The sequence below is a fragment of the Musa acuminata genome, chromosome BXJ3-9 (assembly GCF_036884655.1).
Source record: "Musa acuminata AAA Group cultivar baxijiao chromosome BXJ3-9, Cavendish_Baxijiao_AAA, whole genome shotgun sequence".
Taxonomy (NCBI): Eukaryota; Viridiplantae; Streptophyta; class Magnoliopsida; order Zingiberales; family Musaceae; genus Musa; species Musa acuminata.
Genome location: NC_088357.1, coordinates 10,454,867 through 10,526,676, shown reverse-complemented (window position 1 = coordinate 10,526,676; position 71,810 = coordinate 10,454,867). Strand labels below are relative to the sequence as shown.

Here is a 71,810-nt window from a genome sequence, read left to right as displayed (position 1 = left end):
TTGTGCACGTTGAGAGAGAAAATTTTGAGATGACTATATAATATATCACCATAGTATTTATAAAGATATAAATAAAAGAACTATTGTCCTAATATTATCGAGGGGATATGTTGGCATTGGCTTACAATGGGTATTTTAGTGATGAAATCCAACCTATATGATAAGAGATCTCTTGAAGAACATTCAATTTGATAATAATAAGCTGCTTAGTCGATCAAGAAACATATTGAAAAATTATATTTATATATATATATATATATATATATATATATATATATATATATATATATGTGAGTAAAACTCTTAATGTTTTTTACTGTTATGTAGAGGTAAAATTGTTAGGATCAGAGCGGCACTAAGAGCGGATTAAAACTTGTAAGTTTGAAATCGAATTCGTAAATACAAGGAGACTTGAGTAGATAAAACCCGAAAGCTTGCTGCAATGTAAATAACGGTTTCAGAAAAGTAAATACTCACATATTCAAGGAACATATCAATTTAAAGTGGTTCGATCAAAATGACCTACATCCACTTGCGAAGTCTTCTTCAATGAGGCTCCCAACTTTCACTAGCAAATCACTTTGAAGGGGAAGGACAAATACCCCCTCTTACAATTTTTTTACAAGTGGTTCACACTTTTACAAATTTTTTAAAGAGAAAGAGGGAGATGAACACTTAAGCTATTGAAAACAAGACTTTTGCTAAAGTTTTTCTCAATTTCTAACTTCTCAAAGGTTGTGTTCTCTGCTGAGAATTTAGGGGTATTTATAGGCCCCAAGAGGATTCAAATTTGGGCTCCAAATTTTGAATTCTCTTGGGTTTCCGAGGCTGGCGGTGCCACCGCCTATTAGTGTCTGACATTGACAGTGTACTGGCGGTGCCACCGCCCGACCTCTCGGGTTCTGGGTAGTGCCACCGCTCAGTCCAGCGGTGCCACCACTCAGTTCTCGGGTTCTGGGCGGTGCTACTGCCTACACTATTTCAACTCACTGGTTGGGCTCCAAACTTGGCCCAAACCAGTCCGAACTCGGGCTCAATTGGCCCCTACTTGGGTTATAGGATTAATACCTAATCCTAACCCTAATTAACGTGCTAACTACTAATTTAAAGACATTTCCTAAGCTATTACAAACTCCGCAAGTCAAAACTTCTTCCGGCGAGCTTTCGGTGAACTTCCGGCGGTCTTCTGATAAACTCTCGGAAACCATTCTGCGAACTCCCAGCAAGCTCCTAGACTTCACGATTTGATCTTGGCGAGTTCCGATGAGCTTCTTCGGCAAGCTACGATCTTTCTCGGTGAGCTCCGCGAACTTCCGACGTACCTTCCGACGAGCTTTCGAAGGCAAGCTCCCTACTCATTCTCGGCTAGTTCCGGCAACATTCCCGACGAACCTTCGGACTTCCATCGAACTCTCGAACTCGCAACAAGTCCTTCGCGCTTGACTCCAGCACTTTGTTTCGCTTTATGTCTTCGTCGTTATTGTAGTTAATCCTGCACACACAAGCCAAAACTCTACTCCGATCTAGACAATTATTACAATGCGAATTGACATTCTGTTGCCCGACACGTCATTGGTTTGCGCTTCGTTCGATTCTTCAACGCATCGTCCTCTCTTGCGGCTCGTTGTCCAATCGGCGGTTGACCTCCGCAACCTCGATATCCTTGGCGCAATTCCGCTCTCCTTGGCCCGATGCTTGCCGTCCGAAGCCTTCTGTCGTCCAATATCTTGATGTGATCTCCTCCGGCGCAACGTCAATTCCTCCTGTGTCAAGTGTCTAATCCTGATCGAGTAGACCTGCATTACTCAAAATGCAAATATATATATAATATTTAATTCAATGCATGAAGTCATCAATATACTTTTTCTCCTATGTCATCAACAAAAAGGAGAAGTAGCTCTAGCTATTTTAAAAGATATGCAAGTTTTTGCAACATGAAGCTAGATTTTCATCACAACATATAAGCACAAAAGCATAGCAAGATTCTTAAGTTCAATCATGACAATTCAACACTTGAATTTTTGTGCAAGATTGCACTTTGCTTTTCTTTGCAAGTAACAATATTTATGATGTTTGATATAGCAAATTTCTTCATTACAATGATCGAGCTAGCAAATTCTTCATTCAAGTGTGCAAGCTAGCAATAACTTTCTCCCCCTTTGTCAATGTCAGAAAGAAGGAGAGGATCCAATGATTTAGACTTTTACATCAACTTTGCATCAATCAATATTTCAATCATCACATGATGCATACAAGACAATAATGCAAAGAAATCATTTCATAAAGGATATCAATGTGAAAATTCACAGGATCACATGATACAATCGCAAATCATGATATCATTATGCGATACATCGTGAGATGATAATTTATCATATCAATGAAAGATATCAATTGTTAAACATGATATGATAATAGTCTCAAAAATTTCAATTTGTGATACATGTGATACATTGCAATACACTAAAAAATTTAATGTGATGCTTTTAAGGATATCAACCTATTTTTGATACAAAGCATGGCAAGAACAATTTTGTTGCAAGTTTTCTAAGTTTTGCACTTTTTGCTTCTTTGGATAGGCAAGATCTTTTTCTCTTTTTGAGAAGTGCAAGCTTGCAAGTTTTATTTCCTTAGCATGCTAGGAAGTTTACTTTCATTTTCAATGCACAAGCTAGCAAAACCTTCTCCCCCTTTATCAAAGTCAAAAAGAAAGGGAGGACTCAATGGCTAAAAAATTCAACCATTCAACAAGCTAAATATGCAAAGAATTCATGAAATATATCAATAAGGATCAATTCTTGAATACCAAAGATATGATTCATGGTTCATTAAAATTCTTCTTAACAAGTTCACGATCAAGATTCATATAATTCATAATAAAGCAAATTGATGTACAATCATCACATAAGGCATACAAGGCAAAGAAATCTTGTTATTTCTATATTATGAAATATATGATATCAAGGCTCATGATTCATTTGAAAAGATATAGCACAAAGAGCAACTTGAAACATTCTTATCAAGATCACATTTTAAAATATTCCAAGTATCAAGTGTTTAGAGATAAAAAATTCAATACATTGTATGAAAAAAATATAATATCAAGTTTTATCATCATGCAATGTAGCAATTAAAGATGTGCAAGTTTAGCATTTTTTTTTTTCTTGAGATAGCAATTGTTTGCTTCTCTACAAGCTAGAAATTTTTACGATATACAAGTTTTACTACATACAAGCTAGCAAATTTAAAGATTTGCAAGTTAGCATATTTGCTTTTCTTTGCGATGTGCATGATAGCATTTCTTTGTAATGTTCAAGATAGCAAATTGTACATTATGCTAGCTAGCAAATTAAAGATGTTCAAGAAAGCAAGCTCTTTCTTCTCTTTTGAGAAGTGTCATTTTTGCTTCCTTAGCAAAATGCCAACCTAGCAAGGGACAATGTTTTACATGAGGCAAGCAAACAATTTGGCAAGTGTTATATTTGCATCTTCTCTTTAGATGTGCAAGAAAGTAAGCAAGTTTTTGCATTTTCTTGACTTATGTAAGCTAGCTAATTTCTTTTTGAGATGACCCTTTACATCAATTCAAGATAGCACATTAGCAACTCTTTCTCCGCCTTTGTCATCGGCAAAAGGAAAGGAAGATTCAAGTCATGAATATCAAAATAATAATTTTATCATAAATATTTCATTATTGCGTGCATCATTATCATACGTTAAAGTATTGTATACATAATACCAAATCATCATATATATTTTTAAAACATATAAACTCATCATTATATGCATGATTCCAAATCATCATTCGTATTATTTCAATCATTGTTTCAATCATCACTATAACTCATCATGCACAAAATATAAAATCATCTAACATGATACAAACATTTATTTTTAAAATATTTATCACTATTTTTATGTATGATAATAAAGTATTCATGATACCGAACATTAAATCAACATTTTTAAGTATTTATCACTTCATGATTGTTGGTACCAAACATTTATTATTTAAAGCATTCATGATACACATCATATGCAATACATCACATACATCATCATAATAAAAAAACATATGCATCATTCCAAATCATAAACATTTCAAATCATCATGGTATTAATCTGTCAAATTGCATCCTGCCAAAAAAAAATCTCAAGTAGTAAATCCAAGAAATCAAGATCATAATTTGAATACAAACTCATTCAAATTCAAATCGTCAAATTCATCAAAATCTCAACATTACTTTCAAGAGATTCAAAATGGTATACATAGATTTATCATAATAAACATCAAGATCAATAGGATAGAGAAAAATAATTTTTCAAGGAAAAAATATTTTCCCCTTTTTAGTTGTTTCAATTCATATGATTTTATTTCACTTATACCAAATAAAAACATATATCATGTTTAAAACCGAAAGTGTAAGATTTATTACAACAAAGATTAATAAGGCACTTTCATTATGGTAAAAATTAATAATCCATAAATCACAAGATTCATCATGCATAATTTCAAAATTTATTAAGCATGATCATTATGCATGATACTAAAACATGATTTCAAAATGTTTAATATTTTCATTACACAATTTCATCATTATGCATCATCATATTTTCAAATTCGAACATGCACAATTTCAAAACTATAGCTTTCATTTTTCATGCATGATACAGATAACTTTTAAAATCTCATGCATAAAATTGTCAATCATGGTATCAAAACATTTAATATTTTCATTACATCATTATACAATGGTTTCATTGAACATAATTTTGAATGATTCTTATAGATAACTAAAACTTCTTTAATTTTAATTTATGTGATTGACTTTATATTAGCATGCTCAAGTTTTGTTCTTATGTCAAAAACATACATCATGTTTGAAAACCAAAGACAAAGTTCATAAAAAAAATCATCAAGCCTTCCATATAAAAACCATGCATCGTCATTGAAAGTCAATATGGAAATTATCAAAATACACGTTATTGCTTCTCAAACACATATATATGATTATTTAAATCTAATATTTTATTCTATTAACATAAAACATACAATTTTTAAGAAAAATAATTATTAAAAAAAAAGAGAAAATGCATCATGGAAAACATCAAGTGATTTCAAAATAATTCAAGAGAGTTGAGTTACTTACCTTGTAGTCGAAGCCCGTCAAAGCCCAATTCGTCGTTTCACCTTTGGAAGTTCTTGATTCATCCTTGGGTGCCTTCCTCTTCTTTGGCCTCTTCCTCCGTTCAGGTTCATTGTTTATTTTAGATTTTTGTTTAATGAACTTATTAAGATTTAGTGTTCGAAGTTCAAATTCATCATTGTCCTCATCACTTGAGTCATTGCTCAAGTGGTATTCATTTGTCCGGAGTTCCAAATCCTTCCTGTTCTTTAGAAGGTGGTTCAAGTGTTCATCAGGTTCAAAATGTTCCAAAAGTGTCATTTCATAGGTCATTAATGACCCGATTAATTCTTCTAATGGAAAATCATTTAAATTTTTTGTCTCTTGTTTGTGGTTATTTTAGGATCCTAAATTTTTGGAAGGGATCTTAAGATCTTGCTTATGAGATCAAAATTCGAAAAAGATTTACCAAGAACTCTTAGATTATTGACGACATCCGTGAAACGGGTGTACATGTCACCTATAGTCTCGCTTGATTGCATTCGAAAAAGCTCAAAAACATGCAATAAAATGTTAACTTTCGAGTCTTTGACTCTACTAGTTCCATCGTGCGTGATTTCAAGTGTTCGCCAAATATCAAAAGTCGTTTCGCACGTAGAAATCCGATTGAACTCATTTTTGTCCAAAGCGCAAAATAAGGCATTCATAGCCTTTGCGTTTAAAGAAAAATACTTCTTCTTCAAATCCGACCATTCGTTCATCAGTTTAGAGGGAAGTTAAAAATCGTTTTCAACAATATTCCATAAATCCAAATTCATAGAAATCAAGAAAACTCTCATTCGAGTTTTCCAATAAGTGTAGTCCAATCCGTTAAACAACGGTGGACAAACAACCGAAAAGCCCTCTTGAAAGCCATGAAGAGTCATTTCTCTCAGGTGTAAATCCGAAATGAGAAATACCGGGCTCTGATACCAATTGTTAGGATCAGAGCGGCACTAAGAGGGGGGGTGAATTAGTGCAGCGGATTAAAACTTGTAAGTTTGAAACCGAATTCGTAAATACGAGGAGATTTCGTTTCGATAGTAACTTGAGTAGATGAAAACCGAAAGCTTGCTGCAATGTAAATAACGGTTTCAGAAAAGTAAATACTCACACATTCAAGGAACACATCAATTTAAAGTGGTTCGGTCAAAATGACCTACATCCACTTGCGAGCCTTCTTCAATGAGGCTCCCAACTTCCACTAGCAAATCACTTTGAAGAGGAAGGACAAATACCCCTCTTACAACCTTTTTACAAGTGGTTCACACTCTTACAAATTTTTCAAAGAGAAAGAGGGAGGTAAACACTTAAGCTATTGAAAACAAGACTTTTGCTAAAGCTTTTCTCAATTTCTAACTTCCCAAAGGTTGTGTTCTCTACTGAGAATTGAGTGGTATTTATAGGCCCCAAGAGGATTCAAATTTGGGCTCCAAATTTTGAATTCTCTTGGGTTTCCGAGGCTGGCGGTGCCACCGCCTGTCAATGTCTAACATTGACAGTGTAATAGCGGTGCCACCACCCGACCTCTCGGGTTCTGGGCGATGCCACCGCTCAGTCCAGTAGTGCCACCACTCAGTTCTCGGGTTCTGGCCGGTGCCACCGCCTACACTATTTCAATTCATTGGTTGGGCTCCAAACTTGGCCCAAACTAGTCCGAACTCGGGCCCAATTGGCCCCTACTTGGGTTATAGGATTAACACCTAATCCTAACCCTATTTAACATGCTAACTACGAATTTAAAGACATTTCCTAAGCTATTACAAAGTCCGCAAGTCAAGACTTCTTCCAACGAGCTTCCGACGGTCTTCTGATAAACTCTCGGAAACCATTCTGCAAACTCCCGACAAGCTCCTAGACTTCACAATTTGATCTTGGCGAGTTCCGACGAGCTTCTTCGGCAAGCTACGATCTTTCTCAGTGAGCTCCGTGAACTTCCGACGTACTTTCCGGCGAGCTTTCGAAAACCCTTCAGCAAGCTCCCTACTCATTCTCGGCTAGTTTCGGCAACATTCCCGATGAACCTTCGGACTTCCGTCGAACTCTCGAACTCGCAACAAATCCTTCGCGCTTGACTCCAGCACTTTGTTTCGCTTTATGCCTTCGTCGTTATCTTAGTTAATCTTGCACACACAAGCCAAAACTCTACTCCGATCTAGACAATTATTACAACGTGAATTGACATTCTGTTGCCCAACACGTCATTGGTTGGCGCTTTGTTCGATTCTTCAACGCATCGTCCTCTCTTGCGGCTTGTTGCCCAATCGGCGGTTGACCTCCGCAACCTCGATATCCTTGGTGCAATTTTGCTCTCCTTGGCCCGATGCTCGACGTCCGAAGCCTTCTACCGTCCAATATCTTGATGTGATCTCCTCCGGCGCAACTTAAATTCCTCCTGTGTCAACTATCTAATCCTGATCGAGTAGACCTGTATTACTCAAAATGCAATTAAACATCTAAACATAATCAATTAGTTTCATCATCAAAATCTGATATTCAACAAAAATAAGAGTTTAACTCTAAAAGAGATCTAACGCGGTATTTTTTTTTTGTAAGATGTAACTCTACATATGTTGATGATAGAGAGAGTATCATTAGAAATTATGACTAGGGATTTGAACAATATATAAAAACTCTTAAGAATAAATCAAGATACATATGAATAACCATAAATGCATAATCTTGTGAGGATATTTTGTCTATATATATATATATATATATATATATATATATATATAGTGAAAGTTTGAGTAAGAAAAACGTAATTCAAGACCTAGTACATTCTATTTCCTTCACTATATACACTAAAGTTTAAGCCTTATTATTTCACTGATTGCATAGTATAAGTTCGAACTGTACTTTTTATTTATATATTTATTTAATAATATTTAAAAAATTATATTTTTGTGGGGAATTGTTAGAATTGAATAATGATTTTTTTTTATTTCTTTTGTGTTATTTTCAACATGTCATTTTATGTTTTAACAAGGGTCACCAATGACTCAAAATATTCACCACTTGAGAATTCCAAGTAGCAAGATCTCTTTTGATTTTATCATAGATCTTTTCTTCTTCTAAAAGGTCTTTTTTATATTTCTTCCTATTTTTTCTTTTCCAGTTTGAACTGAAAAATTTTTCATCATCCTTTCGTACTCCAGCACAAAGAGCTTACCAATCGTATTTGGGACATCTTCTTGGATGAGATTTGTCATAGCACAATGTCAAACATGATTTTAAATTCTTTTTTCTTTTAACTTTATCTTATTTATTAAAAATATTATTGACTTATGTTCTAAGATTAATCTGATCGTTTTTTTTTTTGTGGTGTTGCTTCCGTGTTAGGAATCTCAAGTTGGACTATCTTGATCTCTACCTCATACATTGGCCAATAAGCTTGAAGCCCGGAAGATGCCATTTCCCTTTAAAGAGCGACGACATCCTTCCATTAGATTTGAGATCAGTTTGGGAAGCACTGGAGGAGTGTCAGAGGCTGGGGTTGACCAAGTCTATTGGTGTCAGCAACTTCACGCGGAAGAAGATTGTGGAGCTACTTGACATTGCTAGAATACCTCCCGCTGTCAACCAGGTTGTCTAATTTCCTCTGCTCTCCAATGACAACCTTTAATTTTCTTGTGACGAACATGGTGAAGAAGAAGAAAGATGTTTTGTAGGTGGAGTTGAATCCAGTGTGGCAGCAGAATAAGCTGAGGGAGTTCTGCGAGCAAAAGGGTATTCATGTCACTGCCTATTCTCCTTTAGGAGGCCAAAGCTTGTCACTGGGCAGAAACTTGGTGTTGGAATCCCAAGTGCTCAAAGATATAGCCGAAGCAAAAGGAAAGACTGTGGCTCAGGTGGTTCTTGCAAATTGCTGTTCCCATCATCAAAACACTCCTTTCGAGTAGATGAACTTTAGCTTCATTTGGTTCTCTTCGCAGGTTTCCTTGAGATGGTTATACGAGCAAGGAGTAAGTATGGTTGTGAAGACGTTGAACAAGGAGAGAATCGAGGAGAACACCAAAATTTTTGATTGGGAATTGAGCGATGAAGATCGTCACAAAATAAGTCAAATGCCACAATACAAGAGAGTCTCCGTCCGATCGCTGTTATCAGCGGAAGAGTCGTCCAAGAGACTTGACCTTCCTAGTATTGATGACATGGATGAAGATTAACCAAGTTGATGATATAAGAATGCTGTAGACAGACAATGTGTTGAATTGATTTCATATATTTCTCTCGCATGATGATGATGTTTCGACTTAAAAGTGATAAGATTGTTCTTATGCGATTATTATTATTTATTAATTATTTGTATTATTATTATTATTTGGTGATAAGATCGAGATTGGATATTATAAGAATAATAGGTGTTGCCAACTGGGTGGCAATTGGGATATTATTTAAAGGAGTTGGTGGGAGAGTGCTCGCGCTGGTCACCGAATCGAACCCGGAGCAGATGAGCATTACGGAAGTGGCCCTGAGCTCCTCCTCCACCACCCGGGCGATGCCGGTGCTGGGCATGGGCACCGGGGGCTACCCCTTCACGGTGGACGCAAAGAAGAAGCTCGCCATCCGCCACGCCATCGAGCTCGGCTACCGCCACTTCGACACGGCCTCCCTTTACCAATTCGAGCCGGCCCTCGGGGAAGCCATCGCCGAGGCCCTGCACCTCGGCCTCATCAACTCCCGCTCCGACCTCTTCATCACCTCCAAGCTATGGTGCACGGACGCTCACCCCGATCTGGTCCTCCCCGCCATCCGCGAGACTCTCAGGTGGAATGACTCATAAATACCTTTCAGCATCTTAAATCTTTGCCAGATCTAAGTTTCTGATCGATTCTTCTCTGAAAATCGTCTACGTTCTGTAATTCGATTGAGCTTCTTAGCGTTCTTGATCTTGTTCTTAGGAATCTCAAGTTGGATTACCTTGATCTCTACCTCATACATTGGCCGATGAGCTTAAAGCCTGGAGCATGCTCTTTTCCTATAAAGAGCGAGGACATTGTCCCATTGGACTTGAAATCAGTCTGGGGAGCCATGGAGGAGTGCCAAAGGCTCGGGTTGGCTAAGTCGATTGGGGTCAGCAACTTCACCCGGAAGAAAATTGCGGAGCTACTTCAAACTGCTAAGATACCGCCGGCTGTCAACCAGGTAAATTGGCGTTCTTTCAGTACTTCCGATAAAATTGTTGAATGTTTGGTATCAAACATAGTGATGAGAAAAGCATTTGTAGGTGGAATTGAATCCAGTGTGGCAGCAAAAGAATCTGAGAGAGTTCTGCAAGGAAAAGGGTATTCATGTCATCGCATATTCTCCTCTAGGAGGTCAGGCGTGGCCAGGGAGCAAGAACCTAGTCTTGGAATCCGAGGTGCTCAATGACATAAGCAAGGCGAAAGGAAAGACTGTGGCCCAGGTTGTTCTTTTAATCTCTTTGTGTATATCTATTTTTTTTACATCTTTTACTGAATTTTTCACTAAGAAGAAAAGCCAATTTCATCATCTAGAAGGTTCTAGGGTGCATCTACATAGTAATATTGACGAAGATTTAAAGTATCGGTCTGAGACTGTTCAGCAACCAATCATATCTTATGATGCAAATATATCACGAGATGTACCGACCTGTACATTCCAGTATGATCGTAAAAAAAGAACAATAAGACTAAATTTCAAATTGTACTAACCTTTATGTTCTGATATCAATCTTTGGTCGAGTCACTAAATATTACAGTATGTAACAGTCTGATTGATACCTGAAACCTATATCTTGACATTTTTCATATATACTTCAAAATTTAGCTAGTAAATGAGCATCCTTGTTGATATTCCTTGTTATATGACTCTAGTTTTCTATATCTACAGTTTTATCCATCTCAGAACAATCTTTCACCATATTCATAGTTCACCATGGTATATCTGGAACTGTTAAAGATTTGGATCACTTGCAATTAATCAGATGATCAGATCTGACCTATATTTTACTGAAACCTTTCACCTAAGCACTGTGAAGACCTTCAAAGTTGAACCAGCACTTATCAACAAGAAAAAATGAATTTTTCGATGAGAACACCGAAGAACTAAAGAAGATTTCTAAAGATCCTACTCCAGCATACTTAGTATTTGAGTCAAAAGAACCATTATAATTTAAAATAATGTACCCTTCAAGAAGGGGGAAATCTGTAAGATTGTTCTGTACAACAAAACACCCCTCAGATTCCTCAGAATCTGTTGGTGATTATGGAATCTTACGAGCTTGGCAGCTGTGGAAGAGAGTCATTTCTATTCTTAAAGAAAAGCCATAAAGAATTTGATTCAAAAGCATCATTTTATTGGTTTTGGAGGGGGAATGGAATGAATATCGCTTAGGATTCATGTACATAAAATCATCAGTAGAGTAGTCTCGATTTGATTGGTGACTTCAGTAAGTAACATGGAAGAGTGAGAAGTCAAGGAAGGAATGGGAGATTGAGAAGAAGAGTCTTTCTTATTGGACAAGATAGATTGTAATGACCTAGTCTTTAAACTAGAGATACTTTTGTGAGAGAAGCCTGACGTGCCTTCTCAGTGGCATGATGGCCTTTGTATCAGTTTTTGCTGTTTGTTTGGGAATTTATGATGAGTTAAAGGCATAACTGTCAAAAGAGACATGCTAGATGCATCATTAGAAACAGTTTTTGCAATGAGCCAAAAAACCCAAATTAATGTTGTGATATGGTGGTTTACTAGCTTTTCTTGAAGACCAAATCATAGCTTTAATCCTTGTTAGTTGAGGGGTTAGCTTACCGTAATGAATCCTTACATCAGATTTATTAGGTTGGGTCTCAACCTGATCATTATTCACACCAAATGAATTATAGCCCAAATTAGTATCTGCTGAATGAACACTAGATTGGGTCATACCCCCATCAATGTGATTTTTTTTTACCAAACCCAAAGGTCATATAACATATCATCATTTTCCTTGTAGGTTTAACTAAAAGAAAATGATCTTACTTTGGGTTTCAGGAACTTTTAAAGAAGATTCATTTATGTCCTACAATATCATAATTTTAAAAATCCTATGTTGAAATTTTCTTTTGCAACCAACTATAATCCAGACCCCTTGAGGAAGAGCTTTGGAGCCACTGGGATATAAACCTATCAAAATTCACTCAACTCAGAAGGAAAAATATGGTCATTGTTGAGGGCTTTTCTAAGTAGAACTGCTATGGTTTGGTTTGAGGAACTTAACTAAATTACCTAGAAACTAAACTTGGTGCCACAGTAACCTTTCCGAAAAGAAGTCGAAAAATTTTCCTTCCAAAAAATGATACTGAGAGCTTTCCTTCTGAAAAAACTAGGTCCTATAATGAGGACATGGATCATGTTCTCCTCAAAGTGAAATCTAGAACAAAACAAGCTCTCTACAACCTTCCTTTTAAGCCAGTTAACCCAAACAATAAACCAAATAGGCTAAATTCCACTTGTCTCTTGTAATTTGAACCTCCACAAGGTCAAGCTCCATGGCAAGCATTATTATTTCTGAATCCTTGGGTGTTTGGCTTCCAATCTCTCATTTGCTTTCCGAGAACTGGTTTCTTTCAGATTTAAGATTAGGGTTACCCAAGAGGCATTGTCTTGACCTCGTCTTGCCCAGGCTTTTCCTGCAAGCACTCAGTTTGGATAGAAGATGTTGAGGGTGAGGAAAACAGCCAGTCATGAATTCCTCTTTCTGAGTCATCCCTATTTCTGACCTATGTTGAGAGTCCAATCCTATTAGGTATTGAAAAAAAACAAATGATACAGGATATAAGCAGAATGGATTGACAACAGTGTAGAGTCATTCACCAATGGTGTTGGCTAGCTTGAGGGGATTGCAAGAATGATGTTGGCTAATCAAGAGTCATTCACCATTGATTTGTCGAGTTTGAGAGGATAATTTATCTTAGTGATAGAATGGTGTTGGCTAGCTTGGCTAGTAAAGACTGACAGAATATCACGAGGTCCTGCGTTCGAATCCCACCTTCATCACTTATCTTTTGCAAAAAGAAAAAAAAAATCATATTGGTCTTAACCAAGGTTCATAATTTCAATCCGTACCGGTGTACCAACCAATAGTCGGTATGGTATGGTATGTATTGAGGCGTACCAACGGTATTTAGTATAATTTAAAATAGAAAAAAAGTTAAAATAGGGTTTTTAAATTGAAAATAAATATAATTTTAGCGAAAATAATCTAAATTTGGAAAGAATAATGGTACATATCTTTTTGGGCTTTGAGAAGTAGCTTTATAGTACATTCTGGATCGTCCTTTTGTTAATATTGAATTATCTACAAAGAAATTATTTGAATTATCAATCATTATCGCCCGGTACAAACCTTGTATTGATCGACACGTGTCAGGTTGTAGAACCACCCGATAGAGGGCAGTTTGTGTACCAATCCCCTATCGGACCGGTATGTACCACCCGTACCAAGTGGTACAGGTCAGTACGACGAATCCTATTCTTAACAATAGATTCGAAATTTCCTAGTTTAGCTATTATTTATGTACTGTATAATAATGAGTGGAATATGGAAGCCATACTGCGCTATCATGCCCTAAAGTTTTGAGGAGGGTTCTCCAACTCTGATTTAAAATGTTTCTTTAGAAAAAGTTAAAAAATTCATTAAACACATTTAAGAGAAGAAAAAAAAGGAAATTTAGAGCTTAAAAGTTCTGTTCTTTGCCCAAAGAAAGGCATCACATGAACTTGAATGCCTAGTAGAATTAGTTCCTAGTAAGATAATGCCTAGATTAAATGTCTATGCTAGAAATTTATTATATATTACAGTGTCTTATTCTATGGATTCCAAGTGCTTATGCAATTGATCTCATGGGAGGTTAGTTTTTATGTGCTCATGGGAAAGCATGAACCTTATTTTGTATGTAGACAATATGTCAAAAATATTTTGAGGAAACTTCTAGTAACTTGATGATCACCACAAACTGTGTGGGTCTCAAATTTTACTAGTTAATAATTTCTTAATCTCTTGTGGAGCAAATTGGAATATCTTGGGCTAGTTTCCAGCTAATTAGTGGTTTTGAAATTCATTTCTAAAAGGAATGGTATACGCAAATCCATAGCATTCGTTGCAGTTTGAAGTCTTAACTAATATTACCCATTTTTACTGTTTCTTTTTAAGAAAGGAATGTCCATTTCTTGTACTTGTCTGCTTTCATGCTTTGTGATGTCGATTATGATGATCATAACCACTTACCTTCTCATGCATTTATAATACATGACTTATAGATCTGATTGTTAATGAATCTCTGGTAGGCGTGGATGCATTTGTCATCAGCTCAGACCCTATTAATATGTTCTGCATGCCTAAGATTGGACTCATTACAAAATTGACTTCAATTGCCGTGTAGCTGTTTTCATTCTTTGGAATTGGTCACTGTAGCATTAGATAAAATGTTCTTCAACAATCATAAATAACTAGGCAAAAAGCTTTCTATGGAGTCATGTGATGAAATCCGTCTAATGTGTAAACATCTTTAATGTTGCTTTTACTTCCTGTTTCTACATTTAGAGTTCCTCTTCCTCATACACCCTTAGCTGGCTTTCTGTCTCACGTTGATAGGCAAGTCCCTCGTACCTTGTTTCATGTCTCAGGAATTCAAAGGCAATGACTACAATATTATACACAATCAACTGGAATCTCAAATTACACTGACATTATCCCCTCAAACTCTTCAACTAGATATGAAGTGCTTCTTAGCTTAACCTGTTAACTAAAACTGGCTAATGCACATTAGCTACTAATTTAGATTTAAATTGTTCCACTTTTCCTTGTAGATTTTATGCTTCACTGTGTTTGCTATCTCAATTTGCTTCTTCTTGATTGGTTCTATGAAATGCTTTGTAGCGCAATTCTACTTTTTGCTCAAAGTAGAACCCTAACTAGCAATGTGAAATTATGCCACATACCATGTGCTAAAAGCATCACTTCCTGTATTCGATCTTAAAAATTTGAAGCAATTGCTGTCACGTCTATGCACGAATTGAAAACCCACTAGGTAGTTCTTCCATCGTGCATGAACAAATTCTTCTAATCCGTGTTCACTTCTCGCAGGTATCCTTGAGATGGATATATGAGCAAGGAGCGAGCATGGTTGTAAAGAGCCTAAACAAGGAGAGGATGAAGGAGAACATGGGAATCTTTGACTGGGAGTTAAGTGAGGAAGACCACCTAAAGATCAGTCAAATTCCACAATGCAAGAGGATCTCCACATATTCACTGCTCTCACCACAAGAGTCGCGCAACTCGATTGACCTTCTTGATGTTGACATCGTTGAAGATTGAATTTTGCATCACAGGGAAATTTGAACCAGCAACCTCTTAAAAGAACATCGAATGCCAACAGGCAGTTGATTCACATCCTATCATTTGTCGAGTCTCAGATTGTGGTGCTGTGTGTGCAGCAAATCACATACGTATCAAGGGAAATCAACGACAGGTTTAAAAGCTCGGTATGAATCCTCATGAACAAGAGGAAAACAATCAATCCACTGATGAAAAGAAAGAGAGATTGAAAAAGTATGCACTTATGTGATGAATCCTGAGATGGAATAAATATTAATCTCCCATCATAAAAGATTTGAAAATTTTCAGCACAACTCACTCGAAGCTCCAATAATTGAAGTTTAACTGCGGTGAGTGCTTTGCTTCACAGGCCATGCACAGACCAATCCACCGTCCTATTTCGTGGGACAATATCTTACGCTTTTGTGGATTTTCTAAAGATTTGACATGACATGGTGGGCAGGTAAAGGAGTAAAGCTATCCGCTGTCTTCATCCCCGGTGACGCCCAAAAGCTACAGCAAGGCCATGGCAAGACACGGTTGCAGGGATCCGCTCAGGCCTCCACTGTCTCGACTCCATGCATGCAAGGGCGTCAATGGTGCGAATGATTGGACTGCGGGCACAGTACTGCCCGCGGTAATGCGTGCAAGCTGGGAAATGTTTCCTGCAGTACTTCGTCGAGCTCATGCGGCCGCAGGTGTTGGCAGACATGAAGCAGGAGAGGCTCCTGTGCTTGTGCTGATCTGCTTCTTCCTCACGTATGTTCATCAGAAGAAAAGAGGAGGCAGAGGTCGTATGTGTCCTTTGTGTTTTAACTTCTACTCCGTGGCTTTCTCCATGATCTTTTGGTGTGAGTGGAACCTGTGCGAGTGTGTTCTTTAGAATCCAGTGGCATGGATCGAAGAGCCATCGCGCATGTTACCTTACAAGGTTCTACTAATTCGTCAACAGCAAACATATATATATATATATATATATATATATATATGGACATATGATAAAATAACTTATTGAAAAAGCTGGGTGATAATGTTGGCAATAGTCTCTAATGAGATAATCAATTCAAATTGATTAGTATATTAAATATTGCTCAAGTGATATGTCTCATGTTATATATCCATATTTAAACCTCATATGTACATAATTTAATGTAATAATTTTTTAAAAAAAATAAAATAATAATGACAATAATGGAGAAAAGAGACTTTGAGACTTGGATAGCAACTATACATAAAATGAAGAGATAATATTGATCAGAGATCATGGTAGTATTGCTTACAATAGAGATGGTGATGATAGAATAGTGACAACAATGATAATAATTATGATGACAATAGTGACATTGATCATGGTGATGATTGCTGTTGTTGATATGTGATAATGATGATAATAATAAAATAAATAAATAATTATGGTACTGTTAACATGTACTATTTGTTGGTATTATTGATAATTAGTTGGAGTATCATTTTGATAGTGATGACAATAGTGGAAGCGGTGACAATGAATTATCAGTTGATGGTGATAATGGTGACTAACATTGATGATAGTGATGACAATGGTAATAATATTTGATAGTAATGATAATAACAACTACAATAATAATTGTAGGTTGATGATGAATGAAGAGTTGTTGAGAATCATTTCCCAAAAGAAAGTTAGCTGAACCTAAGAATACCGGATTTTATAGTTGCTATTTCTTGACCTCCTAAGTTGGAGAAAAACATGAAAGATGAAAATAAGAAATAAATATTTATGCGAAAAACAAAGTTAAAAAATAATAATAATTAGCTAATGTATGTTATCTGCAAACGGATAGTGGCCCATTTATGATCTCAAAACATAGTCGATGATTGATGACGAACCGTCTAAGGGGGGGATCACAGCAAACCCACAAAATCTTTAGGGATGTCATCCTACCTTGGAAGAGAATTAATTGGTACATCGACCGAATAAAAATCAAAGTGATCATCACCTTCTACAACACGGATCAGAAGTTGGCAGAGCTATAATGGTGGACAAGTTCATGAGACTCTCTCGATGGCAGTTCATGCCACCCTGCAAACACTTTCTTCAAGTCAGCTTGGACTTTGGGGAGGACGACAGGTTGCAACTTTTAGTGTCGACTCCCTATGGATCACTCCTAGCCTTGCCTGACTTCTCTTTTGGAGGACCCCAACACATGCATGCCTCCTTTGTCCTTTCCATTTGCTCTGTGATGTTTTATCAGTACGTCCTCACCAGGCTAATGAGTGCAGTCCATTATTAAAAGCACTTTAATGGAGTTCATATGTTGCCCTTCTAACCTTGCATTAGAAACTTAGAATTGCATACGCCTAGTTGCATTCCTATTTCATCCATTTCTGCTTTTGTTCTCTCTCTCTCTCTCTCTCTCTCTCTCTCTCTCTCGTGTGGTTATTCTTCTTCTTCTTCTTCTTACAGAATTCAAGTCAAGAAAAGGGCTAGTGCTTTCGTACATTTATAGCCACTGGAAGGTCACCTGCATGAAACTTCATTCCATCTTCTTGTCAAAGGCGAAGGTAAACAGCAAAATTGTCTTCGAACTCGAGCAGGAAATATGCCAAGTACAGTCCACCCAGCTCATTTCATCTTCCATGGATAGGATACAGAACCCTAAGCAACTCCAGATCTTAATTACTAGCCATTTATTTATCTACTTCTGTTAATCTCATACGAAACAACAGTAGAGGAGAGCCAAAAGCATACAGTGAGCTGATACAATAGCCTTGCACTGGAAAAGAGGAGCTACAGTCTTTCCAAGAACAGTTAACCGTCACATATACAATTACAATGATAGAGCATGCAGCGGCGACAAGCACTTCACCCTTTCGTTCTTATGATTGTTATCGTGCCCCTCCCTCGTGTTTGGATCCGTGTGAGGCTGGCGACTGCTTTGCCGGAAAGGCCAAGGCCGTCCGGCGACACACAGGGACCATAAGCGTACTCCCCCACCGGGTGGCGGACAGGCCGCCTCGGACGCCTGAGAAGCCTTGCGTTAATGTCGTCGAGCGTTACGTGGCCCTCTGCTCCTCCGGGCTTCACCACCGCAAAGGGGTACGCCACGCTCGTCTTGGCTTTGCTCTTCCTACATTGCCTCCTCTCACACTCTAACACGAGCACAAGAGTCAGAACTTGTCTCCGGAAAAGAAGAAACAGAGTGCATGTTCATGGTCGCGCGTGACGACACACCAACCTTTCAAATCGGGCGCTGTTACTTTAGCCGTAGGAAGAGAAGGTTTTGTGTCGCTCGACTGACGGAGATCCTTTCCATGTGACTCTTGATGGGAGGAGGAAGAGGAGAGTGGGTCTTGTGGGAGTTGTAATGCTGATACTTGTTCTTTGGTCTTCAGAATCACGTTCGGTGTCTCATCTGTGTGAATGTTGCCCATGTTAATTAAGAAGCTGTGCTTATTGTCTTCAGCTAATATTTGATGATTGCTAAGATAATGTGAAGTTGGAGGAGCAGAGTGCAGCTAAAAAACAGAGGCCGGGTGAAAGATTCATGAACTTTTACTACCTGGGATGACAACATCATCTTGTAGCATGCAGTAGTTCAAATCATGCAAGGGATCTCCATTACAGTTGGAACTCCAAAACTCCTACAAGAGAAGGAGATAAGCAAAGCGAGCAGAGAGCAGAGCACACTGCATTACTAAACACCATAATTCAAGTATTACATGGAGAAGATCTTGGAGCTCTTTTGTCGTCGTCGAGTCATCCGCTGGGGACGAAGTCACGCGTCTCCGCTTGCACTGGTCGCCCCACTCCGCCACTGCGTCTTGCAAGTAACCGGTCGAGGCCTGCGATGATACCGGAGACTCCGTAGCTGCTAATTCCATCACCCAAAGACGTGGGAGAGTCATGCTCAAACAGACCAAAGAAGAGAAGTATAGGAAGTTTCCACCTACCCAAAGGCATCAAGTGTTGTTGTTGATGGAGGTCTCCAAGTTGGAAGGTGTGTGGATCCCAATCCAACGAGGGTTGGTAGGTGAATAGAAAAGAGTTGTCCAAGGACATCATTGTCCGATAGCCGCTGCAGCTGCTCGATCGCCTTCACAGTTTCAACCCCAACTGCTGTCTCCAAGGAGGGGGGTGTGGTCTTCTTATAAAGAAGAAGACGCTTTTGCAAAAGCGGACTGTCAACTTGGATGAGTAGAAGCACTGAGTCAATGTAAGAGGGAAGGTGAGAAAAGTCGAAGATTATTATTTAAAGCGGCCAACCAAAAAGAAAAGTTTCTTTCTTTCTTTCTTTCTTTCTAATATTTATTTCATGTTGTGGATCAAACTGTTGCTGGTTTTATATCATGCGTTTCGGATCCCAATGCCAAACTCCATTGATCTTTCAAACCAGTCTGTCTACGACATGCATGCAAGCAGGCCATGAGTGTCGATGAGTAGGTATGTTTGATTAATCTCTCATCATTAGAAATCAATCGATGTTACTCTATAGATATGAGAACATGATACGTAGGTAATTAATGATACGCTGCAAGAGGTTGGTGATGTGGTGTTGATGAGGATGTCGACTCGATACTTAATCATATGATACGTTTATAAATGGATGAATCGTATAATTATTCTCGATATTTATTATAATTTCAATCTAACGATTATTTCAACACGCTTTAAAAAGGCCACATGATCTAATTTTTTTACTACTTAATCAAATTTTCTAGAGTTTTTACCGATATAAGTATACTCGATATTCGTCTGAGTATACTTCCAACATATTTTTGTAGTACAAATTAGTTTATGAAGAAACAAAAAATTTACAACGATAAATCATCCACTGAGATGCAAAGAAGTGGATCATAACATTTTGAGAAAAATTGTTGATCTGATCGGCCAGCTTACTTACTTTTGTAAGTCTGGCCATTTTTACAAGATGTGTGAGTTCAGCATTAAGATCTCTGTAACTCAACTCACCTGTAGGCTTTCTTTCAGTTTAAGTTTAGCATTGCAACAAAGAAGTTTGCTTGGCATAAAAATAATACCATGTAAAAATCACATACATACCATATAAAATGTCGATGATAACACAGAAATAGTCCAAAGTATTCCATTCATATTGATAATACGACTAAAACAATTCAAAATGTTCATTTTAATGATAATGTAACAAGCGTTTCATTTGATAATAACATGAATATTCTCTTTGATGATAACATTGTTGAACTATTCTTATCATGCCTCTGACTTCATTGCATTTGTTGAGGCACGATAGGAGCTAAGTGATTAATACTATCGATACCTTATCATCAAGTGATTAATACCTCGATGTTATGTGACCAACATCTTGTGATAGACATCACAACATCATGCCTGAAATTTCAGTACCACATGACTTACATGGTGTAATCTTAATCGTATTCACGACTTCATTATACTTTTACAAATTCAATATGATACAATCATGCTTGGTATCGAAGAGGAGGAACGTGTGTAACTGTCCCTAGTATTAAATAACGTCCTCAAGCACAATAATCACAAAACCCTATCATAAACTGTCACTTTACTATGTTCCCTAACTCAATTCATTTTAACACTTTCAATCGATTTATCATAACCTAACACTAACTTAAGAATTAAAGATATTTTCGTCAAATAAGTTTGGCACGTCCCAATATCAAATCGAGACAAAAATGAAACATGATCGACACCCAATCAAAATATAATGAAGTTTAGAAAAACGACTTGAGTTAACCTGAATCATTCCAATTAATAATCGTTATTTTAATAAACAACCCTACCACCAATTAAAACTATCACAATAAAACAAAATTTCATGCAAAATGCCAGTCCAACGGACATTGATGTAACTTAGTCAGCTCAGTCATCATATCACCAAGTCAGCTTGGCAAATACCATCATATCTCAGCTTAGCTTAACCCAAAAATCACTAGGTTAGGTTAGGTTAGCTACTACAGCTCTGCTCAGCTCAGCTTCACCATATCCTTAGGCAAGCTCAGCTCTATGGAAATTGTTACAGCTCGACCAAATCAATTTTCACATTCTCGAGCTAAAAAGTAAAATATTTACTACAATTGTGCAGATTCAGAATATCAAAATATCTATCAGAATCTATCGACGCTTTTTTCTTGCCGTCGACGATCCAACCAATCGTAGCCCGCCACATAAGCCGGGTCCCACAGACGTCGTCGGGCTGATATATGCATGACATCCGCATTGCATCGATCTAGTGGTGGCGTGCATGCGTGGTGCGGGTGACAGGACATAACAGGAGGAGCCGAAACCAGAAAGGACCACGCTCGCTTTTTCCTACGCTACGCCTTAACCTTGAGGCATGCATGCGGTTCATGGGGTCCACTAGTTGCGTCCAATCACCGAACGGGCACAGACGTGAATCGGTCGCCGACCGGGCGGCGAGCCAAGGTCCCGTGCGGGCCCCTTTGGCTGTCAGATGATCCGGTCCGTCCAATGGGAAGATCCTTGTCGGGCTGCCTGTTTCGCGAAGCCAGAAAGCAAAAGGCGTCGGAAACCCGAGGCGCCCCGTCGCCATCAGACGGCTGCGACGGTCCCCATCAAGTACACCCGAAGCAGACCACGAGGGATGGCCACCAAAAGGAGATCGCCGGTCTCCGGTGGTCCTCGGAGCCATCCTTCACTTTTGTCCTCCATGTACTGCGCGAATCTCGAGGAGCGCACCGGTATGATCTGACCGTCGGATTTGACGTGGTGGGCACACCGAACGGACGTGACCGGGCTCCCAGCGTACCCGCGTGCCCTGCCACTGTCCGGCGAAGAAGGGTGGGCGTGGGACCAGCGGTCGCCCCACGAGACGGTGGCGGTGGCGGTGGCGTTGGCGTTGGCGTTGGTCGTGGGAGGCACTTCTTTGCCTTCGGCAATCGTCCGATCACGACCATAGTGGGGTTTGTACGGCGAGATCACGTGGGTAAAGCGTTTCGTGCCCGGCACGAGCAACGAGGCCGACAGACCGGTGCCTTTATCCTATTCCTCCGCTTCCGCTTACAGGACAAACAGAGCGAGTTGTGGTTCCTCCCCTCCACTCGGCTCTCTCTTTCTCTACTTTTTCTTGTTTTCACTGCAAAGAAAAATTCTATTGAGAGACGTTATCATCACAAAAGAAAAGAAGTATAATTATATTTCTTGAGCATCACAGAAATCTGCAGGAGTTTTTAATAGTGCTTCTCTTGTCAAAACATGATACTGCAAGACAATTGTTTTATACGTACTTATATATGTCTGGCCATGCAATACCGTTCCTTTTCACCCCATAATATAACACAATCCAAGCCACCTTTCTGCAACAATAAAGATCCATACGGAGAAGCATAAGAAAACATATCATCATTTTATGGGTCTCATCTCAGCTCATCGTATTGTATTCTCATCCATTTAACAATTTATAGAGAGGAAAGAGATAATTAATTGAAAGATTTTATTAGTCTACCTCTCAATCTCTATTTCAACCTCGTACCCTAAATATGAATGGTATATCATCACGAAGGAAGGCATCGTAGTGTGTTGATTCGAACCCGAAAACACATAATTAGACCAAATGATTGAGTGTGAAATAATGCTTGCTGTATATATAAAAGCTTAAGCCTTTAAATTATTGTGTAATACCTGTTGGAGCAGGAGGATATGTTCATTTGATTATTGTGTAATACCGGAATGTCTAGTTCTACTAAAATCTGTATTTGTGTCTCATCTTTATTGATCTCCCAATTTTAACTTATCCTTTCATCAAACATAACAGTTAATAATAACTTTACCACTAATAAGGTTATATAATCGATATACTTTCAATTATAAGGAATAATCAATTAAGATGTATTTTTAGATTTTTCAACAAGCTTGTGATGATTTTGTGAATTCACCGATGCATAAACAATACAACAAAAAATTCTTAAATGTCTAACACCTGATTTCCTACCACACCAAGCCTCAAAAGGAGTTTGATTCATAACATGTTTGTTGGTGAAATATTCAACAAATAATCTCTTATCTATGTCTCTATCGTATAATCTGAATATGATTCAAAAATCTAGTTTAAGACGTGCTCGGAATTAACCTAAAAAATATTCCTAAAAAGAATATATATAAAATTAGATAGCAATCATCAATCAATCAATCATCATATTATATTATCTTTGTGTTTATTTTTTCAAAAATTATATTACCATCAATCCTATCTTAGAAAATTATAAAACTTATTCCGATTAACCAAATAAAGAAACTAATTATTAGAAAGAAAAAAAAATCCCTCTCTTTGAGCTTTTCTCGAGAAGGACCCTCCATTTCTAAATTTTCACTTTTTATCTCATATTTATGATTTGACAATTAGCAAGTTATCTCTTTTCTCTATCTTTTCTTATATTTATTTTCCTATAGACCAATTCATAGGAATAACTGGTCCAGTTATATTTTTATACCGTATTATAGTATTTTCAACAATATCAAGAAAACACTATGTTCGGAGTGTTTTTACACTACACTATAACGTAGTACAAAAATACCATAGCAAAATATTTTTATAGTACATTATAGTATTCTTTTGGTATTATTAAAAACACTAGAACATCGTGTAAAAGCATTGTAATTCTCCTGGACTAATCCATATGAAAAGAAAAAGTTAAAGAGATTAAGTGACTAAGGTATTATAGGTATCGAGGAAAAAATATGTGGTCAAGTAATTCTAAAAATAGAAGGTGCTTTCAAGCAAAACAAAAACAAATTGTGAATTAGGTCATACAAAAATGAAATACAATTCAGGATATTTTTAATGATGTAACAAGACAAATGCATCAAGATTATGAGAAGTCATTTCACCCTATCACTTAATTAGCGATTTACCTACACCTTACATATATCATGTTTATAAGAGTCATCAATCTTAAAAAAATCTATCAATCTTAAGAAAAAAGTGGTTTGATTTTTTTTTCAAAAATAAGTTCTCACAAAATATAATCTTATTTTTTGGGTATTTACTCAAAAAAGCCCCTAATAGTAGGGTTTTAACTCAATAATACCTCTATATTTGATTTTTACTAGAGATTTTTTAAAAAATATCAAAAATATCCTTAAACTTAGGTCAACCCTTTTTTATTAAATCAAGCAGCCTAATTCAAATCATACTAATCCAAGAGTTCGCTCAATTCAATTAGGATATCACTCCAAGTCTCATCCATTCAAATCAAATCTTACGGAGCACATCAAGTTGGGTTTCGGGTCAAATCAATTTTGAGGTAAATAATAAGAAGGGTTACATGAGGGTTATACTGAATGAGTGTAACCCTAGTGAAGATGATGACGATTAGTACTCCTCTCCTCTTTATTGACCACATCATATCGAACCAAGTCGATCCTCTCCTATCTAGTGTGTTGAACGCAATAATGACATCACTGAGCATCGAGTCGTCAACATCATCGAGCGGTAATCTCATCTCCTGTACTCTTCTCTGGCATTACCTTCCATTCCTCTCCGATAACTATCTATTCTCTTCGGTAACCTCTTCAATCATTACTGTATAGGGTTATTTGAGATTGACTATACTCCTATTTTGCATCATATCATTAATTGCTTCAATCATTTTACTAGTAACACACCGATCAAATTATTAATAGTAACACACCGATCAAATTATTCAATTCAATGATGTTGATTTATAGATATAGCATGATGCAATATTTTGCTGAATCAAGTAAAAAATATTCCACGTGATGAAATTTGAATAGTATTGAAACAAGTATTTTACATTATACAAAGTGTTTGAATCTCGAATTTTGATGATGAAACTAATTGATAAGTATTTTGGCATTTTGAGTGACGCAGGATGCTTCGATCAGGGAGAGACAATTAAAGCAGAAAGAATCATGTTGGGCCGGAGGAAAATATGTTAGAAGATTAGACGTCGGGCTGGAGGATCGGTCGACGTATCGACAGAAGGCTTCGGGCCATGGATTCGGGCATCGGGCCAAGAAGAGCGAATATTATGCCAAAGATATTGGAGTTGCAGAGGTCAACTAGCCGATTGGGCAATAGGTCGCAAGAGAGGACGATGCGCCGAAGAATCGGATGAAGCGTCGATGGACCAATGACATGCCGAACAATATAATTCATGCTTAGTAATAATTGTCTAGATCGAAGTATATTTTTGTGTGTGTAGGATTAACTATGATAGTAAGACATAAAGCAAAATGAAGTCCCGGAGTCAAAAAATCGATTTCGTTGGGAGTTCGAGAGTTCGTCGGAAGTCCGGACGTTCATCGGAAGTTCTGCTGGAACCAATCGAGAAGTCCAGGAGCTTACCAAAGAAGCTTGTCGGAACTCGCCAAGAAGATCATCGTGAAGTCCAAGAGCTTGTTGGGAGTCCGCCGGAATATTACCGAGAGATTGTCGGAAGTTCACCGGAAAGATCATCGGAAGCTTGTTGGAAGAAATCAAACTTATCTTACTTAGAATATGTCTTAGGAATCATAGTTAGCATATAATTAGAGTTGGAATTGGAAGATAATCTCATCAACTCTGTTAGGGGCCAACAGGGCCCGAAATTGGACTAGTTTGGGCCGAATTCAAGGCCCAACCAAGGTGTTGAAACCTTGGCCGATAGTGGCACCGCTTGGGGAATAGCACACCAGGATTCTTGGGCGGTGGTACCACCGGCAGCAATGCTGCCAGTGGTGGTACCGCCCCTGTTCGACGGTGGTACCACCTAGTACCAGATCTTGCAATGGTAGTACCACCCAGGAACGACGGTGGTACCGCCAATACCTAGGAAACTTGGGATGAGACCTTTTTAGGCTCCAAGTTTGAATCAACTTGAAGCCTATAAATACTCCTCTCATCCCTGGTTAACACACACAATCTCTTGAGAAATTCCCTCCTCCACTCTAAGTTTAGAATTCTGTAAGAGAGGAGTGAGTACTTGTAAGGGTTGGGTGCAAGAAGGAGGTTGATCTTCGTCTATTAAAGGAAGATCGATAATGGATGCCGGTGGCCTCGATAGAAGAGGAATCGACGAAGTGGATGTAGGTCACGACGATCGAACCACTCTAAAATCTAATTTGCATTTCTTTAAACAATTACTTTAACTACAAATCTCCTTACTTACTCTTTACATCTACTACTCTCTTACGTACGCTTTTAAAGTTATTATCTTTACGAAATAGTTTTTCGTGGGAAACGAATTTAATCGAAACAGAGTTTTATGAAATCGACATAATTTACTGCTGCACTAATTCTCTCCTCCTCTTAGTGCGAACTTATTCCTAACACAAAGCACAAAGGTAAGCTTTAACTAAATGTTACAAAAAGAATCATCTATAAAAAAATCTTAGCAAATTCCTAAAAAGCCTTTTTTTATTATTATATATATTATCAAAACCTCTTGCCAATCTTGGGATGACAATAACTTGCATATACATTCACGTAGGTACATACGTTTGAAAAGTACTTTAATGATTGAAATTAATTATTGATATGATTTGTTGATAAAATGATCCTTAAGGGAGATTTACATGTAATTTTATATTAATCATTTGTTCTAGTTATTGTCTAATAGTTTATGTTGCAAAATGTTCTCCCTCTAGATTTGAATATAATATTTCAAGTTTATAATATTTAATTTTATATATAAATAGAATGATGTCATTACATAGATCTCTTTGACTTGAAGGTGAGATAGCATATGACTACTGCAGGTAATATATATCATAATTTAATAATTTATATTAATTATTATAAAATTATATATAACTAATTATTATTTTTTAAGTATAAAGTCGAATATACCTAAATCACCAATTCCTCCCTCGTTGCATCACCCCCTCCTGTATTATTATCTCATGCTTCCGTAATTATTATGTCACTCCCTCTATAATACATAGTTAATGGTCGATGTTACATTGATCATTTTAGACAGTTTCCTTATGAACCAAGTGGCAGGAGTCTAAGGGCACATGATATCCATTTACCTTTAGGTTGTGTCATTTTCATGTTCTTAGGATGATAATTTTTATCAAATAATAGATATTCCTAATATACTTATGTATCGATATGATATGCTCTAAGACTATCGAGGATGATAGTTACATATACCATCTATTAAAAAAAATTTTAAAACCCACTTTACTAATAAATATCAAGTACAATCATCCTCATCCTATTGAATTAAAATATCAAGTTCCATAGAAATATTATTTCTCAAAATATAAAAAGATTTAGACTTTATAGCAAAATTAGCAAGCCAATTCTTAATAGTATTACGTACCTTCCCTAAAAACACTGAAGATATGAAAACGTGTAAAAGACACAATTAATTTAATTAATCTGAGATTTATAGAGGTAAATGGTCGATTACTTGGTTCTTATGATATAAAGATGTTGGTGAACAAAAGTACCATTGTTGATGAGTCAGCACAGTTAGGTCCACGGGTCGATGTCGGGAGCTTCTGTTGGCTGAGCTGGATGCCGATGTCGATTGGGCCCTCGCGACGGGGTGTTGATTAGTATTCTTTAGTGTGCCGATCCGAACGTCGTGCATACCGAGCTGCGTCTCTCTTTCTTCGGGGTGGTTGGCAACTCGTCTTCGTGAGGTGACCATGCCCTCGGGATAGAGTGCTGGTTGGCGTTGGTCAGGATCCGGACCGATTGGCTGCTCTCCTTCGTGCACTAGATGGTGATTCTCGGGTGGTTGACAACTCGCCTTCGTGAGGTGATCGCGTTTTCTTACAAAAATAGCCCTCGTCGGGATCACTCAACGAAGCACCTCCGACGAGCAAGTCAGTGAAGTGATCAATTAGTTTTTGCCACCCTTTTTCCTCCCTTGGCCAATGCCGGCCAGAGGTCTTTATACTACTGTATGTGGGTCGGTCGTACGCGGATTGACGTGGTGGATGTGTCGAGCAGTGCCTTAGTACGGATTCTGACTTGATGTGTCTTGGGGTTCCCGAGGCGTGACGTGCCGAGCAGTGCCTTAGTACGGATTCTTACTTGACGTGTTTTGGGGTTCCTGAGGTGTGACATGCCGACCAGTGCCTCAGTACGGATTCTGATTTGACGTATCTTGGGAGCCAAAAATATGCCGTATCAAAAGATATGCCAATTTAAATTATAATGGCATAGTTTTGCAGGTATCTTTGCAAAGAAATTAAGAAATTGCTTTAAGGAATTCTCAGTCTCAGCATAAAATAGTAGTAAATGTTAGAAAAATATATTAGCCATTTGGCATTCTGAAATATGTTCAATACTCGATTAATGCCTTTAATTAGACTAAATGATCCAATACCATTTACTATAATTGAGGAAAGGAACTTGTTACATTTGCCACTAAGCCATAGCATTTACTTGACGAATGCTACCATTCAAAGAGATGGAAATGAGATGTTTCTAAGATTATTTCACATCTCTTTGCAGCTATAAATGTTAGAGTTTGTGAGCAGCACATAAACAGAGATTCTAAGAGTGTTAATACCTTTCCTTACAACATAATTAGAAGCTTCCAACTTCCAAGAAATCAATGAACCTGGCATGGCTCTTATTCTCTTCCTCGTTATCCTCGTACCGTTCTTCTCCCTCTCTTCTCACATCCTCTGGAGTGCTATCAGAGTCACTGTTGACTTGTAGAAAATCATAGAACTTCAATGAATTATCTTTACCTGCATCCACATGCATGATCAAGTTAAAAATTTAATTTATAATTGATATGGAATAAAGATATGACATGCACTACCATGTAATCAACATCATACATCTAACACAAGATGTATCTTTATTCCATATCAATTATAAATTAAAATTTTAATTTATTCAGAATACATTGATTCTGAATATTTAAGACATTTCCAATAGTGCCATGCAGTAAGATATGACATGCACTAAGACATTTCCAATACCTTACTGCCACACGATTGACACAGGATCAATGTCTTAGTATCATGTCAAATATATCTTGACATTGTGTGACCTAGTTGAATTCGACATGGCACAATCACGATCAAGCCCCAAAGAAATATGTAATCATCCTCTATAATTGATGTCGATCATGGAAATAATAATCCTAAAAACTCACTATAAAAGAGCTCTCAAAATGCATCATGAGCTGTAAAGAAACATATAATTGCTCTCATAACCCACGTCGGTAATGGAAGTAACCATCCTAAAAGCCCAATGTAAAAGGAGTCCGCATATATGTTCCTTAGAGATATTTGAGTATTGCTCTCGACCTTCGTCTAATCCTCCAAACCCCATATTAACTTGAGCATTAGAGAAGCATTTGTCGGAAACACTCCAACATAGATTTTTAAGATTCAGAACTCTAAGAGTCGGATAAACAAACTATCGATCGAGATTGAATTGAGAGATACATAGAAGAATGTCTCGATTGGACATCCAACTCTGATAATGAAAAACTAACTTAACAGTACTGAAAAGCACTCTTAATTTTGTTACCTTCTTGCATGTTAGGGTAAAAGCCTTGCTGATGAACTGTGTCAGATCGTCGATGGTACTCCTCTACCATGAGAAGCGTGTTTCTTGGTTCGAGCTCCCTCTTTTTGGAACTTTTCGACTCTTCTTCCTCGACGAAGGTACTCTGATCACCACGCTTACGAGGAAGCTGAGACCGCTGTTTGTGCCGTCGGACCATGATCACATGCCAGTGATTCTTAACAGCGTTGTCGGTGCGCCCTGGGAACAGGCGCGCAATGATCGCCCATCTGTTTCCATAGATCTCATGAGCCGCAAGCAGCAGTTGGTCCTCGTCCTTTGTGAAAGGCTTCCTGTTGATTCTTGGATCCAGCTGATTGAACCATCTCAACCGACAACTCTTTCCTGATTGAAACAGTTGACCAAAACATTCTTAGACGAAGACTTTCATAGAACTGGTGATCGATATTTCCTGTGAAATCAGCGCACCTGATCTTCCTTGGAGCTTTTCAGCGATGGCGTTCCAGTTGTGAGGGCCATATTTGGTCACCAATGCCTTGAGAGTCTCATCTTCTGCAGGCATCCAGTGACACTTGGTGTTCATATTTTGGCAATACTATCACTGTAGAAACTAAGATGGAAGGAGAACAAGAGGCTGTACGTGGTAGGATATTGATGACTTCTCTTCTCTCTGAGACTTTATGCTTCTCAAGAGAAAACTTCCATCAGGAGATATATACTGAGTTAGGAAGAGAAAATTCTAGTTAGAGAGACCTGCGCACAGTCAGCACTGTATTACAAAGTATAATGCAATGGAGAGAGAGAGAGAGAGAGAGAGAGAGGTTGCTTGGGTTGGTGAATTCCGTTCCTCCTCCGCCAACACCTCTCCTCCCTAACCTAAAACGTTTACTTCAGAGCCAATGCAACCATCACATTTCATCACCAACGACCGAGAAAGAAAGTACACAAAACCATATGATTCTTAGCAAATCAAACTATAATAACATGCATAGATATTGCAGTTGGAGACGTATTCCAGGTGAACCTATACAAACCATGACATGACAGTTCCTCAAATGGAAACCCTCTTCCCAACACAGGAACTCGATCGTTCCCCCAAGTCTCAACCTCCCTCGCCAACCAGCATCAGAAACTAGCTAACCTTGTCACGAAAGCCTAATATTCTTCTCGAATAGATTAAGATATCTGCGATCTCTAAAGCACTGGCCAAATCTAGCATTAATCCTTCCGTGGATAACAACCGACTTCAAACACAATAAACATTTACGTGATAATTAACCTTATTACGTGGAGAGTATATTTTATTCTTCCAGGAAATTGGTGGATTGTGAGAACCTGACCAAACTAAATTGGTGGGTGTGAAAAGCTTTAATATATGCTTGTTTGATTCAGGCTTTTTTATATACTGGAGTATGAAAAATGAACGCATTAACGTACGGTAGCGGTATTTGTGAACGTGTCCTTCTTATCGTTTTCCCTAACCAAATATTAGTAGAATATGGTCTTCTCATTCCTGAAGAAGCCACTAAGAAGAGGCAGGAAGGGTGGCCAGAATTCATTAATGGATGTAAGCCAACTAATCTCCTCTCAAGTCTACAGTATTGAAACAACCTGAAAGCTAAATTATATATGGATATAATTAAATATATTTTCTGCTGTTGGAATCAAGAAGATGCCATGCCATGCACTGGGTTGGTATGACTCGTGCATGATCAAACTTTTGTTCTTTAGAATATAAACCACCTTCATGAGAACACAAAAGAATTGAGGAAAACTATTTAATGCAAAGCCAGCAAGGAACAAGTAACAGCATATTTTCGATAAATTAATTTATCGACATATTGTCTTATCTGCTTCATGCATCCGAGTATTGTATATAGGTTGGGATGTCGGATCAGTGAAAGTTTCATGCACTGAAATATTCATTAACTTATTTTATATTGTAATATGGTCAACAAAGTCGTATGATTTCTGCTTGAGGAGAAGCCATGAAATGAGGGTCAGTAGTTCAAGGTAGGTATTGCTTTGGTAGATTGCAGACTAAATTAGTCTACTAAAATATATATGTTTCTGACATCTGGGTTTGATAAGTTTTAACAGTTGGCCTAACTTCCTTACTGGGAGTTAGATAAGTTCTCATCCTTTGAAGTTGGCAAACTGGTCAGTTCTATTAACTATGATAGCTTAACAAATAATAAGGTATCATAGTTGAGCTTGATGCATACGGTGGCAGTGAGGCTAGATTGACCAATAAATACTTCAATAAAGGTTCAACTTCATCTTGATTCCAGTATTATTCAGATAATATATATAACATGAACACTAGTTACTGTGCCATCAAATGACCACTACATTGGACCTGAATGATTGAGCTACTAATGTATGTGTTTGCTTAGCAATTTATTATATCTGTAAACATGTAGTGATCGAGGAAGCAGCCACAGTATCTCCGGCTGTCTACATGGAGAGGCAGTGGCCTAAGTAACAGTGCTGAGTTCAAGTTCAATGACAAGAAACCCCCATTGATTCTGCTCCACTGGGTTATCTGCATTCCTTTTGCAGAATCAATGTGTCCCGGTCACCTTAGAACATCTTCCCTGTTCCGTCCTTACGAGGAATGGATTCTTCGATTTCCAGCTTCTGCCAGTTACCTACCAGAGATGTCATTTGCTCAACCTTGTCATACAAACCCAAAAGCCCACCCGTGTGTATGAAGAGAACCTTCCGTTTCTTCCACTTTGTTGGGTTCGCAGTCATATCTCTTAACATACCATAGGCAGCTTTTCCACTGAAAAAAATAATACAAGATACAAAGAAGTTAGATATGTAGAATCATGGTGCTTGGCAATAACAATTCTCATGTCAGATACACTTGTGCAATACTTTGGTATATTCGGAGTTTATAAGATTCTCTTTGTCACTCTAGATTAATGTATCACATTATGCAAAAGAGGTAATCATCATATCAAGGTTCATGATCATTGGGTCATGGACAGGGCAACTGAGAAGAGAAGCCAGATGATTTCTGCTTCTTCACAGAGATGATCATATTTTGTTGTAGATGAAATATTGCATTAACCTGATTCCACAATTAAAACCCTGGATCATGGTGTGGACATCATCTTGACTAAAGGAACATTATACACATGAAATAACCAAAAGAGTGCTTTGTATCCCAGTCTTTGGTTAACAGTAATACATTTATGGAATGACCATTCATCACTCTCTCCAAATAAACCCAACATAGTTAATGTAGATTTATCATAACAAGCCTCTCTGAGAATTAAAAATAGAAAAATATGTCCCTTTTTTTTTGCACTAGATTGTGAATTGTAGTGAAAGTGTCAGCTTGGACATATGACATTTAGTTTAGGTGAAAGAAGATATTGTAACGAAAAGTAGAATTAAGCTTTTCCAATGTCAAGTTTCTAATTAAAACACAAACAGTGCACACAAGTGACCATGATGTAAATTGCCGTGTCTAGCCTTTGTAACTTTACATCAATAAGTAGTTGCACATAGTTTGCAAACAGATATTGCGTAGAAAAAATACTGTCCACTTTCTTTGTCACATCCAAATACATGTTTTTATCAGGCTATTACATAAATTAAGATGGACAGATTTTTAATAGATCAATTATAGGCCAAAGCTCTGCTGTACAAGGACAGATACAAGTTTTCTCATGTACAACTCTAACCAAAATGCTCAGATATTATTAGATGAAACCAAGATGTAAATTTATCTCTGTAGCCAATTTAACTTTATATGAACAAGTAGTGCCAATGCCAATGCAAATAGAAGTGATACTTGTTCTCCCTTACAAGCTTGCCACTGGAAGCAAACGGTAAAAGCATCTTTGCTTTGGTGAAGAATGTAATGTGGAATGATAATTCTAAATTTTAAGATGAGTTTCGAGTTTGGGAACATAGTATATTAAACAGTTATGTGGAATTGTCATATGGTTAGTAATTAAACAGTTATCATGTTTGTAATTAAACATTCAATAGTTATATAGTACATTAAGTATCAATTGTCGTGTGGTTAGTAATTAAACAGTTATTAAGTTTGACAAAACAATGGAATGCCAACCTAGTTGCATTGAAACTCACAACAATGATTTCCTCAATAAACTTATATGGCTTCCATAAATTTTGGAACATCTTCAACTATGTTTCAACGAAGCAATAAGTTGTAAGAGAGGATGCAACTTGCCCAGAAGATATGAGAAAAGATCTCAAAAGCACCTGTAGACTGGGTCAAGAACAACTCCTGTTGCTGCTGCAACATCTTTAACAAATTGAAGCTCTTCTGCTGTGTTCATGGCATATCCTAAGCCCTTGGCCTGGGATGAAAATGAAGAAACTAGCTTTAGAATATAGAACACTGTCGAACTTAAATGAACCAAAAGAAGAAATAGTTAACAACTACACCAGCTAGGTGTATAAGACGATGAAATTGTTTTACTTATAAGATATAATTCCATAACGTCAAGCACAAATGATTTTATCACCCCAGTCAGTAAAGATGACAGTAACAACCATATAACATGAATATAAATAGATTTGTAACTGTCTCCTCTCCTGGCCTGATCTCAAGACTTTAATGGTCACAGTTCAACCATTTCATCAATCACCTTGTGCCTTTTCCACATCCAATATCATAAACAAAAAGAAAAAGATAAATTTGGAGAACTTCAGATAAATGAAGAACAGTTTTAAATCATTTAGAAAATTTTACAACAAATTCAAAGAGAGGTAGTAACATCTATATAGTGATGAATGATGATAATTGATTATTCTTCTGGGGGTTAGATGCATTATATGACTCATATTCAACAATTTTATGGTAATAGTTGATTATACTTTTGGGAATTGGATGCATTGTATGACTTACAGCACCTATATAGTGATGAAGGATGATAATTGCAGCTCTACTGAACTAGCATCTAAAGACTCGTGCTTGCCACAATCATTTTTGCCTCAAGCTGTCCAGAATATGCAAATATACTTTATAGTATTGATGTATTTTTTAAATAAAAAAATCCAATAAACACAACACCACATAAACAAGAAAATTTTAAAAATATGGAATTCTCAACTCACATCCTGAATATCGATTATATCATGTGAATCAAAACCGGCTTCTAGTCCATCAATCAGGCCTTGAACGAAGTTGTAAAAGTAAGTAGGATCATCACAAACAGAAAATGCGTGAACCTAGTACCGAAACAAAGTTCGTCAGCAACAAAAGAGACATTGAACCACTATCAAAACAATGAGCCACTATGATTAAGATAATGTGACATACCTTTGCCTTCAAACTACTCAGTCTAGATCCCAAAGAAAGGCCAGCAATTGTTCCACCACTACAAGTTGGAAAGATAATTTCTGGATGAACATAGGATTAATGAACACATGTATTATATATTTAAAAAAAAAGAATTTCAGAGATACGATCCATGAAGCGAAATGGATGAGAAAACTAATAAAGTTAAAATTGAATTTTGAAGAGGAAATAAGATAGAATTGTGATTTACAGACCACAACATAATAGCACACAATTTAAATATGTGATTCTAGACAACCAGATGATGAATAAAAAGAAACTAATTCTGAACTAAGGATTGCAATATTGGTCAGGCCAGTCCAGTATGGGTGGTATTTACTGGTCCGACTGACCGTCGAAATGCTAGCCAAGCCCTACAGGAGTTACCACCTGATGATCCTTGTAAACTAGGCTTATCAACTGGTACACGTCACCAGGCTTGTGCTAGGCAATAAGCCCACCCAATGATGAGCCCAGCCAAAGCTGGGGCCTCTTTGGCACCTTTAAACCAGTCTCTCCTCTCCCTTTCCCTTTCATGATGCCTCTCTTACAGCCTCTCTCACTCTCATTCCCTTCTAAATCCCTCTTAAATCTCTCTCATCTCTTTTCCAAAATCATTCAAGAATGTGTAGGAGAGGGTTTCTACTATATCTTTCCAGTAAGGCAAAACTCAAGTTTGGGAAATATATTATAGCTAAGGACAAAATTTGACATAAAAATTACTTGAAACATAAGTGACAGAAGGTCAGATATATATATATATATATATATATATATATATATATATATATATATATATATATATATATATATATATATATATATATATATATATATATCATTCAATGATTCATGTTGGCATACATCATCTATTTTTGTAAACTAGCTTTTGTGGGCACGTATATTATGGATATAATGTCAGGTGGATACAAGGATACCACTGGAAAAGAGCTCAAGTCACTAATCATGTATGTTATGAACAGAACATCAGCAATATGAACAACCTTGCAAAAGAGCACAATTCACTGGTAAGCTGTTAAAAGAGAGTGTTGTTTAACCTTCCACATGCAACAACAATGTCCTCAAATTGGAATTCACCACAGCTGTTATGAATTTGCTGTTCAACCTCCCTTATTGCTTCAATATATCCCCTAAAAGATCAGCAAAATCTTAGGGATCACTTCTTAAAAGAAATCAAGCAATAGTTTGAGTTCATCATACGGCATGGTGCTTAGAGCACATCAGAAAGACATGGAATACGTACTAGGTAAATTTCCAAAAAAATGCATCGCAATTAATTTACCTTGAATAAGACATATACAGAGAACAGCTGAGGTATACAACATATAAAACTACTATTGATGATTAAGGAAAAAGAACGAACCTGAATCAATTACGTTCATATTTATGTCAGCAGAAAATAGGCTTTGCTGTAAATACGACTCAATGATATAAATCAATCAATAATTCTTGCACCGATGTTCACTATAATATTTAGATTGAGGGTATAATGTGTTGTCCTCCTGTGCAGTATGGTAATATCAGGGCATGGATGACAGCATTGTAGAGGATTGGATTGAGGTTGATCTGACTTTATCAAGGGACAAAAGAAAACGGACCGAACAAGTTTTGCTCCAATACCCGATATGGGTTGGCAACACTCAGATCAAAGAGAACGAGGGAGAGGAGGAATAGAAGTAGGAGAAGGAAGTGGTGTCTATATGCACTGCAGGAGGTGGCGGCAGCAGTAGCAGCAATGCAAGGAGAAAGAGGAGGCGATGGTGCTGATAGGAGGAGGTGGATGTCAAAGCAGTGATGTTGGAGGTTGAGGCTGAGAGAAGGAACAAGAGGGAAAGCCGTCAATAACAGCCGTTTTCAACTATACAGATTCAGAAACATAAAAAAAATTAAAAGCACCCACATTTTGAATTGGCCTGGAAATCGCATGCTCCACATGCCAGTCCTCTATCCAACCGGCAAATACCAAGCAGCACCAGGTGCTATGCCTGGTGTTTAGAACCTTGGTTGCCACTGTGACATCGAAATACTTGCATGAATGATGTAAATGTCTTACATTATGCTACATAAGATTGATATATCATAATTATCATGATAAAAAGAAGCCATCTAAAGGTTGATATGCTACATCTGTTCATTCCGTGTTGGCATCTAGTTGCACGACATGTATGATTGACATAACTCACCAAGTCCCAAGAGAGTTTGATCCACCAACAGGAATAACATATGGCTTTCTCCCTTGGTCCATTAGTTTCTTCTTTAGCAAGTCAGCAAGAGTCTAGGGGAAATCAACATTGTATTAGGGTGATAACATCAGAAATCAGACATTAACAAATCAATAGAATCGAATGGAAGATTTTGATAAAAAAACTGCAATATAAGTACAAAAGTAGTAGAAAATCTCAACAATAATATCCCCATGATAAATTTGTCATTTATGCTATAAGATCTTAGAAATGTGAAATGATATCCTGTGTGAGCAAAAAATATTGCATAAAACACAGTTAAAAGGATCAAAAAGGTCTAGAAGAGAACTGAGAAGTCTTCAATGACATAATTATTTCAGAACAAAGTGACCATTACAGAGATCTAGTTGAGAAAAGAGCAGTCTTCAATATAAAGCAATTTAATATAGTTATTTTGGAAAAGAGTCACCATTGCAGTAAGTAGACATATCTGGAGAGTTTATATACCGACAAAACTATTTCGAAGCTCACGAGGAACAAGAGTTAGTTGATGTTTTCATGATTAGCAGACTTAAAAAAAAATGGAAACAAGTTTGGGTTATTGGGCACTGCTCAAATGCATGTGGAGTATTCACTACAGTGTTGGTATCTAGCAACCAATCTGTATTTTTTTCTTTTTTTTCAACTAGCAACCAATCTTAAGGTGAAATGCTTATGATGGTAGAATCACTAAAATCTGACAAATTTGACAAACTTAATGTGATGGGGTTTATATAATAGGCAGCACACCCGTTAAAAAGTACTTCATATATATATAATCACCAAGACTAATCAATACATTGATACTCAATTCTGATCAATGATACAATTGAGTTTTCTATCTTTACATAGCAAGCTTCAAATAATATAAAACGTTCACATATCGTGAAATTCAAAAAATAAAACGAGTCATAGGTTAATGTCCATAAAGATATAGTAAAAATTACAGGACATGAGGACAAGGTAAGGGTTCATTTCTACTGTTAATGCAGGATCAGAGGAAAGTATATGTACCAGCCCTACCCATATGAATAGACAGGTTATGTCCACGACTCTATACCAGATCATCCAGGTCATAAAAGCACAAGGCACCAAGGCTCACCCTTAATAAATTATTTATATAAAAAGAAACTAAAAGATCTACTTGCATGCCACAATGGGTTTCCGGATATCTCACAGGCGATCAACGTTCTTTAGTAGGGTTTAGAGCCTATACACTGGCCAAAATTCTTCCAGAAATAAGAATTATGCCACATCGATTTGATAATAAAAGCAACTATTAAATCATATCAATAGAAAGCTATATTGGTTATCAGATGATGTCACCACAAATACTCTGCAATAAGAACATCAAGTACAGCGACCAAGTTACCCACTCATAATAGCTTCTGAAAACAACTCAGGATAGGTAACCATCCATTTCATTGAGAATGAGTGCTATTTTTCTTATCTTTGAAGAATAATAATGCAATTGTCATTTCAGTTATTAAAATTGTTCATCGATGATCAGAGAATACATCAGAAAAGGACTAACCACACTTCCAATCTTTGCATATTCTTCTTTCGACACGAGGTCGATATGAGCACCAACTAGTCGCTCGACAAGGAGATTGCCGATCAAACCAGGGTCCCTGTCCGCTAGAACCTACAGAAACTCAATTGAATACTCAGCTCCCCGTACCCCTGCTTGAACTTGAAGAAAAGAAGACTGAATGCTCAAACAGCTTCACCTTGGAAGTGCGCAAAATCAGATAGCAATCCAGATTCAAATATCTCGCGGCAACAGCAGTAGCGCGACAGTGGTTGCTCTGGATCCCTCCCACCGTAATAACACAGTCGGCACCGCTCGCAACAGCATCGGCCATCAAAAATTCCAACTTCCTTACCTTGTTCCCGCTCAACTGCATCCCCGAAAGGTCGTCGCGCTGCAAGGTCCCAACTTTCTGTCAGTTCTACCGAGCAAATGGCATCCGGCAGGCCAATTGAAACCAAAATTCCAACCTTTATCCATAATTCGGTGTCCTCCGGCAAGTTAGGGAGATTCCATCTGTGAATGGGAGTTGGAACCTACAAATAACCAGACAAAATCGGTCGAAATCCCATCTCAGTAAAAGGAAGAATGCGATTATGGAGACATAGAAGGATGAATTGGTGTACATGGCCGAGGGAGAAGGTGTGAGAGGGAACTGGGCGGAGGTGGGATGCCCACAAAGGGGGATCGTATCGCTTCTTGGAGAGGAACCCGCCGATGTGGGCCGCGGGCATCGCGCCGCCCCCGTCCATCGAGCAGCAGATGGTGGTGCACGTCCTGTTGCGGTGGAACCCTGGGGCGGCAAGGAGTCCTGAGAAGGTGGTTTTGGCTGAGACGATGGTGGCGGCGGTTGTGGTGGTAGCCGACGCACAGGTTGCCGGCCGCAGGATGATGGCTGAGCTCATTTCCTCTCTCGCCGTGGCTGACGGCGCCGTTTTATATCGGGATTTTTCTACCAATCCTTCAGAGACTCTAAACCGGTATAATAGGCATATAGCGGACCGATACAATGGTCAACCGTCGTTGCCACTTGACCCAAACACAAGCCTCTCTTGATGTGAATAGACTCCACCCGCTTTGCCTTACGGTTCATCACCGAACTCGAAGTCATAGTTAGTAGGGATGACATTTGGTAGGATTTTGATTGGCTATTGTGTTACGTTGATTTAAAGTTAACCTCAATTAGATATTTAAACTCACTTTTGGCTCACTTGATTACCGAGTTTCCATGATCTCTAGTTGTTTAACGGAAGAGAATGTTGCTTAGAGGTGAACAATCAATGGAAGAGATGGGATTAATAACCAAAATGGCAGATTTTTAGGCGCAATCTCCTTCGTTCATTGCCATGACTCAATTAGTATTGAACATTTGGATTATAGCATTTTAATAGCAAATCTCCAAAATTTTCATGATCATTATGTTGATTGATTTTACTAGTACATGCCTTAATTTTTAAGATAACCTAAATGTTCTGATTGTGTGTTTCTTAATGGATCTTTGTCGTGCAAACTTCAAATCCAAAGTAACAAAGTTAAATAATTTCGTTTGACTGCAAATAGCATTATGGAGATAATTTTCATCTTTCCATGAACCTAATTAAGTTTTCGATTCAACTTTCAACACGTTATTTAGACATTAGGTCACAACCAAGTAGGATAAGAAGAGGGACGAGCAGAGTGATGTGGATTAAATTGACTGCTAAATTGTGTCGGCCACTCCAATCTCCGAACTTAATCACCGGTAATACATCTTCGGACATCGGAGGGAATGAGAGATTCGTATGCTTTCTTTGAGATAAATAATATAAAAAATACTTCGATCATACACTCGAACCATCAAAGGGTAAATTATCGAAGTAGGAGAATCATTGGGCCAGAAAAATATTATGTAAAAAATTGGACGTTAGGCCCAAGGATTAGTCAACGTGTTGAAGATTAGGCTCCATACTATAAGTTTGGGCATCATGTCGAAAAGATCAGATATTACGCCCAAAGAGAGGATGTCATGGGGAAGTCAATATGCCGATAGATTGGGTGATATATTGAAGGAAATGATGGTATACCGAAGATTTGGATGAAGTGCTGAAAGATTGAACGATATACCTAAATAACATACAACGTGCTGAAAGCTTCATAATTATGTTGGATATATGATTAAATTTGTAAAGTCATGATCGAAATCTTTTTGGGTCAAATTGAGTTGGTATTGAGTTAAAACTATACCAACTTGTTAAGTAACCCATTAGGCTTGAACCAAGGTCGAACTAGGCCTAGTAAAAGGCCAAATTAGTAATCTAAATCAAGCTTAAGTGGTGGTACCATCAAGCTCATGTGATAGTACCAGTTGTGTCAGCTGAAAAACATTATTTGTGTTTTTTCGATGGTTTCAACAGTAGTGTCGCATAGTGGTACCTCCCAATGCCCGCAGTAGTATTGTTAGTACCCCGAAATTTAGATATTTAAATTTTTTATTTATTCTTGAAACCTTTTAAAGTCTATAAATACTCCACTCATGCTTGCTTTATGGAGCACTAATTCTTGAACACAAAAGTATTATAAACTCCCTTTGAGCATTGTTTGAGTCTTTTCCTCTAAGTTTAGAGGTGACTCTAAGTTGTAGAAGGTAATGTCTCTTGTGAAAGAGTGAGTGTGAAGATTCTCTCCTAAGCCTATTAAAAGAAGAAGAGTTGTAACAATGGTAGTTGATCTTCGCTCATTGGAAAAAAGATCGGTATTGAAAGCCGATGGCCTCAAGGAAAAAGGAATCAAGAGTTGACATAGGTCGGGAAGACCGAACCGATTTGTACTTCTTCTCTTATCTTGATTTGCTATTAGTTACTAATTTCTTTACTTGCAACCCTTACTTGGACTTTCGATTATTCACGTTTTGGATTTATCGATTGAACTTTAAAATTGATTAAAATTATTATAGCACTAATTCACTCCCCCTCTTAGTGCTCAATCCTAACAAAACCAACTTAAAATATATCTAAATTCAGTTTATATAAAATTGATCTAGCTTTGTAATATAATGAAAGATTATTTAAATATTCTTTACTTAAATCTTAATTATTATTTATTTAATAGGATATTTATGTCGATCATAAAATTAGGGTTGACGGAGAAATAAATTAAAATCGATCTGGTTTAGCATAATCGTAACCAACGTTTATGTTTATAATGTTGATTGATATTATCATTTATATATTTTTTAATTAATTTTAATATTTTAAATTTTTACTAGGATATTTTTCTTAGAAAATATTCATATTTTTTTTTATTTTTCAAAATGTATCCCTCTTTTGTTTTTTTTTCAAAAGGTATTCCTAATTCAAAAAAACCTAAAATAACCCTAAAAAAAGTTTCTATCAACATTTTTTTTCCTATTTTTACTTAAATAATTATAATGTATTCATTGGACTCGTTTATAGTATTTTTAATAGTATTTATATTAATTTATTGAGGTCTTTTTTGTTATCATTGTTTGTAAATCATTATAGTACTATATATTTAGAATTATAATTGATTTGATTGAGATTATGAGTTCATTTAAATTGTTTACATTATCTTTGAGTATGTCTTATAGTGTATTTATCATGGTGACCAAAGTACTATAACAAACTAATTTTTTTATTTTTATTTAGGTGATGTCATTCCTAAACTATTTTAAATGCCTATTTAAATATATCAAATGATTTCTAGTATATTTTGATTTTATTTGACTCATTTACAGTGTTTTAAAGTAGGCTTTATAGTATTTTTTTATTGCGATGGCCAAATACTGTAATAGGAGAAATAAATTTCTCGTTACAATCTGAGTATTTTATAAATTAGAGATACTATTCGAGAACAAAATAAAATGAGGATACTGACTGAAAAATACTCGAAATGTGAATATTTTCAAGAAATATAATTTTAAATTATCTAATATATTTTAAAATTTATATAAAATATTTTTAGATTTTTATTATATAATTTTAATGTCTTTAATATATTTTAGAATATTTTCAATTAAACATACGATATTGTTGACCCATCAGTTCGATCGGTGACTGAACGTTTGACCGGATCACTTTCCCGTTCGACTCCGGTAACATCCAATTATGACTGCGATGCCCGGTCGAGAGGGGCACAGGCGGGCACTGGTTAGGTCTCCGGGCCCACAGGAGCACTCCACACAAAATTGAACTGTGAACGAGTGGGTGGAGTTTAATCCTCGAAATAATCACAGCTCCCAGACACACACACAGACCCCCCCCCCCCCCACAAAACGAAAAGGACAGATTGATCCCTGTGTGGGGTCGCAGACTACCATATCATGAGCAATGTCCATCACAAATACCCACTAAATGAAATGCACATAAGGCCCGCAGAGTGAGCTTAGTACAGATAGCCACAGTGTGCGTTGCTGTGGCTCACACGCTATCCTTCCCCCCACCAAGTTAATTAGTGTCTTGACAAAGAAAAATCAAACACCTGCTGCCCCCGGTGGAAATAAAGACCGGAACTGCCCACTTGTTTCTGCGTCAAGACAACCCTCCTACAGCTACCAAAGATGCCTTGGTCTTGTGCCTTCTCATAATTCCACGCTGTCCCTATATAGATCGTACTATGTCACTGCGACAGCCCAGTTGCCAGGAGTTGCACCCATCAACAGCCATGACCTAATAAACCCATGTATTAGAACTTGCAATCAGATAAAGATGTGTTTCACAAAACATGCGACGATGTTCCTTGGTGGAGACGAAGTTCAAAGTCTGTTTGCAGAAGTTGGAAAGGAAGCGAGAGAATACAACAAAAAAAATGCAGCAGATTAGTCGTCCAAGCATCAGTGCTTCTTTCTTCCTTTGGTTTTGCCTGTTTGATCTCACACCATTGCCTCGCGACCATCGAGCGTCTGCATGAATGCAACTTGTGGAGGCTGAGACAGTAAAGATGGCATCGGACGATTGGTTTCGTCGAGCAAGCTGCTGATCGTTCGAGCCTTAACCATGCCGATCTTCTTTCTCTTCAGAGTTGACGCCTTCTCGTTATCTTCTTCCATTTTGATCTCACCGGCATTATATTGCTGCGGCCATAGTTTCTCCTTCTCCTCCTCCTCCTCCTCCGGGATCGTTGTGGTTCCCCCGGAGCTTCTCTTGGACCTAGCAGTGCTGGTGCCCAATTGGCCTCGCACGCTGGTCATGCTCCTCAGCCTTCCCTTCCCCAGATGGTGCTCGCAAAGAGAGTAGCCGACGAGCGTCTGCTGGCAGCACCGCCACCCCCTCCCGTTCACCCGGCTGCACCGCGACCCCTCCATCAGCACTGCGGGGCTCCTCCTCTTCTTCCCATTTGGCACATTACCGTTCATCGGTTCGTCTTCCTCCTCCTTGACCTCACTTTCGCGTCTCGCATGATCACTCCCATTAACTCTACTGCAAGCACTGTTATCTACTGAGGAGTTGCGCATCTTCGCCCTCCCCCTCCCCTTGGGCTTCTTCTCTTTCTCCTCTAGCGTATCTTCCGATCCTCTATTCCCACACCCATAGTCATTTTCTCCTCTCTTTTTCTTCGCCAAGAATGCCGTGTCTCCAACCTGTTCCGCTGCCGACACCGGTGCACTTGAGCTGCTAGTGATCCACAGAAAAAAGATTAAAGACATCGCGCATCACAACACCTCCTTTCCCCGACATCATCACACCATTAGGCCATTCTGAATAACTCTTCATGCTTGTGCAATGAGATACCACTAGTTTGTCAGTAGCGGAATACTACCACATTGAAAACCGAAAGAGGTGGAGATGTTGTGTGTGTGAGTGTGAGAGAGACAGTGTTGGTGCGTGGATGGGTGCATGATTAGATGAAGATGGTGGTCGGGATGGTGGTCGGGTTGTCATAATGGGTCAACCTGGCATGCATGGTAGAAGCAAAAATACTTGGGATGCGCTTAACCTCCATTTTGTGGGGGCAAATATTTACCGACCTCGAGTTACTATTGACCTCGGCATCCCATCTGTTGCTGGTATCCACCATCCCATCCTCCTCCTTGGCTTTCTTTCTCAACCCCTGCAACAAATCCCAAACAAAGCATCCATCACATTGCACCCATCAGGGCCACAGGACACACAAGGGGATCTAAGAAAAGCAGCACCAGCAGCAGCGAGGAACAAACTTAAGAGTAGGGAAAGAGGAAGGTTGTGAAGGTGAACAAGTACCTGCACACGACCAAGGTTGGTCCGATGCGCAGAAACAGTGGCTTTCCTGCTGCTTCCGTTTGACATGCGACGGGGCTCACAAGTAGGAGGAACCTGAGGAGGCCTCATGTCGAGGTTGTCTATTTCCAGATCCGCATCAGAGTGCAACCTCTCTCTACCTCTCCCACGATCTCCTCCGTTACTGTCCTTCCTTCCATCTTCCCCATCTGCTGGATGGAAGTGGACTGATGGATCTGGAAACAGAGGAGGAGGAGGGAAGGGATTTGGCCTCTTCCGGATCCTCATGGTGGATGGGATTGGGAGAGGAAAAGAGATGGGTGGCTGAGGAGAGAGAGAGAGAGAGAAGGGAAGGGTGGAGTGGATTTTGGACAGTGCAAACCCCCCATTCCTCCTCTCAAGCGGCGATATATGTGTATTAAAGAGGGGCTATTCCTTTTCCTTCACCAATGGCCGAGTGCTGCCCCTTTTAGCTGTCAACATATTTATTCCTTGGATTAGATGCGTGGAAGAGTTTTTATTAGTAGATAACCACAGCAATAAACAACAAAGTGCGCCCTTCAACGTGCGGCACGTGCGGTCGGGGGGTGGGGGTGGGGGTGCGGGATCTTCCACCGGCGAAACCGGCTGGCGGCGGTGATGTATGTGCGGCGCAACAACTGCAGGTGAGAGGGGAAATTTGGCCGACGGAGAGAGAGGTGGGACCCTCGTGGGCGTACGGTTTGCACGTCCACACGAAGACGTCTCATTTAAAGGCTGTTCGTCGATCGTGTTGAGGTGGAGGGACGGGATGTCTTCTCCGCCATATGTGATGTGTGTCTTCACTCGTATCTTTCGTTGTGATTCAAGTATCCCGTCGATCGCGTGACTTAATATCCATACGCGTTGCCACTATTCACTCAGGAGAAGCATCACAAGTAATAGCTTATGAACATGAAGGAGTTCATCAACATTTATTGTTTCTTGTGTCATTAGTAAGATCATTAGAAAATTAACTCCCAAAGAAAATATTATGCAACCGGACCACAACTTTGAGATGCCTATCAATGGTAACACATGCTATAGCTTGTGTTTGATCAGATTTTGGCTATTCGAATCCTGTTTAATCCTTTTTCAAGTCTAAGTCAAGGTAGAACTTATTGAGTTAGACATCTAAACCCCACTGTATCGGGAGTATTTTTAAAAATATATTTTCGATATTTAAATCAGCAACCTAATCAAACAAAAGTCAGATTTAAATTGTTCTATATGTGTTGAGTGTATGAACAATATTAATATAGTGATATGGTAACATAAATATAAGAAATTATCATAATAATCTTTCACTAATGTTGAGCCATTATACTCGTCCATTACACTAGTTAGACCTCTTATCGGTCAGTGCTAGATCATTATGCTCATGTTGTTACACCATTTACTACATTGTTTGTACGATAATGGATCCATAAAAATCGCCCATGCTTATTTTCCTACGATTAGCATTTATGAGATATAATTATACGAGAATAAGATAGTAATAGAATGTCGTTAAAATGACTTCCACACATTGACTAGATGACTCAACAATGTGTAGATGAGATGTCATGTATAAAACGGTAGTGGTGCCGATAAATCAACCACATTACTTTTGCCATAAAAGGTCTAAATTTGTTAACAACTTTGAATTTATTTTAACAATATATATATATATATATATATATATATATATATATATATATATATATATATATATATATATATATATATATATATATATATATTGTTGATACGGGAGGAATGACATATTTGTTGACATGTTGCTTCTATTTGTTTGAGATTAGAAATGTGCGACAAGGATTTTGACTCACCCCACAAGCTACATAGTGTTGATATAGTGTTGATATGAATATTGACTCAATAAATCAAATCGTCATTTTATAATCATCTGAATATGACACATATTTCATAGTCCATTCATTGTTTTAATGATACAGAAATCATTCCTAATATTTACTATAGCCTTCATTGAACGATCGATCGTCCATCACATTATAAAAAGATCCTTAGGTGTATTCTTATAGAATTAATTCTAGGTGAACAAATTTTGTGACTTTAGCAATTGATCAAATCGGATATATTCATGACAAATCTTTTCTTTTTTTTAGGGTTACGATCCTAATTTCTCGACTTTTTAATACCTTATTACGATATAAATTTAAAAATAGTGTGAATACAAATCTTATTATCATACAAACAAATTTTATACTACTTTTGTTAGTCTCTTTCTAGAAAAATATAACCTCGAGTGTTTACGACAATATTATGTACCCATCAACAACATCACACTATCGACTATCCAACTAAACTCTTGCTAAAGATGATTCCTCGGCTTTGTCGGTTTTAGTCTCGTTAATGGAATGGAAACACTGACAAATCTGCTATCTCATTTCGTCCTGCAGATATTGTTTCCTTGTGCAACTTACAAATATGTTCCATATCTGTCTTTTCTGTAAGCATAAAGTCTATAATTATGCTATATCTGAAATGTGAAAATATCTTATATACTAGGATTGAAATCAAAGTGTATAGATCTAAATTATTACGATACATACCTTTTGATGCCATCTCTTCAAAGATCTCGTTTGATCTGCTAAGCACCGTCTTTAATCCAAGATTGCTAAAGCAAGGAGCGTAAGGAATAGATCATTTCTCCTCTCTTTCTATTCTTTCACAGGACCCCACTGTGAGTGATGGATTTTGGGAGAAACTGAAATCCCTCAACATCATGTCATTTTTATAGGTGAGAGCAGTGAGTTCCTCCCATTTATTGGCTAAAATATCTGAACAGAACCTAATTAATTATTATATTATATATCTTATTCAATTATAAAAGGATCACATAATCTAATATTTTCTTGACATCGAATACACAGTAGCAACAGCAGTAGAGACGAGCAATATATGTCGTTGCCACTTTCGATTGAAAATGGAACACGAACTAACCCAAGCAATATGTTCGAAGGAACATAAACTGACGAAACCAATAGTTACGGCAACTATTTCGCGTTCCATCGAGAAGCTCTTCAAGTCCTGAAACACAACATAAATGAACGATCACGAATTGTGGGAATAAGATATTAGTCCCAACCATCGACGGAGTCAACGAACGATCACGAATTGTGAAATGTAAGATTAAGTAGACCAAATTGGATCCGCTTTTAGCACACCGTAACGAGTCTCCTTTTACCCACATCATCCGTGGAGGCACGAGTTGGCCCACATCGCGTCGGTGGTGGAGGAGGAGGCAAAGATACTACACATAAAGAAAGAAGTTGATCCGGCTCCGGTGTAATCTGTAGCCACAGCTAAAGTGACATAGGATAGAGCAAGGGAGAAGTTGGTGTTGGTAGGCAGAGTAAGCAAAAGAGAGAGACAGCTCGTAGGCTCACCTTCTTAGACTAGGCTGGTATGTTACCTAACTTCTAAAGCTAGGCTGAACGGAGCAAAAGAGTAAAAGCCAAAGCCAAGTTCCGATAAACATCAAAATTTACGTAGGTCAATGCTCTAATGTGGTGGATGTCGATGATGTCTAAATTACTCGGTATCGGTTCACACATATAGGAAGATTGATGTGGTTGAACGAGAGACTCAAGCATTAGCATGGTAGTCGATCTATCTACATGAAGATCGAGATCAGATCGGATTCGATGATGATGTTCCTCTTACTTTCAAATTAGTTTCATTATAGAAAGTAAGATTTTCAAGTAAGTAGCAACTAATCTCGTTTATAGTGGGCTAAAAAACTTTTTTTTATGAGCTTAAGAAAGAAGAACATTTTGTATTATATATGCGAAACATTTTTCAAAATTTTATAATAAACTAATATTCATGTGGTTAAATTATTGAAGAACATTTGTTTTTATTGGATGATCGTGTTGTCGTATGCAGACGAATATTTCTTCTATTGAAATGGATCTTAATCTTATTTTTTTAATATCATTTCATATTTTTTTAAAAATATATATCACATGAAAGAAAATTCTACGAGCACTTAAAACTATTTTCTTGATATTAGAAACTTGAAGAGTCTATGTGCCACGATATTTTGCTCCGAGATTGGGCTCTTTTGCTCACTTATGGCTTCCTTCAAATGCCAGTCAATGGTAAGAATAATGTCACATATAATACTAAGAATTTCTATCATCCCGATTGCAATAAGTTTACGTTGCAAAAACAATCAGTGATAACGTAACACACACATATTCCATCATAATAGTCTCCATCAATAAAAAATGATAGACTCGGATAAAATTTTGTATATGAGATGATGATTAGAAGAGTATTAAAAAAATATTATTATATTATTAAGAATAAAAAAAAGTAAGATAATATATGATAGAAGATATATTAATGATTAATTATCATTTGACAAATAAGCATCACGTGAAAACTATTGAGGAAGATAAAAGGTCCAGATTATCCTCACCAGTTTGCTCGTATGGACAAAAGTCCAAGACATGTCATTTGAAGCTATCTTCCTTGTATCACTTGTTGGATAAAATGTCAAAAGGAGGATGTTGGAGGGGTTATAGGTTTGTCTCCTCTAAGACAAGATATAAAAGATAATCCTCGGTACTAAGTTGGGGCTATCTTTCTAAGAAAAACTTATTTTCAAAAAGAATAATGATGACTAACTTAAAAACGAAGAGATTAAATCGAGAAATTTCTTCCGACATCGATCTTAGTATAGATGGTGCTTTGGGAGATCAACACTTTTGACTCGGAGTTACTTCGATCACCACTTCGAATATTCTTATATATTCAAGTGTGCATCACATCAAATCGACTTAGACATCAACCATAATTTTTTCTAATAATATATATTAAATTTAACATATAAGACCGAACAAAAGGGAAGGTTTATTGCATCTCTTTTTTTGTTTTCGCCCACACTTCGAGCAAATGGGCAGATGATTTATACCCCCTCATAAAGAAAACCCAAAAAAAAAATATATATACCTTCATGATTTTAACCAACCAACTGTTGTGATATATATTACAGTATTAAGGTTTTGAGATTTTATTTGTTTGTTTATTTCGTGACGAATATTAAATCATATTGAACCAAAAATACATTACTATTGATATTGAGGTCTACAGAACGAATGTTGTCTTCACCACTTAGCTTTATATATATATAAAACTTTGCCTTTAAAAAAAGCTTTACATATAAGTATCTCATTTGGTCATATTCTTTAAATATCAAAATGATTTAGAATTTCGTTTTTAAGATGATTTGGGATATATTTTAAATGAAAATTAGTTTCAATTTATTTTGTGAGATTGTGATAAGTTCTCATTTATGATCATCGATGCAAGCAAGGATTCACGAGGAATTCTTCGTTTTATGTATTCATGTAATATTTTATTATTTTAGAATGAGTTAAAAAAAAAAAGAGCAATATAATCGCTTATAAGATCTCAATATAAGATTAAACATGATTATCTTTCGCCTTAATGACAAAAAAAAAAAAAAGATTGATCAAATTCTATTGAGTTTAACTCATAGTGATCATTTATCTTGCAACAAATATCAACAATAACTTAGTTGATATTATGATAACATCCCATTCAATTGTTTGATATTATATAATTGAATCTAAGAAACTAAGATGGAAAATTTTTCGTACATAAGAAAGCTTGAAAACAATCAGATAAGAAACGAATATGAAATCGAAAGAAATGAAAGATAATGATGGAAAAAGAAACTTCATTTTTCTTTTTCTGCTAAAGAAGATAACCAAGCTTTACTAAGAAAAAATAAAAATGATTAGTTCGCGTCCCAGCAAACCAAAAAAAAAAAAAAAAAGTTCATCCGGCAAACTCTTCCCCAAATACAATCATATTCATTAGATGTAGCAAAATTGGCCAACCAGATTGCTCTTCTGACATCAAAGGTTCGTAGCATTTTCTTCTTCATGTATGTCACAAAAATCACTAAATCCACGATTTGGGAAATAAAAAAGGAAACTAATCTTTGTTTTATTTTTCTATTGTTCTCCTTCCATATTTCTTATTTTTATATATCAACTCGAATTCAATGTTGAATCACCTGCAACTCACGTGTCGAAGAGAAAGGCTCGATTTCGGGCCTCACCCACTTGGGCCATTTTACGTACCTGTGCAGCCCAACCAATAAGGACATAGGGCCCACGCATTCAAGAAACACATGGCCCCGTGAAGTTTACAGGAAATTAATGGAGTACACATTAGGATTATTCGCCCAACTCCTACAAAAGTGGGTATGATTTGTGTCTGTCTTTTCAGTAATGTACATAGGATACATAAATTGGTCTAATCTTTGTAATTAAGGTGTTCAAATTGGTTCGAAAAGAATCGATTCAATTTAATTAAGATAAGATGATCTTAACCAGTTTTATTTGATTGAATTTAAAATCGATTAATTTGGCTTGATTAATCGATTTATAATTTTAAATAATTTAAACCAGTTTCATTTGATTGAATTGAACCAAAATCTTGATCCAATTAGGTTGAAAAGATAATATTTATAAAATTGGGCTATGTCATTTATGAATTTATGGAATTGAAATTGAGCTAAATTGGGCCTTTGGGCCAACGTGATTAATCGATTTAAATTGATTAAAAGCTTAAGATAATAAAATTGATGAGGCTATCCGTTTTTAAATTAAAATTAATTTAATTTGATCTAAACTAATTAACCGAATCAAAATAAAGTACTCTCGAAATAAAATCATTTATAGTCTTCGTTCATTTTTTATTTGATTTTCGAGTTTAGCTTGAACAATCCTTTTCATAATAGTCAAAGAATGTTAATCCATTTTATATGTTATTATTATTGTTATTATTGGTGAGATCTTTATGACTAAGACTAGCTATAATGCAACCTATCATTATGTATGGAGCATGCGATTCATATTCTTCCAATTGTTCCAATAAGTTGTTATCATCGTGTCGGTGATACATGGATCGTGGATGTGCCAATTGAACATTGAAGCCTCGTTTGAGATGTGATCATGATTTGTTGTGGTTGGAGGACTATGACCAAATCAAATCATCTTTGTCTCCCAACGAGCAACCCTAATCATGCCGTCCTCTCTTAGTGAGAGGTAAATGATGGTGACCTTGACACAGACTAAGCGAAACGTACGTGATGTGTCATCCATTTTGTGCTCGGCATCACCGGATGGGCGAGAATGGTTATTAAATCTACAATCGAATTGAAAAACATCAAAAATCGAATTCGATCATTAGCGTGAAAAATATCAGATAATCGAGTTGCAGAGTCCATTGATTCACCGAAATGGCCCATAGATGGAGTCATCCATTTCGATAAACATTATTCTTTCAATTTAATTTGCTTAACGAATTTAAGATACTTTGAAATTGCTAATTAATTTAATTAATAAAAATCATCTAAGAGACCTTTATTTCCAATTACATACTTACTGTTGCATTGACTACTTCATGACAGAAGGGAAATGAGTGGGAAAGAAAATAAGAAAAATAAGAGAACAGATAAAGAAGGGGTGAGGTGAGGTGGGTTGGATTGGGTCCCACCAATCCGCGGGGACCCCATTCCTTTTTCTTTTATGGGATCCACATGATCGCAAGATGCATGCCCTCCCCCAAGCATCATGTAGCTTACACAGGGGAGGCTGTCCCTCCTCAAAGTTATGTAGTCGTAGTATGTGAGAAACTTTGTTGGTGCAGGGAGTTGTCCTCCTCCCCCAACTCATGGTGAGTGGCATCATTCGAGGCATGATTGCTGCATGGAAAAGGGCATGATTTGGGTGCTGGTGGTGTGGAGGGCATGGCATGGCATGACACTGCCAACCTGCTCTGCCGCTGTCTTCTTTTGCCTCCTCAACATGCTCTCCTGCTGTGTGTGTGTGTGTGTGGATGCGGCAATGATACTTTCCACATTGATCTTGATGTGTGTTGTTGCCCACAGAGAAGAAGAAAAAGAGGCGTACACTCATTGACGAATAACATTTTCAAAGCACATTTCAAGGATAATTAATATGATGGTGTTGTGTAGTAGTAGTAGCAGTAGTTCCCAGATGCTACATTCTCCGATCAACCCCACATAATTATATATATTGAATTTAAGCCTTTTGAAACTATACTATATTAAAATTAGAAATCGACGATAATTAAACTATTCAAAATTGCTAGAGCAAACTATTGGTATCAACCATATGACTAAAAATGAGGGACAATTTTTATTACTCTCGGACAGATACAATATTCCTCATTTTATTTTTTGTTATATTTTTATATTATTACATAATATATTATATATATATATATATATTAAATAATTTTAATATAAATAAAAATATACATATTTAAGAATTAAATTTAATATATATAACTTCAACCTTCTAATATTAAGAAGATGAGAAAGAAAATGAGAGATAAAGACAAAGAGGATGTACTTAAAATAAATCTGATCAGCTTATTTAGAAAAAAAAAAAAAAAAAAAAAAAAAAAACTTGAGCGAATAAAATCTCCCAGGATAAAATTTCGATGTGAACACCCACAGGCACTCCTCAACATCACCATTCCATATCTCATTTGTCTCTTATTCCGCTGTGTTACTTCTTATTTTGTGTTTACTGTGATGACAAGGCACCAACACATCACGACATTTCCACCTCGGATTTCCTTTTGCGTCTTTGATAGTTCACCTTACTTCGAAAATTTGACAATTAAATTTGTAGTTCAACTTACTTTTTCTAATAAATTAAATGTATATTATTAATAAGATGTGGTCAATAATTTATTCTCTATTAATTAATATAAATTGAAAATACATTCATAAAAACTTTATTGGTATACGTAGCGACACAGTTACCAGTCTGGTTACAAATTTCTACGCATTCAAGAGATTTGAAATACAACCAAAGGTAGAACGATTAGCTACAATCGATCTAATTCGTCTCATGTTACCCATCAGAATCATGAGATACATCGGTGACCTTGATCGCGGTCTCGAGACTTGATGGCCAGCCATCAATGCTGCTTGCTCTATACCAACATAGCTGTCGCCTATCAACACCCACTGCAGAGAGAGAGAGAGAGAGAGAGAGAGAGAGCGCGCGCGTCGACAGAAGGGGATGATCATGATGGAGTCTGACAGTGTAGGAGAGAGGGGAAGATAAGTAGAGAGAGAGAGAGAGAGAGGAAGAGAAGGGTCATGTCTGTGGCAGTGCTGCCTGAGCTCAGCAATGGGCATGATTGCTCGGAGCATGTGCCATGATTGACCACACGAGAGACAGACAAGGGCGAGAGATCACAAGTGTGTCTGAGAAGGAGTACTCCCCAAGCCATCACCGAATGCCCAGTGATTCTGCTCCACCGTTCATCTCATCCTCTTCTCCAATCTCGACCCTCCGTTTACTCAGGAGGGCACTTTGGTAAACTCGTGGGGACAGGGGAGACTTTTGGAGGAGATCGTAATCATTGCAAATTAGACTTTAGCCCGCCGGTCTACTGACGCTGCTTCTGCTTCCTCTCATATATGGGAGGCGGATTTGACCAGACGGCAGCTTCATCTGACATCGAATACACCGTGGAAACCTTACCACTGTTCCTTATCAGTTTCCATGTTACGAGCACTCCTGTATCAGGTACGTGTCCAGTAAGCACGTCATCAGCGGAGGATCGGACGCCGGAGAGATCTTCGTTAATCGTAACCGTTCATCAGGGAATGTACGGCGGAGATCGATACTTCGAGGGAACGGGGAGGCGTGGAACCCACGTCCAAGCACGCCACTGACGCGGGGGAAGTCATCTTTTGACCGGGGCCGCACATGACAGTCACGCGCGTGTCGTGGGGCGGAAGCAACGGGATCAATATTTGCCTGGGGCCCGCTGGCCGACGGTGACGTCTCCAGTGTACGATGAAGGCCTGCCGCGGGTGGGAATCGGGATCATATCGGTCGTCGGTTCCCCACCGCCCCCCGGCACGCGGTCCTGTCACGGCGAGGTGAGAGGACGGGAACAGGGACCGGCGGGGCGGATCAATCAGGGTGCAATTATTGCGGCATGGCGGGGTCCATCGAGCGGACGGATGAGATGTGCGGAGGGTGGGGGTGGGGCCAAGAGGCGTCGGACCGTACCAATGATTGCGGCCCGGTGGCTGTCTCCCCGAGGCAGACAGCTATGCCCTCCTCGCCGCAGGCGCTCCCCGGGGTCAGACGGTGATACCCTCCTCGGGACTACACTCCGCACACGCCAGTCGTCCAACATCTTCGGGCCACGTGTCCGTAACAAGCACTGCCGGGAGACATGTACGGGCGAGCTCACATGGCAACGCGCCATTCAATATGGCGCAGCATTCTTTGGTCTTCGTCGTAGCTTCCGCACAGAAGACAGCGGTTTGACGTGCAGCAATAATGTGTTGGAGATACGGAACCGACGTCGCAGAGATACGGGCTATTGCTGTGGAGACAGCAAAAACGATCTGAGAAATCTCCTCAGATATTGTCACACTAATCCAACTTTATGAGGCCTCCACTGACACCAGTTTCTTTTCCCCCACTCCCACTCGCCCTCCCCCTCTTTTTGTTTTTCTTTTATTTTCTGAAGACCGTCACGTAGAGAACTGGTTAATTCTCGGAAAGATCCAATACCAAGAAACAGCTTGAATAGTTAATGACGAGGACATCAATCAAGCTTGGATTTTGCCCCTGGAGATGTCTAATATAATAAAATGATATTTTCGCATCAAGTACAACGCGCGTGAGTACCTCGGATTTTGCCAGATAAACACCTCTTCTCCTCTACCACTTAATTATTACCCACAACACTTCAATTCCCTGGAGACTTGACTTCCCCTTTCCCCCGGCATTTAAAACGAGTAAAGGCCGTCGCAACATCACCGTGTGATCTCCATCCGACGGCCTGTAGGCGTGCATGGCTCATAGAGATCGCCGTGCCCATCGTTTCCCATCCCATCACAGCTTTAAGCTACTGTGAGGATCGCACCCAAAGATTTGGCGAGTAAAGACCTCTGATGGGACCGCTCCTCGCCTCATAACGCCACCGGCGGATACCAGAAGGCAACGGTTTCCTGCTACGTTCGTAACGGGACTCCAAGTCAAGTCCCCGTTTACGAACCCGCGTCGTCTTGATCCGTTGCACGTCTTCAATTATGGCAATGATATCGAAGCGTGGCGGATGTGATCTCCGCCTAACCCGCTGCAGTCGGTGGCCGCCTGGTCAAACCACGTGACTCACTCATGCGGACGCTCGACCGGACCGCAATAAACCTCTAATTCATTTGGTGTAATTCGGTGCGGCAATAATTGAGTGGTTCCTTTCGACTGGGGCGACGGCGACCGATGTGCGTACCTACTCGAGCCGGCGATAAATGTAGGGATAGGATGGGATCAGGTGGATGATCGAAGGGTGGATTAAATGCAGCACACGGCGCGTCGGGTGCTCCATAAATGGGTGGCGCCCATTTATGGTGCTGTCGCATGGCACGTGACCTCGTCACGAACTGGTGCGAGTGTAGCATATAATGGCCGAGCGAGGTTGCCATGAGAGGTCTCTGGTGTCACACTGGCTTTGCTTGCAGTAAGCTACCAATGCGGTGAAACGCGGTTGCGGTAGTGCGTGGACCACTTGCGCGGTCCGTTCGGCTAACAATTAGGAATCGATTGATCCACGTCAGTCCTTGTAGTGTACATATTCTTTTTTACTTTCTTTAATTATTTAAAGTGCGACGCGATTCGTACCATGACAAGTGACGTGGAGTAATTATTTGCTTGAATAATAACAATAATAAAATAGGGTCGTTTTGATGTCGACACAATTCCACGAGTCATGCATGCTAGTGCATGCCAATTCATGTTGTTGTTGCAGATCGACTCATCATAGGTGTACAACTTTTAGTATGACAAACCATGTTATCTTCTCCATGAAAACGATAAATGAATCTTCAAACTTACTATATGTTGACATCCTCGAAATGACTGTGACGAAAATTGTTTATTAGATTTATGTACAGAAGCCAATGATTATAACCAGCCCCGGAAGGCATTTCTTACATGCAAGCCATGCAACAGAAACATCATTGGCCAGGAACAGCCATCATCCCCATCACCCACGGCAAATAGCAGCGGCAATCATAGCCTATCATCGCGCACAAGTAAAACAACGAATAGCCAAATTGCCAGCTAAAATTAACATCGAAAACCTGCTGATGACATCTCATCTCACGTCTAATATACAGTGGGCGTTAATGTCGTTTAATATATAGAAGCCATGTAGCAGTGGACTTACCCTGCAACAGTCAGAGGCAAGAGAAAAAGTATATATATTAGCAGTGGCAAATGTGGATTTGGCTTTCTGATACAATCGTGGGTTGTACATACTAAAGGGAAAGAAACATGGAGCCCAATGATGATTAACGTAATTATTGTTTTCTGCATCTGTTTTTGTTTTCATTTTTTCTCTTTCATGTTGCCGCATTTGTATGGGGCCATCGTTCCTTTATGTGCGTCACGTGTGTTTTGTCAACCCTGGAGCGATGCTGGTCAAACCAGGTTGGGCTTCTGCTTCTGGTGCCGCTGCCCCCCTGCATCTATAAAACCACTCAACTGAAAAGCCTTTGCTCATTCCTCCCTTGCTTCTTTTCGTCCTCGTGAGTGTTGAGCAGCGGTGGTGGAGTGAGATGGAGCTGGGACTGAGGTTGGGGGAGGCGCCGGCGGGGAGGCCGTTCTGGTCGGCGGAGAAGGCGGTCACGACAAAGGGGGGCAGAGGGTTGGGCCTGATGCTTGGGATGGGGTTGAGGGTTGGTGGCGGCGAAGAGGAACAGGACGAGGATGGAAGGGTGGAAGAGGTGGCGGCGGCTGAAGAGGAGGGGAAAGACGAGGGGGAGGAAAGAGGTTCTTCTGAGCCACCGCTGCAGCTTAACCTTCTTCCTCTCCTGCCCGTTCCCCCGCAGACTTCTCCTCAGCTCCGGTTCCCATGGGCGACTGAAATCAGTAAGGGCTCTGTGATAAAGTAGGGGTTTCTGTTTGCTCTTCTTCCCCCGATATTTTTAGCCGAGATGAGATCGATGTACCTGTATTTAATGGAGTCTTGTGTTCTTTATATAGATTTCAGACACTGAATCTAAGAATAAAAACAGCGAAATCTTTTTTGTCCCCGTTTCTCATTAGCTTTACCCGTCCAAGATTCTTATCCACTGGTTTTTGTTCCGAGGGAGGTGAAGCGTATCCCTTCAGGAAAATATGTTGTTCTGGATAAAAGTAGGCCGTAAAAAACTCATCTTTAACCAATTTATAGAGCTTTTATACCAGGGAAATGTGTTGGATTTCGCTCTATGTTTGAATTTCTATTTGTATTTTTTGTAGAAACTTCGGATGCTTCGATGAGGGGGTTCGATGTGAACCGGGCGCCATCCACGGAGGAGGCGGAGGAAGGGACGGCGGCAGCGGCGGCGTCGTCTCCGAACAGCACGGTCTCGTCCTTCCAGATGGGCTTCTCCGCCCTGCGATGCAGCGTTGAAATGGAAGAAAGCGGAGGAGGAGCGGCGGCGCTGGAGAAGGCGTCGTCCAGGGTGAGCGACGAAGAGGAGAATGGGCTGGCCAGGAAGAAGCTCCGCCTCTCCAAGGAGCAGTCCGCCTTTCTGGAGGAGAGCTTCAAGGAGCACAACACCCTCAACCCGGTGAGAGATGTCGCACCCATAAATACTAATTTTATTGTCCCAAATTCCAACTTCAAGCTTCGTTAAATCCCTCAAAACGTCGAAATCTAGCATAAAAATTGAAACTTACGATGCAATGTTCTCCCATTTTACACGTATATTTGATTCTCCATTACAGAAGCAGAAGCTCGCTCTGGCCAAGCAGCTCAACCTGCGGCCTCGACAAGTGGAAGTCTGGTTTCAGAACAGAAGAGCCAGGTATTCTTTTCCTTCTCACATTCCTCGATTCATTTGTTTCCCCATCAGAATCGAGTTCTGTCTTCGCATATGCTTGAGATGTTGGCTCAAGACTCTGCTTTTGGCAGACAAATCTTAAGCTTGTGGTATCCAAAACTCCTCTTCCGCCATACACATGAACCAAATAAGCAATCCCGTCCTTGTGATGGCTATCCATGCCTCATTCCTTTTGCCATCTCCGAAAGCTCATCCTTACAGCTCCAACTGTTGGCAGGACGAAGCTGAAGCAGACGGAAGTGGACTGCGAGTACCTGAAGCGTTGCTGCCAGACGCTGACGGAGGAAAACCGCCGCCTCCAAAAGGAGGTGGCGGAGCTGAGGGCCCTCAAGACCTCCCACCCTTTCTACATGCACCTCCCGGCCACCACCCTGTCCATGTGCCCTTCCTGCGAGCGCGTCGCCACCACCACCAACTCCAACTCCGCCGCCGCCACTGACACTGCCCCTGCCGCAGCAGACCACCGGCCCAACTCCTTCGCTGCCCTCTTCTCGAAGCCTCGCTCCTTTTCCCCGGGCTCACAGGCCCCTCCTGCGGCGCCTCGCCAGCCGTCGCCGGTTTCCTGAGTCCGCCGTCAGCTGCGGCTGGCCATCGATGTAAATATCCCTGTTTTGAAGGGTGTTTTTGTCATTTTAATTTCGTTTTCCTGAGCTTGGAGGGGTTTCGATGGCTTCTCTTATTCAATTTTTTAGAGGGAGAAGACTGTTCTTAGTGTCCACAGACTCTGCTACTTCCAATCAGACACAGATGTAGTTTAATAGAGCTACCTGTTTCCTCTGATAACTGTGATGTCTCCTGTTTTCTTTGCTCCGTCGCGGATTTGGGACAATGCAGATGGTACAGATACAGACCACTGCAGTAAAAACAACACAGTGCATACAAACCAAGTTAATATCTCATGAAGTAAACCTGCACGGTAAGGACAAGTCCTCCAGCTTCCAGTTCCTCTCACTTCACTTCTAGCTGGTACGCTTTGAATAGATCAAATTTGCCTTTGTTTCTTACACTTATACAGAGCTTCCATGGCTTAATTTATACTAGTACTCATCATGCTAAATCAAGGAGCACTGTATACTAGTACTCATAACACACAGGAAGTATAGAACATGACATGGATGAATAAAGATATGAGAAGGGGAGGCAGATCTGCTGGTTTCAGGTGGTGGTAGGTGTCCTTCCTTTATCACCAAGCTCTGAACATAATCTTGGTTTACATGTTTATTGTCGAGTGTATCCAGTGGCGACATTTTTATTGCAGCATGCATGCTTGACAGTGAGACGGTGTTGGTGCCAATCATTGAGTCATGTATAGAATAATGCCGACCACAATGGGCAGCCGATTGAGACATGGTTAGGCAAGAAAAGGATGAAGAAGAAGACGAGGAGCAATGAGATGTGTGTGATGTTATGTATTGATTAAAGAGAAGACATGGACAAAAGAGAAGCGTGCGCAGTGAAGGGTGTGGTGCCTCTCTCGCAGAAGGCAGTGCCATTCCCCTCACGCAAGAGGCAATGATTGGGAACAGGGAAAACGAGAAAGAAGCCATTTCCGAAAGGCCTTTTGACCTTCGGAAGGGGCGACCATGATGGACGATGAGTGGGTGGTCGCACCTCATCTCTTTTCCTAGTTGAATCCTACCTAAACTTTTTGCAGCTACTTTTCTTTCTCATGGTGGTGAAATATAATATTTCTGCATATCTGATGATATTGCAAGCATAACATTATAATTATATTATTATATAAAATAAAATTAATATTAAAATTTAAAATTAAATAAATAATCTATTAAAATTAGGATATATATATATAATATTTAGAATATATTTATTTGAATTGTAGAACGTACTTTGGCTGTCTTGTAAATAAAAATTTAGAACATATTTATTTGAATTATAAAATTAAAAATTAAATAATAATCTATTAAAATTAGGATATATTTATGTAAAGAGAAATAGTCTTGTATATACTAGAACAATGAAATAAAGATTAAAGGGAGACGAGAATAGATCATATATCGTATATACTATTTATTTATAGATAATAGCAAAGCATGTATGATAAGTAATTTAGAGAATCCCTCCCATCAAGGTTATCTCATAATAAATCCTATCATAAGTAAATTTTATTTCTATTAAGAGATAATTATAATCAGAATCCAATCAAAATTATAATATATTTTATTTAATTAAATAGGATCATATAATCTAATATTCTCTTACTTATCCATTAATTAGTAAAACATAAAAGAATTTAAAATTAAAATAAATAAAATAATTTTTTATTAAAAAATAATTTTATTTAATTAGATTTTAAAATTTTTGAAAAGTATTTTATATGTGAAAATAAATTTTAAAACAAGCCAATAAATCTAATAAGTATAATAATACTTCATTAATTTCAACTACTCATGCAAATCATAATATATTATGATTGGAATGTGTATCTTTTGCTGACATTTAGAATATCTTTATTTGAATAAAATACACTCGATAGTTCGGTTTGTAGAATGCAAAAACATTTATCTACAAAAGAATTAATTTCGTATTAGGATCACAAAAAATGATGAAATAAAGACTAAAATGAGATGAGAATAGATCTCATATCATACATAATCCCTATAAGGTCTTGTCTATTTATAATTGACAATAGAGGGTTTAAGATAAGTGATTATGAGAGTTTCTTCCATTTATGTCATCTCCTGACTACTATCATAAGCCAACTTCCTTTCTATTAATTAATGATTATAATTAAAATCTAATCAGAACTAGAATATATCTTATCAAACTAAATAAAGCCACACAATCTAATATTCTCTTACTTAATCCATTAATTGATAAGATATAAAAGAATTTAAAATTAAAATAAATAAAAAATTATTTAAAAATAATTTTAATTAAATGAATTTTAAAATTTTTGATAAATATTTTACATATGATCATGAATTTTAAAACAAGCTAATACGTCCAACAAGCTAATATCTAAAATAGGAAATGATAAAGAAGTATCAACTTTCTTCTCCTTAATATCAAAATTAATTTTTCGAGAATTTTCACTCATACTAATTGTGTCATTTTTTTAAAAATCTTATATTATCAAATTCTATTATTCGCATACTATAATTAGGATAATTAAATATATATCTCTATGATTTTTTTAGATAACTAATAAAATATCTAAAAATAATTTTTTAATCTAATTTCTTTTCATGTGGATCGAAGACTCTTATCTTTTTAGGACAACCTTAGATATGTAGATGCCTCAAAATTGATTTCCTACCGATCTCTAACTTAAATAGATTTGATGGAACAACCTTACTCATCATAACTATAATAAAATTTACCACTATTGTCAAATCTAGTAATTTTAACTTTTTATTTAATTATCTCTCGATTTTATTTATATATAATATTAATAATTTAATACTTTTCATGTATTAAATATAATAGTCATATTTTGATAGATCATTTATAAATGTGATGAGATATCTTTCTATTAAAATATAAAATATGAAGTGATATATATATATCAGTATAAATAATCTTAAGGAGTTCTTTATTTCTTATGATATTTTTCTTTATATGCTTCATTTTTTTCTTTAATATAATTTATACAAATATCAAAATCACTAAAATCTAAATCTTTCAAATATTATTCTTTATTAGTATTTCAATTCTTTCTTTGAAGATATACCTAAAATATCTATGCTAAAAGATGGACAAAATTTTATTATTAAAATTATATTTTAATTCAACATTTGATTATAGGGTTACCAATATCTTTTCAAATTCAAGATTTAAATTAATTCTATACAAACCATCATATAAAATTCTAGAATCAACTTTTATTGAATCATAAAATATACTAAGTTTATCATCATAAAAAAATAATATCTTAACTCATCAATTCTAAATAGAAAAATAATTTTTTTTAAAATAGTAATAATATAATATGTCTACAAGATCCATTAGATGACTAGTCTCTAGGTATAGACAATAAGTTCTCACTATTGTCATTTTTGCTTTGAAATGATTTTCTATAACGATATATCTTCTATGTTCTTTTGCTTTCCAGATTGAAAAAAATCTCTTTATATTATTGGTAACATGAGTTGAAGTACTAGAATTAATCTATCAAATATCAGAGAAATCTCTATAATGTTTGATTTGAAACATATAAAAGTTAATTTATACTTTTCTTTTCGAACCAAGCGTTTAATGCAGACATTTTTAATATATTCTTTCTTATCACAAATGAAGTACTTTATTATGAATATTTTATTTTCAGTAATCTGCTTAGCATTTTTAGACTTAATAAATTTGTTTGGTAGATGATACTTTAACCTTATTTTCCTGTTATTGGCTCATTGAATAATAGTCAAAATATTATGAGATCTTTTTTATCTTAACCTTAATTCTTCCCATATATATACTAATTAGCTCATTCAAGTTTTATTTATCTTTATTTATATTGTAGTTAATCTTAAATGGGCTAAATTAAGGAGGAAAGAATTAAGAATGAACTATATGAAGAAAGAAAAACTTATCCACACTTATACATAATGGTTTAAGTTTCACGGTCTTAAAAGTCATATTAATTATATGATCTTGAATCTCTCAAGTGTCCTACATAGTAAGTTCTTTCGTTACTATATCAATCAATAACTTGTCAGCACATTTAAACCTATTTTTAATAGCCCTAAAATATTCTTGTGCATTAGTTATAAGTGATAATTAAGTCTTGATGTTATTTACAATTATCATTATTATAAACATTCAACTAAGCTTATTATATCTTTTTTTAAATATTTATTTTATTAATTTATTCTATAATACTATTATCGTTCAAGTATGCGAGTTTTTTAATAAGTATCGGTAAGTTAAGAGTACAAGGACACTAAGCATAAGAATGTATCAAAGGAAGTACTATTATAAAATATAAAATGACATTAATACTTTGAGTTGTCAAAACACGATGAACTATTCATCTCGTCCATATTTCACCTTTAAGTGAAACATTCGGTATTCACTCATAATTATATAGAGAAGAATAATATAAAAAATTATAAGGATATCTAAAATAGTATCATTTTACTATATTACATAATTATTCAAAGTAAATTTTAGGATTATCTAAATATTTAAATTGTGAGTCATTATGAATATTATTATTTTAATATTATTTAGGATTAATTTTTAATATAATTTTATAAATAATTTGTTCAAGTCAATTTAGTGGTGATAAGGCTAATATAATAATATAAATATAATTTAGAACATCTTATAAATGATACAGTGTGTTTGGTAATTCACACCCATAAGCCTTACATCCTAGACTACTTTGGCAATTACTAATTAGATAAAACTTAGGGGTATAAGTTATAAATAATATTTACTAATTTTTTATTAATCAAATTTATACATAAATAGTTTAATAATAAAATAATAATTATAATAATGATTAAATATTAATCAAAATAAAAGATAACTCACATGATGATTATAATCATGATAAAACATAAATCATACTTTTATTAAAAAATAAATATTATTTTATAATTTTAAATATATGTTTGTGAAAAACTAAATAAATATCCAAGAACAATAATTAAAATTTAAGCATCACAATCAAAAAATTTACTAATATGTCATATGAAAAATTCATAATTTATATTTTAATTATATAAAAGGTCCAAATCAATCTTATTTAATTGAACAGTCTAAATTGAGGCACAATGAATTAAGCAGTCCAAAATTAGACGATCCAAATTAGGCCCAACAACCAGTCCAATCAATCCAATCAAATAAAATTAGGGTTGTTCAAGGTCAAAATCTGGATTCGATCAAAATTAGGGCACAAGATTGGTCAAAATCCCTTGTACAACCTTTCAAATAGGTCAAAATCACTTGTACAACCCTTCTTTAATCTTTCTCATCGCACACATGGTTGTGCAACCTCCTTTGCTGTGCATAGTTTCCCATCGGTCTGACTACAGCTACTGCGACCACACGCTCTTCACTGGTGGCCAATCTCCAACATTGTTTGGCAACGCTGCAGTGCTGTCGCCCGTTGCCACACGTTATCGTGCACAACCACCATAGTCACACGACGCAACCTACCAGCCGTCGTTGCCACATAACCTCCATACAACGACGTCCTCTCCGTGGCCAGCTACCCCTCGGTCCAACGATCAATATCCTAGCAATGCAAACTCATACTATCGTTTTAATATAGAATTTATATATGTATGTGCCTTTTAATTTTATTCATGATTTATATAATATATAGATAGGCTACAGGGTGTTGCATGACATAGGAAAAACTAAATAAGTTAGTGACATTTTTTATAGTTACAGGTGCCATGCAAGCTAATCATATAAGTGAAGTGATGACACGTGTAACATGTTACATAATTTATTATTTATTATTATTATTATTATATTTTTTACTTTATATTGGATGATGAATATATTATGATGTTCTTGTATTTGTGCAATGAGAATTTGATCAAGATAAGATCATAATAATGAGACTAATTCATTTATAAACACAGACCCTAAATATCTTCAATCATAGGTTACTCGAGAGGGATACCGAGATAACTAGACAAACCAATGTACTTATTATATACCCATTCATATGATGAAGGCAGTTGGTCTTATAGCTACTTGTGTAGGGATACTAAGGACATAGTGCATGTGCTCATTAGAGAATGAGTTCACTGAATGATCTGCTTACAGAATGCTGGTTGGTTAATGATACCTTGATATCAAATAATTATTTTATAGTCTTCGTTGTGCGTGTGGTCCTTAGACTTAAGACACCAAATATGCCCTATATAAGTACTTCGCTTTTTAATACCAGACTTATAGGTTTGAAGGTTCCAGATCTAACATAGTCGGTCATCAAGAGTGGTAGCCAACCTTACAAAGATAATTAAGTGTCAATAGAGGATCATCCACTCTCGGTATCGAATATTCCATGTACTCTCACTCAAGCAAATCCCTAGTCAGGGTCGATTAAATCATGATGAATCTGATAATCATGAGATTCGGATTGAGAGAGAATGAGTTCTCTGGGAGAATCCAATTAGAATGAGACTCGGATAGATTTCATATAGGCCTGATAGCGCCATGCCCGGTATATGATCTCTGGAATATTATATAGATGAGGGACTATAGATACACGGTAACTAAGGGTAGGCAGGTCCAATGGCTTATATCCCCCTATACCATTTGAGGACTATGACGTAGTAGCCTAGTGCTAATCATATATATGCCCTATAAGCCAATCACGTGAGTGATGACATGTGTGACATTATATATATTCTTTTTGTTTATTATGTTATTTGATATTTTATCATTTTATCTTGTATACTATATATATTGTAATGTTTGTGGATCTGTGCAATTAGAATCAGATCGTGATGAGATAACTATAATGAGACCGATTCACCTTTAAACATAGACACTAAATAATCTCGGTCATAGGTCACTCAAGAGGGACATCGAGATAACTCGATATACTAGTGTGTTGTAACCTCGTCCATATGTTGGAGGCGGTTGGTCTCATAGCTAGTCATGTGGGGACACTAGGGATACTACGCAGGTGCTCATTGGAGAATGAGTTCACTAATTAATTCGCTTACAGAATGTTGGATGGTTAATGATGCATCGTTATCAAACAATGATTACGTCATCCCAATGGTGTATCTAGTCCTTAGACTTGAGACACCAACGATATCCTATATGAGTACCCCACTCTTTGATATCAAACTTATAGAGCTGGATGTTCCAGATCTAGCACAATTGGTCATTGAGAGTGGCAGCCAATCTTACGAGGGTTATTGAGTGTCGATAAAGAATCATCCGCTCTTAGTGTCATAAGACAAATATCCCATATGTTCTTGCTCGGACAAATCTTTGGTCAAGGTTATTCAAATTGAGAGAGAAAGAGTTCTCTTGTAAAATTCGATTAGAGCGAGACTTGAGTAGAAATTATATGAGTTTGACAACACCATACCCAATATACGATCTTTGAGATATTAGATAGATGAGCGACTATAGATATACTATAACTGAGGATATATAGGTCAAAAGGATTGGATTCCCTTGTATCGTTTAAAGACTATGACATAGTTGTAGGGAAATCTAGGGATGACATCATATACGCAGCGGAAGAACAGCAGAGTTGCGACGACGCTCCTCAAATCTCTAGTCCTAATATCGAGCTGGCCGTGAGTCATACCTGTTAGAACTCTTTCTGGCTTAGTGAATTATTATCTCTATAATAATTCACTCGACTCATCGATTGCAGACGTACTAAGCCACTTTGTCATAGTCTCCAAACGATACAAAGGAATCTAATCCATTATATATGACTGTCCTTAGTTACCATGTACATATAGTCCCTCATCCATCTAATATCCCTGAGACCGTATATCAAGCATGGTGCTATCATACCCATATTGTTTCTACACGAGTCTTGCTCTAATCGGGTTCTCCTAGAGAACTCTTTCTCTCTCAATCCAAATGACCCTGGCTAGGGATTTATTTGAGTAAGAATACATGAGATATTCCTCTCATGACACCGAGAGTGGATGATCCTATATCGACACTGAATATTCTCGTAAGGTTGGCTACCGCTCTCGATGACCAACTGTGCTAGATTTAGAACTTCCAAACCTATAAGTCTGGTATCAAAGAGTGGAGTACTCATACAAGACATCCTTAGTGTCTAAAGTCTAAAGACTAGGTACACCACTATGTAATGGAACTGCTGTCTGATAATTAGGTATCATTAACCATCCAGTATTTCATAAGCGAATCAATCAGTTTATCCAATGATCACCTGCATTGTATCCCTAGTGTTCCCACATGAGCAGCTATAAGACCAATCGCCTCTATCATATGTATGAGTATACAGTACACCAATCTATCTGATTATCTCGATGTCCCTCTCAAGTAACCTATGACCAGGATTATTTAGGATCTATGTTTAAAGACGAATCAGTCTTATTATTGTGATCTCATCATGATTTAATTATCATCACACAGATCCATGGATATCACAATATATTCATGCAACATGTAATATAAAATGATAAGATATTAAAATATAATAAATAAAAAGAGTGTATATCATGTTACACGTGTCATCACTCACATGATCGGCTTGTAGGGCACATATGACTAGTAATCTCCCACTTGATCTAAAGTCAATCACTTATGTGTCTGATCCCCATCAAACTCCTCTAATGCTCAAAGACAATATAACATAATGACTTTGTTAGTAGATCTGCGCTATTATCTTCGGATGAAACTCTTTCCACTACTACATCTCATCGGGTCACGATCTCTCTAATTAGATGAAACCTCCTCAGAATGTGCTTAGACTTCGGATAAGACTTGGGTTCATTCACTTAAATAATCGCCCCGTTGTTATCGCAATATAAGGGAATCAACTCCTTGCTGCCTAACACAACTCCTAGATCTATGATGAACTTCTTCAGCTAAACTCTCTCCTTTACTGTCTCTACCGTAGCAATGTACTTCGCGTTTGTGGTTAAGTCAGCAGTAGTATCTTGCTTGAATCTCTTCCAGCATACTGCTCCTTCATTCGAGATATACATATACTCCGAATTCGACTTACTATCATCGACATTGAACTGGAAACTTGAGTCCGTGTAGCCTTCGTCCTTAAGGCTACTACCTACATATACCAATAAAAGATCCTTAGTCCTTCACAAGTACTTAAGGATATACTTTGCTGCTTTCTAATGCTCCAAGCTTGGATCTGCTTGATACCTGCTCGTGACACTCAGAGCATGCGCTATATCAGACCTGGTATATAACATGGCATACATAATAGACTCTATCGCTAAGGTATAAGGTATCCTATCTATGTTCGCCCTTTCTTTAGAAGTCTTTGGAGACATACTCCTAGAAAGCGATATCCCATGTCTCATCGGTATAAGACATCTTTTCGATTTTCCATGCCAAACCTTTTGATAATGGTGTCTATGTACCTGGATTGGGACAAGCCAAGCATCCTCTTGGATCTATCTCTATAGATCTGAATCCCCAAGATATAAGATGATTCCTCTAAGTCCTTCATGGAGAAGTGTTTAGATAATCAAGATTTTACTGTGGATAACATTTATACATCATTTCCAATGATTAGGATGTCATCCACATATAACACCAAGAAGGTGATAGCACTCCCACTTACCTTCCTATACACACAAGACTCATCTTCGTTCTTAACGAAGTTATAAGATCCGATCGCCTCATTAAATCTTATATTCCAACTTTGAGAAGTTTGCTTCAGTCGATAAATGGACCTAAGTAACTTATACATCTTATTTGGATAGTCCTTGGATACGAATCTCTTAGGCTGTATTATATACGCCTCCTCCTCGAGGTTGCTATTAAGGAACGTTGTTTTCACATCCATCTGTCAGATCTTATAACCATAGTGTGCTACAATAGTCAATAGAATTCGGATGAATTTTAGCATAGCTACGGGTGAGAAGGTTTCGTCATAGTCAACACATTATCTTTGATGATACCCTTTAGTCACTAGTCTTGCTTGAAGATTCACTTGCAATCGATGGGTACAATACCCTCGGGTGCATCAACTAGATTTCAAACCTTATTGGAGTACATGAAATCTATCTAAAAATTTATGACTTCTTGTCACTTCCCGGAGTCTATACTCATAATAGCCTCCTCATAAGTCTAAGGATCAATATTCTCAATATCCTCTTCTCTAATATGTCTCACATGTCTTTCAAGAGAATGAGATACTCTACCGGACCTACATAAAATCGGAACTTATGTGCTAGGTACCTGAACTGACTTAGGCTGTGGAGTGATGCTTGAGCTAGATTCTCCAACCTCGCTCAACTCTATCACACTCTCATTGTCTCTGTCAAGAATATGTTCTTTCTCAAGGAACTCCGCTTTCTTGGCTACAAAGACATTTTGGTCATCGGGATGATAGAAATAATACCCACAAGTTTCCTTGGGGTATCCCACAAACTTGCACCGCTCCATCCTCGATTCCAACTTATCGATGTTGTATCTTTTAAGAACAAATATATTATAGATACACGGTAACTAAGGACAAATAGATCTAAAGATGGTAAGGTTACTGCCCTCTTGTGCTACCACACGTAGCGCCATTGCTACATGTGCAGTCACTATAGATGGCAAGGCTGATAATTAAGGTGGGCTGCCACCCTCCATAGTGTTGTCATTCCTCTATCGTTATCCATCGCAACTATCGTTGCCCATCGTAGCCACTATCCATCGTAGGGCCTACAACCATCGCCCTCAATAAGGCTGCCACACTTTCACTACATCACTGCGAATAGCCGCCACACAATAGCAACTCTTAACAAGGCCGACAACTACAGTAGACTATCGCCGTATTGTCACGGACAAACTTCTAAACAAGGTGTTTGATGTAATGCTTATATCTGTCCGTGTCGTTTGGCATGTTCATGCCTTGTACAGAATGTAAAGGGGCAGCCGAAGGCTTATAAGTCCCATTTTAGTTGGGTTGGTGGCCTCTTTAGGCTTGTAAATAAAGGTTGTGTCATGTGGACACGTGCGAGAGCTTTTCGGTCTGTAATGGACCATTTTACCCTTTGTTGTGCCACTGTTCAGAGCTTGTAAAGTCTGTTTGTAATTTGCATTGTCTATGAAGTGTTTTTCGGAGATGTTTGCTTGTGGATCCCGTTGGAGGCGTTCTCTCTAACCCGTTCTCTCTTTTGGTGGTCCTAAGGGACAATGGGAGGCTTCGGGGAGGCTGACCTTTGCGGACGGACGCGCGAGGGTGCCGCACGACTTAGGCAAATCCAGCTAAGTCCGTGTCATATGGTATCAGAGCGGGACAAGCACTCATAGAAACACTTGACATGCAAACGTGGGGGACCTAGCGGGGCTGCGTTGAGGGCAGTCAGCAACGCGCGACCGTTTGAGGGAAAACGGGCATGGAGATATAGGGAAAAGAGTCGCTCAGAGGAGCGGGCATCTAACATTGGCATTCAGAGGAATGGCCAACCCTTCACGCAAGAGGCACCACGAGAACAGGCAAGCTTGGAAGAATGCGGAGCGCACAAAGGTTGGGATGGCTGAGTTTGAGCTACGGCTCAACGTTGACAACTATACTTGATGGTGCTCTAGGCAAGCGAGGCGCTTGGCAAGAATGAGACCATGCAAGGTGGAATGAGTTGCGCAACGACCAAAAGAGTTATGCAAAGCTCACAGAGGTGAGGGGAATTGCTAACTCGAAGAATTTGGTACTCATGCATGGGCTTGTATGCGGACGACGGAATGTTCGTGGCCATCCCAAGGGGACCGAGACTCGGCGCCATGGAGCATTGAAACTTTCTCTTCGGCATGTGAAGGATACGTCCGTAGGAGGCTGAAGTGTGCAATGAGTTCAGCATGTTGCTAGGCCTTGAGGGGCGCAGTGGGGGTTGTATTGACGGGGAGGTGCAATCTAGCAAGTGCGTTTGCAGGAGGCAGAACAATGCACAGTTTGTTCAGCAGATCGGAGTAGTCCAAGGGGATGGTGGTCTCCGAAATGAAGA

General features: G+C 37.8%; 6 protein-coding genes and 1 long non-coding RNA gene across 8 annotated transcripts in view; 3 read left to right on the top strand and 4 right to left on the bottom strand.

The window, feature by feature from the left end:
* Positions 1–9,403, top strand: part of LOC135649842 (non-functional NADPH-dependent codeinone reductase 2-like) — a 10,783-nt gene extending 1,380 nt beyond the window's left edge. The window contains exons 2-4 of the mRNA XM_065168721.1: positions 8,508–8,751; positions 8,837–9,016; positions 9,101–9,403. Coding sequence (XP_065024793.1) covers positions 8,508–8,751; positions 8,837–9,016; positions 9,101–9,334 — 658 coding nt within the window. The 3' untranslated portion in view covers positions 9,335–9,403. The remainder of the gene's footprint in view (positions 1–8,507; positions 8,752–8,836; positions 9,017–9,100) is intronic.
* Positions 9,404–9,570: 167 nt separating this feature from the next.
* Positions 9,571–15,562, top strand: LOC135649841 (non-functional NADPH-dependent codeinone reductase 2-like). Its single transcript, XM_065168720.1, has 4 exons — positions 9,571–9,935; positions 10,070–10,313; positions 10,396–10,575; positions 15,259–15,562. Exons 1-4 carry the CDS (start codon positions 9,619–9,621, stop codon positions 15,487–15,489), a joined length of 972 nt encoding a protein of 323 aa, XP_065024792.1. The 5' UTR covers positions 9,571–9,618; the 3' UTR covers positions 15,490–15,562.
* Positions 15,563–18,775: 3,213 nt separating this feature from the next.
* LOC135649327 (uncharacterized) lies at positions 18,776–19,567 on the bottom strand. The gene is made up of 4 exons (XR_010501233.1): positions 19,420–19,567; positions 19,189–19,337; positions 19,029–19,110; positions 18,776–18,881 (listed from the first exon to the last, which is right to left on the bottom strand). It is a non-coding gene; the product is annotated as an uncharacterized LOC135649327 (long non-coding RNA).
* A 2,463-nt stretch (positions 19,568–22,030) lies between these two features.
* On the bottom strand, positions 22,031–30,604 carry LOC103998158 (transcription factor MYB54-like). The gene is made up of 4 exons (XM_065169145.1): positions 30,411–30,604; positions 29,946–30,326; positions 29,001–29,152; positions 22,031–22,480 (listed from the first exon to the last, which is right to left on the bottom strand). The coding sequence occupies exons 1-4, from the start codon at positions 30,523–30,525 to the stop codon at positions 22,031–22,033; spliced, it is 1,098 nt and encodes a 365-aa protein (XP_065025217.1). The 5' UTR covers positions 30,526–30,604.
* Positions 30,605–32,205: 1,601 nt separating this feature from the next.
* Positions 32,206–39,972, bottom strand: LOC103998026 (D-cysteine desulfhydrase 1, mitochondrial). The gene is made up of 10 exons (XM_009419391.3): positions 39,669–39,972; positions 39,513–39,578; positions 39,242–39,436; positions 39,046–39,156; positions 37,473–37,564; positions 36,327–36,419; positions 35,251–35,308; positions 35,046–35,159; positions 34,188–34,285; positions 32,206–32,730 (listed from the first exon to the last, which is right to left on the bottom strand). Exons 1-10 carry the CDS (start codon positions 39,945–39,947, stop codon positions 32,526–32,528), a joined length of 1,311 nt encoding a protein of 436 aa, XP_009417666.2. The 5' UTR covers positions 39,948–39,972; the 3' UTR covers positions 32,206–32,525.
* Positions 39,973–43,748: 3,776 nt separating this feature from the next.
* LOC103998025 (uncharacterized) lies at positions 43,749–45,659 on the bottom strand. Of its 2 annotated transcripts, none has more exons than XM_009419389.3 (3): positions 45,237–45,659; positions 45,005–45,087; positions 43,749–44,651 (listed from the first exon to the last, which is right to left on the bottom strand). In XM_009419389.3, the coding sequence occupies exons 1-3, from the start codon at positions 45,519–45,521 to the stop codon at positions 43,910–43,912; spliced, it is 1,110 nt and encodes a 369-aa protein (XP_009417664.2). In that variant the 5' UTR covers positions 45,522–45,659; the 3' UTR covers positions 43,749–43,909. The 2 variants fall into 2 exon arrangements, with proteins under 2 accessions (XP_009417664.2, XP_009417665.2); XM_009419390.3 differs by having other exon boundaries at positions 43,749–44,648; positions 45,237–45,658.
* A 12,229-nt stretch (positions 45,660–57,888) lies between these two features.
* Positions 57,889–59,994, top strand: LOC135649201 (homeobox-leucine zipper protein HOX11-like). The gene is made up of 4 exons (XM_065167378.1): positions 57,889–58,252; positions 58,625–58,938; positions 59,096–59,175; positions 59,429–59,994. Exons 1-4 carry the CDS (start codon positions 57,940–57,942, stop codon positions 59,775–59,777), a joined length of 1,056 nt encoding a protein of 351 aa, XP_065023450.1. The 5' UTR covers positions 57,889–57,939; the 3' UTR covers positions 59,778–59,994.
* The last annotated feature ends 11,816 nt before the right edge of the window (positions 59,995–71,810 follow it).

Excerpts from the sequence above, each read along its gene's own strand:
- LOC103998026 (XM_009419391.3), bottom strand. The coding sequence starts at position 39,947 with ATGAGCTCAGCCATCATCCTGCGGCCGGCAACCTGTGCGTCGGCTACC. Across the intron at positions 37,565-39,045 it reads ATGCAAAGATTGGAAGTGTG|ACTCTTGCTGACTTGCTAAA; the intron begins GTTAGTCCTTTT and ends GATTTCCCCTAG. Across the intron at positions 32,731-34,187 it reads GTTCTTGACCCAGTCTACAG|TGGAAAAGCTGCCTATGGTA; the intron begins GTGCTTTTGAGA and ends TATTTTTTTCAG.
- LOC135649201 (XM_065167378.1), top strand. The coding sequence starts at position 57,940 with ATGGAGCTGGGACTGAGGTTGGGGGAGGCGCCGGCGGGGAGGCCGTTC. Across the intron at positions 58,253-58,624 it reads CCCATGGGCGACTGAAATCA|AAACTTCGGATGCTTCGATG; the intron begins GTAAGGGCTCTG and ends TATTTTTTGTAG. Across the intron at positions 59,176-59,428 it reads TTTCAGAACAGAAGAGCCAG|GACGAAGCTGAAGCAGACGG; the intron begins GTATTCTTTTCC and ends AACTGTTGGCAG.
- LOC103998025 (XM_009419389.3), bottom strand. The coding sequence starts at position 45,521 with ATGAGGATCCGGAAGAGGCCAAATCCCTTCCCTCCTCCTCCTCTGTTT. Across the intron at positions 45,088-45,236 it reads CCAACCTTGGTCGTGTGCAG|GGGTTGAGAAAGAAAGCCAA; the intron begins GTACTTGTTCAC and ends GATTTGTTGCAG. Across the intron at positions 44,652-45,004 it reads GAGGTCAATAGTAACTCGAG|CAGCTCAAGTGCACCGGTGT; the intron begins GTCGGTAAATAT and ends GTGGATCACTAG.
- LOC103998158 (XM_065169145.1), bottom strand. The coding sequence starts at position 30,525 with ATGAACACCAAGTGTCACTGGATGCCTGCAGAAGATGAGACTCTCAAG. Across the intron at positions 30,327-30,410 it reads AAAGCTCCAAGGAAGATCAG|GAAAGAGTTGTCGGTTGAGA; the intron begins GTGCGCTGATTT and ends TGTTTCAATCAG. Across the intron at positions 22,481-29,000 it reads GGTTCATTGATTTCTTGGAA|GATAAAGGCACCGGTCTGTC; the intron begins GTTGGAAGCTTC and ends GCGGAGGAATAG.
- LOC135649841 (XM_065168720.1), top strand. The coding sequence starts at position 9,619 with ATGAGCATTACGGAAGTGGCCCTGAGCTCCTCCTCCACCACCCGGGCG. Across the intron at positions 9,936-10,069 it reads GCCATCCGCGAGACTCTCAG|GAATCTCAAGTTGGATTACC; the intron begins GTGGAATGACTC and ends TCTTGTTCTTAG. Across the intron at positions 10,576-15,258 it reads AAGGAAAGACTGTGGCCCAG|GTATCCTTGAGATGGATATA; the intron begins GTTGTTCTTTTA and ends CACTTCTCGCAG.